Raw genomic sequence first — 53,516 nt, forward strand, 5'->3', positions numbered from 1 at the left:
CTCCATTCAGTCTACATGTACAATTGATGATTTAAGCTGTAGTGCTTGTTGGAGTTTGAGCCCAAAAAGGAGATCTCTCAACATCAAACAAGCAGAAACTTGCAGCCAGATTAAATTCTTTTTGTGATTAACAAGGTTCACCAGAAATAACTTTCTCTCGCATTTTCATTCGTCTCGTGCAGTTCAGTATATGCGTTCTTTGCGTGTACAAAGATAGGTAATAAGCAATAAGTACAGGGTTGTAATTAACATGCCAGTATTATTGGAGTTAATAAGAAACAAATACAGGGTTGTAATTGGCACCTGCAAACATGCTGCACTTCCACTCACAAAATTTTACTGAACTCAAAAAACTCAGAGTGGTAGGTATAGTTAACATCGAAAAACTGCAAAGATTTCCATTACTTTCTCTTAAGAATCGGATTGATAAACATGGCTCTTGAGCCTTGGAGAACAAGAATGTTGCAAGACAATCAAACACAGGGCCGAAATCGAGAAGTGTAAATGTGTATAGAAAGAAGAATACCTTGAGAAGGATCATCACCTTGATCATCTGCCTTCGGGAGGTCTGGATCGCGGATGCCGACGGTCACCACAGCCGTTTGCGCCTGTGACGGCGGCTGCTGCTGGATGAGGGATGGCGCAGCCTCGGCTGAGTCCAGCGGCAAGATTGCCACCGTCACGCCGGAGCTGCTCCCGGGAACAGCGTGCGCATCGGCCGCGGCCTGCGGCGTCGTCATGTCCTGCTCCCTTGCAACCTCCTCCACGACGGCTAACAGCCACGCCCACGCTATCTGCTGCGCCATCTGGCTCGCGGCCTCCACCGCGGTTGCCCACTGCTCCTGCGTCGTTACGCCCTCCTCCCTTGCGATCTTCACGAAGGTGGCCAGCTGCTCCGCCTGCGCAATCAGACGCGCCAGCCGCTCCGCCTCTGCAATCTGCCGCGCCAGGTTCTGCGCTACCTTCTGGTGCAGCGGCGTCACGACGGAGCTGGTCTCGGCGTGCGCGTCGGACGTGGCCTTCAGCATCATCTCCACCTTCATGGCCTCCACCGCGACGTTCCACTGCTTTATGGTCACCGACCCACCCCGCGGCAAGCGCTTAGGGTCGAAGGGCGCGGACGCGGCCTCCTGGCCGGTGTAGCCGACGAGCTCCTTGAGCTTGGCGGCGAGCTCGGTTTCGACCTGCTCGACCCTGATGTTGAGGATGGGGGTGGCGCTGGCGCAGCCATAGACGGGTTTGCGGCGACGCGCAAGGGCCTCGTAGACGAGCGAGGTGACGGCACCCCCCCGCTGGTCCGCTGGGAGGCCTCTGAGCAGCTGGGCGACGTAGCCGGCGCCGAACACCGCGCGCACGACGCGGTAGAGATGCTTGCACGCCGCGCACGGCGGCCTCTCTCCCAACGACGACGCCGCCGCCTCAGACGCCTCCTCCTTTTGGAGCCTTCCAGAAATCCAAGAAAGAAAGAAAGATTCGGACTCAGCAGGAGACAAATCGAAAATGAAACGAAGCGAGCAAGCACTCCGGCACGCACATGCACCATGGAAATTCGCACGCCGCGCGCGACAGCCTTTCTCCCGACGATGGCATCACCTCCGACGCCGACATCACCTGACCCCTCGCGGCCGCCAGCGCGGCGTTCAACTGCTGCGTATTCGCCTTCTGCCGAGGGACTGGGAGAGCCAGGGCCTGGTTGACGAGCGAGTTGATGGCGCCCTGCCGCCGAGCCACGGGGAGCTCGCGGATCAGAGCGGCGACGTTCCTGGAGCGGAACACCGCGTGCACGGCGGCGAACCTGTCTGGGTTGTCGCCCCACGGGAAGTAGGGCGCGAACACGCACTCCTGCACGCAGCTGCGATGAAAATACTTGCACGCCGCGCACGGCAGCCTTGCTCCCCGCGCCATCACCTCCGACGCCGGCCGACGCCACCTTCCGGAGCCTTCCAGAAATCCAAGAAAGAAAGATTCAGATTCAGCAGGAGGCAAATCGAAACGAAACGAAACGAACAAGCAAGATTTGCATACTCCGAGCAAGCAAGCGAAGCAGGGCGTGCTTCCTTACCAACTACCAAGGCAAGGTCGACGACGAGGGGACGACGAGGAGAAATGGAGGCGAGGCAGGCGTGATGATCTGATGGTGGTGGAGGTATTCGTTGGGGCGCCACAGTCTTAAAAAATGATAAAATAGAAAACATGCACCACTCGTATTTACTTAAAAAATAATATATGGGTATATTTATAAATCTAGGATTTGTATTTGTTACTCAAATTCTAAAGAATCTCGAAATGGTGGGCCTGGGCCAGGTGCCAAATATAAACAACAGTGCCGTATTCGATATCTCAGGTGTCGAATACGGCCTGCTCTGCTGCGCGATCACATCCTGTCTCCCTTTTCGCGCGCGGTTACGTCAACTTATCTCGCTGTCACTTCATGTCTCTGTTGTACACGGTAATCAGTGATCCTCACGCTGCCGTTTTTTGCTATAAAATGAGAGCACATTTGTGAGGAGTAGTATGAGCGCATGTACGAGCCGCAGTGCGAGAGGAGAGCAGAAGCGCGAGTAGAGGAGAAGAGAAGCAGCAGCGTAGCGTGTGAAGAGGAGAGGAGAAGCAACATGAGGTGAGGAGTAGCGGCAGCGTGAGGAGAGGAGAATTAGCCTGAGGCAAGGAGGAGCAGCAGCGCGATATGCAATAAGTACTTAAATTATGTTTTTAATTAGTACTTGCAGAAATAATAGTAATTAGAGTAAGCAGAGTGTTTAATCTGTTTTGTTTCATTTATTTAATTATTTGCTTAGTTTGATTATATGAATATAATTATTTATTTAGTTAGTGTAATAGTAATTAGCGTGATGTTAGGTAATAGTAATTATTTACTTAGGTTAATAGATTGTGTAATAGTAATTAGCGTGAATTTGATTAGTTAAAAAAAATTGGGTTGAACAGAAAGATTTGATTCAAATCATAATGCACTGGTAAATTGTCAAATTGATTTTTTAATTAATAGTGGTGGTCGGTTTAATTAGTTTTTTAATGCAATCCATTAAAATAGTGATGCACACATGAACTCCTAGCCTTAGTTAAATAAAAGAAGCAGCTATGAAGTAAAATAGAGGAAAGTTTTTACTATCTTGTACTCACTGTAGACTCCAGTACTCCCCTCAGCTCACTTAGTAAAAAAAATCTATGAATAGGTTAACAGTGAAATGTCAATTTATAATGAGATTAAATATTTGCTCAATATAAATTTCCTCTTAGTTTAATTAATATTTTAATTCAATATTGAATATTAATTATTTCATTTTTATTCAATAATGATAATTTAATTAGTATTTTTAATTACTTAAATATTTAGCAAGTGTATCGTGCAAACATCTGAGTAGTAATTTTATTAGATGTACCTTAGTTTAGTAGATATAATATGACATTTCATATTTTTTATGGAGAACGTCCTACAATTTTGTACGGGAGGTTCGTAACAATTCAGAACTGTCAGCACATAGAGAGTTCGGTTGAGGTACCTAATGACCTAGATGACCTGAAATAACATGTTATGAGCCTTTTATGTGTAAACCAACAATCTCGTACTGTTATCCTGGAGGGTGTGTGGCTACAGGTTGTTTCAAATAGTGAGATGAGAAGGAACAATGCATGTACTTTGTACTCTCGTAAGGTATTGGAGGAGAACTTTGATATGTAGATGTACGTAAATATAGTGCCACGACTGGTGCATGTTGATACAGTGATTACCGTGGAAGGATCAGCCCAGCAGGTGATGCATGAAGAGGATAGATGGCATGTAGGGGAGGACAGTTCTGGTAGAGAGGGAGCTAGAGTGGACCCTTCTGATGTAGATGCAGGATGCATAGATGATGAAGCCGATGGTAGCGGGGATGAAGAAGATGCTGACAATGATGACCCGGTGTCAGTGATCAAGTACTTTCGTGGTGCTGATTTGCTGGATTGTGCCGTCGTTGAGTATAACACCTTATCTAACTAGGGATACCGGAATATGGACATCTATGTCGGGCAACAGTTTCGTAACAGGGGGAGGTCGTCCACTTTATTAGCAATTATGCTGTAATGACAAAAAAGGACCACAAGTGCTCCCGGTCTAACACTACGGAGTATGAGGTCAGGTGTATTAAGCATCCAATTTGTCCTTACTTCGTATGAGCACATAAACTGAAATATGAAAACTATTTTGTGATCAGTAGACACACCCCATATATATGCAGCGAAGAGGCTATTAGAAATGTGAGCCACACTGTTGATGCGAGGTTCATAGCCCAACTCCTCGTCACCCTTGCTGACACAAATATTTGTTTATCGCAAAAATCTATTATAGAGGAGGTGCAGACTAAGACGTGTATACTGATTAAAGATGTTGTTTGGAAGTTTTGAGGAGTCTTACAACTATACTCCGAGGTTACTGCAGAAGATTGCCATGACATATACAGGGACTCAGTGAGCGATGGCAGATGAGCCGATCAAGCTAGAGGATAGGTCATACAACACCACTGACCGATATCTCATTAGGTTATTCTGGTCCTTTGGACAATGCATCAAAGCTTTCAGACATTGCAGGTCGGTTCTATGCGTCAATGCCACATTTCTAAGTGGCAAGTACCATGGTACCCTTATGACAGCGATGATGGAGAATGCAAATAATCAGATAATTTATCTCGTCTTTGCAATGATTGAGAATGAGAACAATGATAGTTGGTTGTGGTTCCTCACTTTGTTGAGGACATGTGTCGTGGGTAACAGGGAACGAGTTTGCATCATCTCTGACCGCAACAAAGGCCTTCTGCATGTGTTGGATGTGTTGCATGATAGCACAAACTACTTCATTGCATGGTCTGATGTGGAGAGAAGGTGGTGCATGTGCCACTTGGGAGAGAACCTGTACACAAGGTACCGCAGCAAGTCTCTTGTAAAGAGATTCAAAGGTTTGTGTCTGCAGAACCAGCATGCGAAGTTCAACGAGATATGGAGAGAGTTAAATGAGACCACTCGTAAGATGATGACAGATCAACAAGAACGGGAGGACCATCTGCGAACGCAAATAGTTGGGGATAAACTATTGTTAGCCGTTCACGTGCTACGTTTAGCTAGTGGATAGTGGGAAAACCGACGGAGCGTTGGGCCATAATTTATGATACTCATGGTGCCAGGTTAGCACTTAAATTTAAATGATCATATTGAACCCTATCTTATGCAAATAGGCCTTCTAATTTTTTTGTATCCTATGTTAGGTACACCATCATGACAACGAACATAGCGAAGACGTTCAACAATGTTCTAAAGAGAGTACGAGGCTTTCCGTTGTGTGCCATCATTGAGCTCACATTCTATAGAACGGCAGACTACTTTCGAGACCGTGGTAATGCTGCTATGAATTGCAGCACATGGTTCACACCTAAGGTGAAGGCAATCTTATCCAGAAGGAGGAATAAGGCACATTTTCATCGGACGAGGATCTATGACATGACCAACAATGACTTCGAGATCATGTGCCACCATAAGTATGCTTTAGGGTATAGCGCGGAGGACACCGTGCAGCAATGTCAACTTAGGCCTCACGAGGTGAAGTGCACATGCATAAACCAAAACTGCACCATATCCCGTGCTCGCATGTCTTAGCCGCTTGCAGGGACATGAGCGGCAATGACGAATCACGATACGTAGCACCATACTTCACGATAGATGCATTGAGGAGCCCATGGCTTCCAAGATGCAGTCCTTCAACATCGAAAGCAGCTACAAAGCGATCGAGGGGCCTACGTGGGTAACTTATTCTCAAGCACGATGCACGGATCTTGTAAGACCTAGATCCATAAGGATGCAAGGTGACATGGATGAAGCAGATGCTGTTGACGGCTTAAGCAAGTGCAAACAACCTGTCCATGACAGGAGGACATGCCCGACCCGGCAGTAAACTATTATGCACTATCGAACTGTGGTGTTTTAGAGTTGTTACATTTTATTAAACCATAAAGCTTATTTTTCACCTATTTATTGAACCATGAAGCTTGTAATATATTCTAATTTGGTATTAACATACTTATTGAACCATAAAGAGTGTAGTATATTCTTTTTTTTATCCACATACGTATGATCATGAAGTTTGTAATGTATTCATATTTGTTGTTCACCTACTTATTGAACCATATAGTTTGAAATCATTATCATAGTTCATGCTGGTCTTCCCGAGCTTCTTCAGCAGCGGTACAATGAGAACCATAGGGGACAAATGATTTTCACAGGGCAGCAGGTGCCACAATTATATGTGATTTTTAATTGCCAAGATAATTTGCTACTAACTCAGTATATCTATTGGATACCTTTTGTAGTTGCTTCCGTTGAGAGGTAGTAGTGTCCACAAGATTAAGGAGTTAGACCCTCGATTCCATGAGCTGCTCGCACAAGCAGGCTTACTACCTTTTGCTCTCATGATGGCTAGAGCTTCCATGCGTGTGGTGGTAGGACACCTCTCCCGCCAAGTGAGGAACCACTGCTCACAGGTTTCGTCGATCGTTGGCGTCCTGAGATGCACACGTTCCACTTTCTTTTATGTGAGATGATCGTAACATTGAGGGATATGGCCATGCTAACCGTGCTGCCAATCAGGGGTGCTCCGTTAGTAGTTTCGCGACCAGCGAAGGAGCAGTGGAAGGGTTATGTTGAGAGCAGGTAATTATTTTTTATACTGTACTTCAAATATTGTAGTGCTATTCAAGCTTCATTGACCCTCTGCATCTTGTAGGTTTGGTGTGTCATATGACAAGAAGGATGTTGACCTCTCTATATCCTGGATTCATGGGCTATCACAGTTCAATCCATGGCCACCGGATGCGAATGAGGCTATAGTTATACAGCACTATGAGGTGTACTTGTACGTTATGCTGGGAGGTATCATGTTCTACAACATGGTATGCGATTATGTTGTTCCCCATATTATATGGTTAGCGAGTCAGCTCGCTTCACATCCTTATGAGCCGATATCTTACAGTTGGGGATCTGTTGTGCTGGCTGCCACCTACAGAGGATTGTATAATGTAACCCGGTGATCAAAGAAGAAAGGATCTGTAACAGGCTGTCTACACCTCTTACAGCTATGAAGCTAGGAGTACCTTCTGGTTTGTTAGCCTTAGGTGCTCAAGAGCTACTATCCAGTCCCCATTTTCGATGGCATTGCAGATAACATGAGACCTACGATAGGGTATCGGTGGATACATGCTAGGCTGAGATGGAGTCAGCAATAAGATCATGGTAGCTACTCACGGGTGATCAGTGATTTGGATGTTCTAGGCTGAAATGAAAGAAAATTATAGAATTAAATATTTCGTTTCCCTCTGAAATTCCCGTAATTCGCAAAATTTCACCAAAATTTTAATCCCTGCCAATTACCACCCTTTACTTGTTTCTTAGTGATCAATAATACTGACATGTTCCCAGTTACTTATCTGACTTTATACATGCATAGAATGTATTTACTGAAACTAATATTGTGAACCTAGTTAATCAAAAAAAGAAGTTAATCACAAAAAGGAGTATTTGGGAGATCTCCTTTTTGGCATCAAGGTCCAATAAATACTACAGCTTAAATCATGAATTGTACATGTAGACTGAATGGAGATTTGCCACAGAGTGACTTTTTGAGTTGGTGAATTGCTCACTCATGGTAAACTTGGTAGTAGTACCGTGTTGTGGCTTCATGAAATCGAGACTAGACATGGCCTAAGAGTGCAATAACTTCCTTAATGAACTACATATTGGTTGTTCTGTCAGTAACTTCTGTTTCTCGGCTCAACCAGTTACCGATCGGACTACTAGTTACTTCCATTAATCAAGAGTACAAAACACACACCAGTTTGATAATTAGGAAACACGAGCGACCAATTCGTGCATGATTAATCTGTGATGTAAAATGATCGTCTTGTTTAGCAGTTTGATCATGCATATGTGTGTACTGCACTCAATCAATACCACTCTTGGCATCAGGCATATGATATATGCAACTCTTGAATCCAATCAATATCACTCACTGACATCATTCTCCAGGAAATATGCTCTGTCAGGGTCTTCATGAGTTGCCTTTCCTTCCTCAAGAACAAATGCAAGATGGCCAGATGCTTATCATGGATCAGTGTAAAACATGCAAAAGTGTGTGTGTGCAGAATGGAGCAAAAACAGAATGGGGTTGAAAAATGCAAAACTTATGTTTTGCTTTTGCTGCAACGTTCTTTTCGAGTACCGTATTACCTACGACATAATCCTTCTTTTCCCCAGTTCATTACTTGTTAAATCTGTTCTGCCATTTTGTGTACACTTAGATAGAAGCCTCTACTGGAGCATCCAACGGAGTTAATATTTTTACTCAGATGCTAGCATCAGGAAGTCCGATGGATTGGATGCTCCAATATCATCCAGAAGAAAATTTCCCACCGTAACATTAAGACTTATTTCGTGTAATATTTTCATAAAAAACTTATATGGTGTAGAATTAGGTATAACATATAAAAATAACTATGACAATAAATTTCTATAACGTCTGAAACATTAAATATGAGCTTCTAAAACATTGGAGATGTGAAAATATATGAATTAACTTAAATGAATAATTTTTTTCTGATCTAGATTTGGACGCAAAAAATTTTGAGATCTAACATATGAAAATAACTGTTCTAATAAATTTTCATAATATTTAAAACATTAAACTTGCACGTTTAAAATATTAGAGATGTGAGAACATAAAAATTAACTCAGATAGATAATATTTTTAACCGCTCAATCAAAATATCCGATACAACCGGACAGCCGGGCCACAGCATTACCGCTAATTACGTATATGCAGCGTATGACACAACGCCTAGTCCGTGTCAGACGTTCAGCGAACGTAGATAACGTTCACCAGGGAGAGAAAAAAAAAAGCTTGGAGCGCACCGAGTTAACGAGTGACAGGTCCGATGTTTTTCGTTTCGTCTTGGACGTTCTAGCGGAAGCATTTCCCCTATTTTTATGGTGCCGAATTGTCTGATTCGAATCAGACAAGCAGTATCACGTTTCATTGAGAAGAAATGATTTCCGTAAACTTTGGACGATGCATCTGCAAATATAGTGTGTATTAAGGATTCAATTCCTGAATTTTCTATGTGCAATGCGCCAACCTTCTTGCAAAGCGTAAACTTGAATTTTCTAGACCTAACATAGACATTTTTTATTTACTATTTTTTTAAATTAAAATTTGCTAATATATAGGTCTGTTTTAAAAAACTACAAATATAGAACTTGTCGTGTTGGAAGAGCAGCAGGTTTTAAAAAAAAAGAATAGTGCGTTCTAATATTCTCAAAATTCAAAACACTATCAAAATAGTCATAAAAAACTTTATGATATAGATGATACTATCATCTAGCTCTCCAAAAATATTAAAAAAATGATTTGTACAAATTTTAGGGATTCTAAAATTTGAATTTTTTATTTTTCATTGCACAAGTAATTCTGTGTATTGAAATTTTTTGGAGAGATATTTTGATAGTGTTTTGAATTTTGAGAGCATTAGAACGTGATTTTTTTTATTTTTAAACATGTCTCTTGTTGGAAGGACAACATGAGTCCAGATTTACCATTTTCAAAACGGTCACATATATTTACAATTTTTTATTTAAAAATATGAAAATAAAAAAGTTCGCACGTACGTGAGCCGTTCTCCAGCCATCCTAATTTCATCAAAAAAAAATCAGTAGAATACTAGCCCATCCGTGCTAAAGGGCCACCATTGCTCTACGAGAGTTCCATGGCCGGTTTAGGTTTTGTAATAAACCGGCCTAAACCGCTGCTTGTTTTGTTGGGCCGGGATGTAATAAAATAGCGAGGCTACTGAAATCGGCCTAATACAATACCGAATACATATACCGCATCAAAAACCGGCCTGCATATGCCAGGTTTGTTTCAGTTCAGTTATCATTCTTCAGCTTGCTTGTTCCTGTCAGGATTGTATGTTGGTCTGCAGTGGTATACTCAAGCTGTATGAGTGGCGTCAGGGGTGTGGCGGAGCAGAGCATGGCGGGGAGCGAGGTCAGCCTTGGCTGCTACGCGGTGGAGGCCGGACCAACGCGACGTAGTGGAGTCCGATGGGCTCAGGTGGTATCTGGGAGAGGAAATCTGGTACGATGATATTTGGAAATATGGTGGAAAAAAAGTTAATTCCCACCAAAAGGATCACCATTTGTATTTTTTTTTAAGTATCAATAATGGGCACTCTCCCAATTGCAAAATAACGAGTCTGGTTTCCTAGTTTATTGAAATATTAAAGGGGTCAAGATTAGAGCGGGAAATGTTAAACAAAGATTAAACTGATGCCGTATGTACATTGAATTGAAGTGAAACTAGGTAGGAACTTGGAATCTTGTCACCAAAAGAGCACAGGAAAACAAGCGAAAAACCACGGATACTAAGGCGTTCGTGAAGCATTTTCCATTAAATGACTCAAGCGAATGCCTTCTTATTTATTTCTGCAATTGCTCTTCGGCAGTTGTGTCGGTGTGATGTACAAACGCAGGCTATTTCTGTGCTAACCAATCATTAGCATGTCAAATTGCATCCAGTAACAAAATGCAAATGGTAGCTGTGGCAGATCCAGAGCTACTTAAGTATGGACTCTCTCTCTCTCAACAATGTTGTTCCTGGTACGACAACAAGCGACAACGGAGATACAACAGCAGAGGAGGATCGAGCAGTAGAACAGCCAAGAAGTAAACAGGCACGGCGTCCTAACCAGCAAGTAATTGGGCTGGAATGGCTTTGTAATGTTTGCTAGCTTGTAGGCCTGAGTGAGTGTGAGAGAGAGCCATGAGCGAGTAGAGGAGTTGCGCCTTTTAGCTTGTGTGCGCTGGTGGGAACCAGCATGATATAACCAGACAACTTTCCTCTCCTCCCTCTCCTCCATTCCTCAACTCGGAACATGCTTCTGCTGAATACAATTCTCGATCCTTCCTCTCAACTCCAATCTCTTTCACTTGTGTATGATTCTATTTTTATAATAATATTTTTTATATTTTATTAATGTATTATAAGAAAAAATAGAAATCAAAATTATATTTTAGAACTATATCAGTATTAAAAATGACATCTATTTGGAAGCGGAGGTTTCGAAGTGGAGGGAGTATTTGGTGATCGGTTGCAACCGACCATCCAGCGAGCGGCCGCATCGCTAATTAGATCAAATCAATGGCGACCAATATAGTATAATACAATATAATGCTGCTGCCGACCGATATAACGCGCTTAATTGGCTCTTGATTGATTGATATAATCATGCATGTGGTAGCTGCAACCTGCATGTTCCGAGAATCACCGTACATGCATATATGTGTGTGTACGGATCAAGTCCACGTCCTTCACATTTTTGTTGGATTACTAGTTTACTATGGTGACATTTATTGATTCTCCTCTGCTTGTATTTTCATTTTTTAACTAATTTTTTTTCATATAGTACTAGGTCTTATGGTCTTAGCCCTGCCTGATTTTTTAAAATTACAACGTGATACACACCATAATCACACTTATACTTACGAGTAAGTGTGTCTTTTTTATACGTTAATAGATAATAACGCTCAAAACACTCACATGTATGTGAAACATAACTAGAGTTGATGAGTAGAGTTATATACTCATCATTCCGCCACTATCTCAAGAGCTTGTTCCAGCTCTGCCTGATATTGAGCCAAAGAACGAACGAGTTCTCTGTGTAGCTACCTGAGAATAGATTTGTCCCCACCTTGCCCATAACAAAATACTCATCCAAGCATTTTGTTGTGACAGAATTCAGGGACAGCTGGCGTACGTGTTCCTTACACATGCATACATGGTTTCTGGTCCATTAACGTCGGGTAGCTAGCCTTGTGTTTGAGCTTTGACTAATAATCTGGATGGTCCCAAGATGGACGCATATATATAAGGCTATCTCTAATCATTTCTTTTTATTTTAATTCTTTTATTCTCTTCTCTGTTCTTATTTTTTTATTTTTTATTTATCTTTAACAGTTTTTTTAAAGAGATTTATAAAGAGAAAAAAAGAATCCTAAAGCGAATAGAATGAACTTAAAAATCATCTTGTGAAAAAAATCGTGAAAAAAACATTGAAACGTTGTAGTAAACGAAAATCTCTTATAAAAGAATATGACTCGCAAAAAGAATTTATCGGAGATAGTCTAACAAAACAACTTAGGGATGAGTTTGTAACACCATGAATATCCGTAGATCTAGATTAATACAATTTAACTAAAAATTATAATAACTAATTAATTAATTAAGTTAAACTAAAACACATTCACTAATCGCTCGGCCTCCGCCACCACACCAACCTGCCGCGCAAACACATACAATAAAATAAAAATAAAGAAACGAAAAGAAAAGAAAAACGTGTACCATTGCCCGGAGGAGGCCTGAGCTCTCACGAGAAGGGAAGCTGTACACCGACAGCCTCGCCCCCCGGCCCCACCTGCCAGCCTCCCGAACCTCACCCTCCCGCCACGCGTCCCCTTCAGTTATAAACAGCCTCCTCCTCACCCCCCACACACTCTCTCTCTCTTCAAGTAAACCCACCACCGACGAAGCAGCAGCAACGCGCAACTAATCCACAGCTCGCCCGCCGCCCGCCGCCCGCCGCAGCCATGGGCCGCGGCGCACTACTGCTTGTGCTCACCCTCGCTGCTTCCGCCGCTGCGGCTGTGTCGGGGGCGGAGCAGCAGCCCGCATTGAGGTCCCCTTCGACCGGCAGTGGAGCGACGAGCGGAGGAGCTGCTAGTACGGGTGTGAGCTCGAACTCGGTGCTGGTGGCGCTGCTGGACTCGCACTACACGGAGCTGGCGGAGCTGGTGGAGAAGGCGCTTCTGCTGCAGGCGCTCGAGGACGCCGTCGGCCGGGGCAACGTCACCATCTTCGCGCCCCGCAACGAGGCGCTCGAGCGGGACCTCGACCCCGAGTTCCGCCGCTTCCTCCTCGAGCCCCGCAACCTCAGGTCGCTCCAGTCGCTGCTCCTCTTCCACGTCCTCCCCTCCCGCGTCCACTCCCTGCCCGCCGGCGCCTCCGCCCTCTCCCACCCCACGCTCTCCGGCGAGCGGCTGGAGCTCGCGACGGCGGAGAACGGCGCGATGCGGGTCGGGGGCTCCGCGGCGGTGACGCGGCCCGACGCGGTGGTGCGCCCCGACGGCGTGATCCACGGCATCGAGCGGCTCCTGGTCCCGCGGTCCGTGCAGGAGGCCTTCAACCGCCGCCGCAGCCTCGCCGCCATCTCCGCCGTCCTCCCCACCGGCGCCCCTGAGGTGGACCCGCGGACGCACCGGCTCAAGAAGCCTGCCCCGCCCGTCCCGCTCGGCGCTCCCCCCGTGCTCCCCGTCTGGGACGCGATGGCTCCGGGCCCCGCCATCGCGCCGGCGCCGGCCCCCGGCCCGGGGTCCGGGAAGCACCACTTCGACGGGCACAGCCAGGTGAAGGACTTCATCCAGACCCTCCTCCTCTACGGTGGGTACAACGAGCTCGCCGACATCCTCGTCAACCTCACCTCCCTCGCCACCGAGATGGGGCGCCTCGTCTCCGAGGGGTACGTGCTGACCGTCCTGGCCCCCAACGACGAGGCCATGGCCCGGCTCACCACCGACCAGCTCTCCGAGCCGGGGTCGCCGGAGAACATCCTCTACTACCACATGATCCCCGAGTACCAGACGGAGGAGAGCATGTACAACGCCGTGCGCCGGTTCGGGAAGGTGCGGTACGACACGCTGCGGCTGCCGCACAAGGTGACGGCGCGCGAGGCCGACGGGTCCGTCAAGTTCGGGCACGGCGAGGGGAGCGCCTACCTCTTCGACCCGGACATCTACACCGACGGCAGGATCTCCGTGCAGGGCATCGACGCCGTGCTCTTCCCGCCCCAGGAGGAGGGCGCGTCCCCCGCCGCCGAGCCTGCCAGGAAAGCACCCGCCGTCACCGGCAGCACCGCCAAGCCCAAGCTCCGACGAGGTCAGTACACAAATCACCAAATAAACCCACATTATTACCCCTTTCATGCCGATTTATCTACATTGCTGCTAGTAATTTCAGGCTGTAGATTTAGATATTTCCCCCCCACAATTCTTGTGGTTAGTACCAATAATACAGCGATTGCATAGATAAATAGTAACTAGTGAAGGATGGTGAACAATCGGCAGCAAAAAAAAAAGGGTCGTGTGTCAATGTGTGTCGGTGGCGGCTCGCCGTTGCCATCTCCCGAGGACCCGAGCCGAAGCATCTCCCCAGCGACATTTGTGGCGTTGAAGTAAAATCGGACCAACTACTCAACTATTCCTACTCCCTCCATTATAAATAGATATAAATAAGTATCGAACTGTTTCAAATTTTAGCTACGAATTACTTTTGTTGTATTGAGTTTGTATATTAAAAAATGACAGTAAATATGTCTTAAAAAAATATTTTTATAATAAAATATTTTTATGTTTATCAATATATTATAATATAAAATAGTTTTTAAAATTGTATTTTATAAACCGCTGGGGAGATGTTATAATATTTATTTCGAAGCTTAAGGTTACTCTCAGTGCAAAGTTTTATGCACATAAATGAGGTGTTATATAGGATTTTGTACTAATGTATCAAATAATTAAAGAAGAGAGAGTAGATAGTAATATCTTATGGAAGATATAGGCTAGGGATGTAAACGGATCGGATACGTATGGAATCGAATTCGGATAGTACGATTTACCACATTTTAATCCGAATACGAATACGGATCCGGATATCTTCGAATACGAATACGAATCGGATAGTTCGAATACGAATCCGCATTCGGATATCTACTCGAACTTCAAAATTCAGGTTGGAAATTTAAATTTTTGAAAAAATTTGACTGAAATTTGATAAAATTCGAATGAAATTTGTTCTACTTTGATTGGGCCAGAATTTTACAAATTTTGTTCAAAATTCATGTTGGAAATTTAAAATTTTGATCAAATTTAACTGAAATTTGATGAAATTTGACTGAAATTGTTCCAATTTGATTGGGTTGGAATTTCGTTCATATCTGAAATTTCTAAAACTTTAGCAAAATTTAGTTCCCTGATTGACGGATACGGATACGAATCGGATATATCTCGAATTCGGATATCTATATTTGAATCCGAATCTCGAAAACGAATTCGGATATATCCATTTTAGTATCCATTTCAGAAACGAATACGGATACGGATATCCATATTCGCATTTTAACGGATACGAAATCGAATAATTCGGATTTCCTACCATCCATTTCCACCCCTAGATATAGCTATGTTATAATATTTTAAGCAGATTGTGAGGGAAGTATATTTACTAGAAGAGTCAGTTGTAGAAATAATACATTAGAAGAGGGTATTTACTATTGTATCAATATGATATGGCAAAATAAGAAATCATTTAGCATCGGGAGTAGTCTAAATAAGCTTAATCACAAGCCGGCCGGCGTCCTAATGAAGCCCTTAGCTGTGCCACGTTGAGCCCTGACGGCGCACGGAAGGTCCGGTGGGGGCCCTACTTCCAGTGTGGCCCCACATGTAAGGCCTGCACGTGATTCCGTTTGGCAGCGAGGGGTGAGCTGTCTCTGCTTCGGCGACGTTGATGGCTCAGCGGATAGTGTGAGCTGGCTCCCACGATGGCAGTGTGACGGGATCCCGGGCGCCGCGGGTACCGAGGAGATCATTAGATACCTGCTCGTGACTTCGTGAGGACGAAGACGACGACGGGCCCGTGTGCGCTGGCTGACAGGTGGGGCCGGACTCAGTGAGCGTGCTGGTGTTCACTCGCCGTGCTAATAGGACCCATTGGTGTCTGTCTCGCATTGCAAATATAAACTTGGGCAAAACAAAGGAAAATTTGGCCCATAAACAATTGCTACTGTTTAAGAATATAAGGCATTTTGTTTTAAAAAGGTCATCGAAAGTAAACTTTGATGGTTAATTTCTATTATAATATGTTGTCAATTGCTATAAAACTTATGAAGTTTGATTTTTTCAAAATAAAACACGTCTTATATTCTTGAACGGATATATATATATATAACGTAGTTTACTGTTACGTCATCCTCAGTTGCTGTTGCCATCTTCGCACCACCCTAGTTACGATTAAGAAAAGGTGAGTTACGATCATATGATAAAAAGTGTATAATTATGAGAAATATTATAGTTTACTGCTGCGTCGTCCTAGTTACGACTAAGAAAATAGTCAGTTATGACAGCATAGATAGTTAAATTACGATCACATAACAAAAAAGTTAGTTACGATAGTAACTATACTGCTTTTTGGATCGTAACTAGGGTGTGCGCAGAGGTGACCTAGTTGCGATCACAGTTACGATTAAGAAAATAGTCAGTTACGACAGCACAGATAATTGAGTTATAATCACATGATAAAAAAAATCAGTTACGATAGTAACTATATTGCTTTTTGGATCGTAACTAAGGGTGTGTACAGAGGTGATCTAGTTACGATCATATGACAAAAAAGTACATAATTACGACTAGATAAGGTACCCAGTTACGACCGTATATGTTTGTAGTAACTAACCTATCTTGTGAATCGCAACTATACTATTTTTTGGATCGTAACTGCAGGGTGATGCAACAGTGAACTACAATGTGTCTAAACACTTAATAGATATACAGTGTATATATACATACACATTGTATATTTATTCTATTATGTGTCTAGGCGCAACGTACTTCACCTCTGCATCCACCTAATTACGATCCCAAAAGCAATATAGTTGCGATCTATAAGATAGCTTAGTTACTGCAAATATATATGGTTGTAACTCGATATCTTCTCTAGTCGTAATTATATATTTTTTGTTATGTGATCGTAACTTATTCACCTCTGCACACAACCTTAGTTAGGATCTTAAAATTAGTATAGTTGTGATTCACAAGATAGGTCAGCTAGTACAAATATATATGATCGTAATTTGATACCTTCTTTAATTGTAATTATGCACTTTTATCATGTGATCGTAACTTGTTCACCTTTGCGCACACTCCTGTTACGATCGCAAAAGCAGTATAGTTGCGATCGTAGCTAACTTTTTGTCATGTGATCTTAAATTAATTATTTGTGTCGTTGTAACTGATTATTTTTTTAGTCGTAACTGGGTTTGGCGCAGCAGTAAACTACAGCGCGCCGTGTGTGTTATATATATATATATATATATATATATATGAAAACTAGTATGTACTACTGGGTGTATGTACTCCCACCTCTCATATATACCACTTTTACACGTGTGTTATACTTCTTTATCACTATTTTTTTATAAGATTCCATGATTTTTTATCATAATTTGCGTATATACTTCTTTTATATATAAAAAAGAGTATATAGCAAAAATGAAAGGCTAACATTGAATTTTTTTTCATACAACTTATATTGGAGTATATTAGAATTAGTATTAGAGTATACTAAAAATAATAAAAGAGTATAAAGTGTTTGTTTATGTGATATATTGTATGTGGGAGTACATACTCCTAGGAGTATGAAATAGGTGTCCTATATATGAAAACTAGTATGTACTACTGGGTGTATGTACTCCCACCTCTCATATACCACTTTTACACGTGTGTTATACTTCTTTATCACTATAAATATACTTCATTAGTAATTATAAGATGCTACAATACAAATCTCACAAATTTTTTTATAAGATTCCATGATTTTTTATCATAATTTGCGTATATACTTCTTTTATATATAAAAAAGAGTATATAGCAAAAATGAAAGGCTAACATTGAATTTTTTTCATACAACTTATATTGGAGTATATTAGAATTAGTATTAGAGTATACTAAAAATGATAAAAGAGTATAAAGTGTTTGTTTATGTGATATATTGTATGTGGGAGTACATACTCCTAGGAGTATGAAATAGGTGTCCTATATATGAAAACTAGTATGTACTACTGGGTGTATGTACTCCCACCTCTCATATACCACTTTTACACGTGTGTTATACTTCTTTATCACTATAAATATACTTCATTAGTAATTATAAGATGCTACAATACAAATCCCACAATTTTTTTTATAAGATTCCATGATTTTTTATCATAATTTGCGTATATACTTCTTTTATATATAAAAAAGAGTATATAGCAAAAATGAAAGGCTAACATTGAATTTTTTTCATACAACTTATATTGGAGTATATTAGAATTAGTATTAGAGTATACTAAAAATGATAAAAGAGTATAAAGTGTTTGTTTATGTGATATATTGTATGTGGGAGTACATACACCTAGGAGTATGAAATAGGTGTCCTATATATATATATATATATATATATATATATAGCATTTGTGGTTGTTGCCTCCATTATGAGTTAACAGCGACAGAATCAATCACCTGCTCTAATTGGCTCTGCATCTCGTTAGATCATATTTTGGTTGTCAAGCTAGCCAACATGTTCACTGCGGCTTCTTACGATGCTTTTTCTTGGTAATGCAGGGAAGTTGTTGGAAGGGGCTTGCCGAGTGATGGGTGTCTTCGTTCCAAGGTCGCGGTTCGCGAGCTGCCAATGAACAACGGACGGATCACGGGCAGATACGTGTATCTCATTCTGCTTCTGCCTGCTTGCCTCACGACGCTGAAAGATGAACCGAAACAGTCTTGGAGGAACGGATGGATGGAGAAATTTTGGTTAGTCAGTTAAGGGGGGCAATAATCCGGGGTTGTGAGCAGGAAGAACCGGATGCAGGATTGGAGAACTGGTGGCTGGGATGTCAAAACGGATGGGAATTTGTTTATACTGCAGAGCAACATGATGTATAGCAATTAGAGCGCTTTTTTTCATTGTTTTGATTTTTTTTGTTGATGATGTTCATGTTCTTTTTAGTAAATAAGAATCCACAAACATGAACAGCGTTCATGGATCACTGGTAGTCTGTTTCTGCACTTTTTTTTTTGCATTTTGTTTATTTATCAGCCATGAAGAACCTCAAGTGATTCTATAGGGAGAAAAAAGAGGAACGATGCCAATATATTCCTTAAAGGCCTAGTGAGTGAACCATATAGTTGCTTCTAATCCTTTTCCATGAAATATCTGATCCATCTCAGACAGCATCCACAAAGCACCATTATCCCATCATGCTAAACTTGGTCCAACAGGAGGCATACAGAACTTCTACTCAGAATTCATAAATAATAGGAACTCTGAAATTATGCTGCCAAGTTCCACATGCCTCCCAGCTGTAATCACTGGGACAGAATGTGTCCATACTACAAATAAGATCACTGCAATGACATTTCTCAAGGCAACTCTTTCTGCAGCAAGAGAAATGCCATACCACAAAACAGCCAGAAACACAATATGTGTGGACCCTCAAATAATATAAACTGCTTCTCAATCGATCAATTCTCATCACCAAAGCCTCTAGGTTCCAGTTCTGTTCCCATGTGCAAGGTGAGTTCCATTGCGGGGCCGAACGAAGGAACTGAACTACAAAGATCATGCGCCTGGTTCCATGGCAACAGATCATGCTCTCCTGGAGCTCCGTAGTTTGGCTTCGTATTGCCGTCGGACGAGTAAAGACTGCTGGTAAAGGTTGAGGTCAAGGCCGTCGACATTCCTTCCAATGCGTGCTTGTAGAATTGCCTGCAGAGGCGTACATAAGAATTGGTGTTGCTTTGTTCTAAAAGTATCAAAAAACAGATGGATCAAAGCTGGACTGCTTGAGAAGAAAGGAGATTGGCGTACATCATTATCTGGAGGGATCAGCAGTTCGCCAATAAACTGGTACGTCGAATTTGTGCGGAAACTGATGTCCCTCAAATGTTGAGTGTCAACCTTCAAACTCACGCTGCCGTCTTGGATGACAGCAATCGCAGAGTCCACGTCATATGACTGCAGACTAAAGAAAAGCAAGGAGCTTAGCACAGCTGAAACATAGAATGTTCATAACGAAGCTAAAAGGAGGCTTCAGCACATACTTTCCTGTTACTCGAAGGGATGTCCCTTGCTTGAAGAACTCTGATGATGGCTCTAGCTCCCGCAAAATAACAGGCACCCCTGGTTTTAAACCAGAAGATGCCATCTAGCACCTAGAACAAATAAAACACAAAATATAATTATGTCAGATTGTCAGGCATATGAAGTGTTCACAAACAGAACAAGAATATGATTGTTTTTCGACAGTACACGAACCAAGGAAACAGCATACAGAAACTACTAATATAGGTAAGACTTAGTGATTAACAAAAGTATTGCTCAATGCCGTGTTTCCTTCTAGTTTCTCGTGCCCTGCCCAGTGAGCACTACATAGCCAGGATTTAGTTCTTCTAAGACTCAACATGTTCCATTTGATCAGAACATCAGATGCACGGAAACTGAAGAGTGAAGACAGATTATTTACACACTACTGTTCACAGATCCATTATTTTCACATCATGACGTCAAATCATTATATAACTGAACAAAAAAAACATTTTGACTTTTGAGGTAATGGAATAATACGGCATCCCAGTAAGTTAGGCCAGCCTGAAATCACTAAAATCCCATGAACAAAGGTAACGAGCACATTATTCTTTTCTGCAATCCTCTCAACAGTTTTTCTAGATTTTCTATGACAAGGATCAATGTTACACACTTACACTGCAATCCTATAATAATAATCTTATTTAGATAAAGGAGGTATACAGCACACCTCAGGCCTCTACTCTCTACTTTCAGGAGAAATGCCTGTTACAAAGTTCTTAACACCAGAACAGAGTGCTGCTGCCAAAAAACAAACATGAAGCTCTGGTACTCAGCAACGCTAAAAAAATGAAACGGAAATTGAAAGCTTACAATATACTAGGTCCATAGCGAACCCAGTACTAGTGAGCTGTGATGATATCAGAGCAGAGTAGGCAAGCCTCTTGCCATCAAATCTGGTTTATAAAGCAGCCACTGAATGTTATGACTGTATGACATAAGTCCAGATACAAATTACTCTACAAAGCATGCCAATAAGATTAGATTGACTGGGATCTGATTTGGCAATTTGAAAACCGAAGATCATGAAAACGGAGGTGGTAGTTTATGAAATGAAAGCAAGATATTAAGGGCCGCAAAAAAACCCAGTAATGTCGCGAAGACTCTGCAAGAAAATCAAGTGAAAATCCACAAAATGATGAGATAAAGCATCTATCACTACAAATAGCGGTATTGCACACTTATGGTGGTAGCTTTGCTTAGTTCCCTGCAGGAGATCCACATTCCATTACATTAGATTGTGAAAGATGTATCCAAAAAATAGCCATCAGATCAGTTCATCAGCCCCAGGCAAAGATGGATCATTTATTTATTTTACAAAACCTTTGTGTAATACCCATGAACTAAGGGTGGGAATTTCCCCTCTGAGCTGTACAAGGAAAGATGGGGGAGGGACAAACAAAAAATAAAACCAGAAAAATACCCTAACCTCACTGTTTTTTTTTTCGTTGCATCTAATAGCAAACAGGTGAACTCTGTCCTCCACAAAATGTTCGGCAACAACAAACAGCCAGCAAACCTATTGGCTACAAGCAAGATGAGACCTAACGAAACCCACAACCTTCACAGCAATCGCCTCCGCATCGACCATTGGGTCAGTTGTATCCACCACAATCCTTGGCACATCTCCAATTTCATAATCTGTGCAACCTTGGTAAGCTTCCACAAGCCTTTCCAGCTCGCCCCAGGTCTTTGGCTTATGCCATCCATCAGCACCGCTACCGTCGGCCACAGCCGCCCCACGCTCCTGCAGCCTCCGGCGCCACTCCTGTTCATCGTTAGGACGGCACTCCACAATGACAACAAGTGCGGCGGGCAGGCGGGTCAGCGCATCGAGGTGCGCACGGCGCGACAGCGGGCAGTCGACGACGACGGACAGGCCGAGCCGGACCTGCCGCTCGGCCACCCGCCACAACACGGCGTAGGAGAGCTCGTTGAGCATCCCGGCGGCGGCCAAGCCCTCGAGGGGCAGCGTGCAGTCCCTGACGTCATCCTTGTCCAGGAGCGGGCAGCGGAGCGCGGCTGCGATGGCGCGCGCCGCCGTGGACTTGCCGGACCCGGGGTGTCCCTTCATCGCCACCACCACCGCCGGCGCCGGCGCAGCCGATTGCTCTTCGCCCATCTGCACCCCGCCCTCCCTAAACAACCCTAACGCATTTCTTGGCTCCTCGCCCAGCTAATGGCACACACCCTATAAATGGCGGATGCCTCTACCCAAAAATCTAGCAAGACACAGGAGCAACAGTACGATCTTATCCTTGATATAGCAAGAATCCACGAACCTAGCGGCAACAATCTATGGCCTAGAAGCATCCAAGAACCCGACAAAAAGGCATCACGAGGGAACAAGGAACCGACGCAAGATTGCGACAGGTATAAAGAACCGATGCCGTAACTGGTGGTAGTACCTGCGAGTGTGACGGCGACTTCAAGGGAATAGCTGCGGGCCGCCTGGCCGGCGACGGCGCGACGGCGGTGGTGGGGAATGGGAACCGGAGAGGCTGCGTTGCGGACGATAGTGGTATGTCTCCGGCAAACTGGGCTGGCGGGTGAGGAAGCGGTAGGCCGTCGGGTCGAGTTGTGCCAGCCGGCGCAACGGAGTTAAGCCGGACGAATTAGATCGTCGGAGAAGGAGTTGGGCCGTGGAGGAAAGAGGTTACCCCTCACAGGCCCTGACTTACGGTCCATGAGAAGGGCTGGAGCGGGGGAATTTTATCTACTAGTGTCTTGCGCGCGCCTTTGCGCGCGAGTGACAGCAGCGCTGTGAAGTATAAAGGTATATTTTGCTCAGTTCTATTTTTTTTAGTGAAGTATTAGATAAATGGGAGTCAAAGGATTTAGAGTATGTACTGTTAGGTTTTTTTCCTTTGTTATGTGGTTATTTAGCAAAACTGATGGAAATAGTTTCAGCAGTGGCGGAATTTGCTGAGTGAGTAAGCGATGACAAAAGTAAATGCAGAATGAAGATGGGGAGTGGTCATAAGGCAAAGAATCTACAATACATGCAGCAGCTATTTTAGATTTCAAGATCCCAATAGAACGAGGTGATCAGTTTGCATACCAGATGTGTTGGTGTTCAGGTAGGTATAAGCTGGAGGGAGGAGTTTGTCAACAAAATGAATGAGTAATTAGATGATGCAAAGTGTTGCTGTTATGGGAATGAGAATCACAGCCGAATCATTTGGGTGGCAAATGATTGTAAACAAAAGATGGCTTAGTATATGTAGTTTTTATGTGCAAAGAAAAGCTGATGTAGTGTGAATGGGTCATTGCAAAAGCATTTTGACATAGAAATTGTACATGCAAGGGCACAGAGATCCGAGATAGTGGCTGATATAAATTCTAGCTACAGATCCTGTGCGAAAGTAGTATATGTATTTTTATGTGCTACCATTGTTGTAAGGAAGCTGTTAGGAAGAATACCTCTAGGTTGGCAACGGCAAAAGTGAAATACTGTTTTTCTCATAGCAATAAGAGTAGTGATTTTCAGGTACAAAATACTGTAAGAGGAATTTAGTAAGTAACAGTGTTAGAAGTAGTGCTGAATATATTTGTGTACTGGTTGTTTAAAAGCATAAAAGCTGTTTTAGTGTGCAGATGTCGGTGGATGCTTGAATATAGACTGGTGTATTATACATGGCCATCATTAGAAGAGGCTAATGCTATTTTGTCCATAGTATCTAGTTCCAGGAAGACATAGTGATAGCGGTTTGCTATGGTTAGCTTCTTCCGCATTTTTGCTATCCTAATAGGATTTATATGTACATATAATGGTACATGAAGGGCACTGATAGTGTATCTAGTATTGGTTGGCAAGTTAACAGGTTGCCTAATAGAGCTGCAAAAGCAAGTTGCTGTAAACAAAAGGGAGCATCAGGTTACTTTCACTGGCAAAAGATAAGCAATGGTCCAAAGTTAGTTTCTGTTCAGTGCTTTAGGTGCCTGCGGGCAGAAGAGGAAGCAATTGTTAGTATGTTTGTGCTGTGGTTTTGGGGGAAATAGATAGTAAAAAGGTGGTATGTGATTGAAACAACCTTTGTTATTTGTTTTTGTGTGCAGGAGGAGGTTTCAGATTGGGCGCTTTTGTGGCTTCATTTGTGGGTTCCTGGAAAGCAGTCCTGTGTGAATAGACAATAATGTGACAATATCAATACTAAGACTGATTGCAAAAGAGGTTATGTAAATTGGAAGGTTGGAGGAGGCTTATTCTGTACTGATCTGTCGCCAGGTGGAGTGATGCGCCTGCTGTTGATCCGGGAGAATCATTTTTGCTTCTTTTGCGGATAGTACTATCGCTCTAGTTAAATAGAGAAGCATATGTGCAAAGTTGAGTCAGCAGGATGAGTGACTAAATGCATATGAGGGGTTAAGCAGTGAGGAGAAGGTATGCTTGCCTTTGCAATGTCTATAGTATCTTGGAATAGCCTTTTGTGAGCAGCGGAATGTTTAGATGAACCAATATCATGTCTGCATGTTATAGGGATAAACATTTGTTATGTTATGCAGTAGAATAGTAAGGATATTTATTTTATATGTAATGGTGATGGACAGTTACATGAGTTTAGATTTCTTCGATGGTGTCTCATCATGGTCCAGTGATGGGGGAGGGGTCTGCAAAATGAATTTAATTTATTGGCTTGTAATCACAACAAAAAGTGGCGTGTGTGTTTATGTGCTATGTAATAGGCTACAAAAAGGGTGCATTCTTACGGCATCTGGTGGCGTGTTCTTGGCAGTCACTTTCTCAATATTTGATTGCGGTGATGGTGCGGTGCTCTTGGGTTCAGATGGTACCGTAGGATCAGGTGGAGCAGCATAAGAACTGATGGGATAGTCTAGTGTTTGAGATGTTGGGTGGGTGCTTGACGATGTTGGATATGTGAGTGAATGGATTGGGATTTGAGAAGTTGCTGGCTGTTTTTGCTGGTCATCTCCTGTGTGTGGGAGTGCGTGCTGCCTTCCATAAGCAGTAACAACAGAGTTCACTTGGTATGATTTTTGGGGGTTGTAGTAGCTCTGTTCTGTTAAGGTAACTGCTAGAGTGAATTTTAAAGACACTATAGCTGCGATGTCTGGCGGTGTGTTATTTGCAGATCTTGATGATCGCAGGACTTGTTGGACAGGTTTACCTACAATACGCCGGGCAACGTCGCCAAAAGCTATCATCTCAGCTTCGGCAGTTCCATCATTTGCAATGAAGCATAGCTTGTATCTAGATAAGTCGATTTTTATCAGTAATATCAATCAGTGTACATATGTTTGTATGGTAAGGAAAGGGAGAGTGATTCTTACTTGAAACGGTAGCTTGTGCAAGAACATGTGTTGCACCTGTAACCATCAGCATCTGGTGCACAGGCTCTGCTGCATCTATTACATGATGGGAACCACCATGCTGTGTTTAGCACTAGACGGGTGATAGTAATAGTGCAGCGATATCCACCGTCCTATCATTGGATTTATTGAGTGATTGGTAAGGGATGCAGGTAATAATGGAGGAATGATTAATTATGCTTTGTTATTTAGAGGTAGGTGTAAAACTGTGGTGGAAAGAAGTAATCTGTGAATGGGTAGCTACAATGATAGGTTGAATATTGCATACCGGGAAGTCATATGGATCCATTGCTTGTAAATCGCTGAGATATTTGTCTTCGAGGTGAAGTGATGTTCGCAGTGGAGTTGCTTGTTGTGTGGCAGCAGTGATATGCTTGATTGGTAGGCGCTGATTGTGAAGCCTGTGTATGGATACTTGTTAGTAAATATGCAGTAATATTTTAAGGAAAAATAGAGTAGAGAATGGCATAGGATTGTCATGGAATGGTATGGAGCAGTTTTAGTAGTGCTTACGCGGTGTAAAATTGTTCAGCTTCAGGAATTGTGGGATTGAAATACCAGCGACATGCGGTATTGCCGCTCAAATATCCTTGACCTGTTGAAACGAACAAAATGGGAATGTTGGTTTTTCATAGTGAAGGAGTTGCTGTTGTTGTGTGTAGTGGTATGGTTACCTGCATAGGTTTTCATGAGGCTGCCAACGATGAGGACAACAACTGGCTTAGCTTGTTCCTCATTGTAAATGCTGTCGATGCTAAATTCAGCAGCTCGTCGGCCCCATAGAGTCAATCTAATTTCAGCATTGCTGTGGATAAACAGAATTAGTTTTGTGTAAAGCTGTATTGGCTGTATTTGTGATGGAGTGTCAAAAGAATTAATATATAAAATCGAAAACACAGGTTGATGTTGTATCACAGATATTAGTATATAAGATTGTAAATATGTGTTGATTACCTAAGATCTTTAAGGACAATGTCTCTGTTTAAAGTGGGCGTTGGCTGATTTGGAAGCTGCACCGAGTGTGTGTCGGAGACTTCAGTGATCATGCCAAGAACATCTGCAGTGGTTAGATTAGTATGTGTTAAGTTCCTGTTTGAGAGGTGGGAGTACATGATTATTGAATTATAGGCACCACTGGTATTAACCTAGGAAGTTCCTGTTTTCGCCTGCGTGTCTTGGAAGGTCAGCAAAAGGTGTAAGTTTGTAGATGTATGCTGGGAACGTTTCTGGGACATCTTTTGCTGGAGTTATTTTTGTGTAGCAAGTAAATTCTAGCATATAGGGTCTATCAACAGGTTTGTAAAAGGATTTGGCTTTTGATACTCTAAAACGGCTGATGATATAGATGCCACCCTCTTGTATCAAAGGACTTTTACTGTCTATTTCAGAGTTAGGTATTTCGGCGTAGATGGCATTTCCCTGCAGGGTCAAATTGAAAGTAAGTGTCGTAAATTATCAAACTGTTATTCTAGAACTGTATGTGTAAATTTAGAAAGCATTATGTGTCTGCAAGGTAGAATATGTCATATGATAATATAGTGTGCAAGACATGTAAAGAATTGTGCTCGCACATATGTATGTGGAACAAGAAGCTGCATGTTTGCAAAATTGTTTTAGTGTCGATTTCAAGGTCTGGAGGTTGAAGCTTTTTTGGCTGCTTAGGGACGCGGTGCAATAAGACATCTGCATTTATAGGGCAAGGGTAAAAGTATTGTGAAGAATGGAACACCAAATCTATTGGCAAGGCACTCTTCCTAACCAGATAAGGCAACCGAGGCAGACAACAGATCTAATTTGAAACATATAAGAGTCCAGCAATACGCTTGGGTAAACTGATTTTACCGAAAATGTTCATGGTAGGCTCTAAAAATGGCATTGCATTGAAATCAGTTGGCTTTCTTAATGTCCAAGGATCATAACGATGGTGCATTAGAAATTATCAATCGCCCAAAATAGGAATTATCTATGGGCCTGAACCTTTAACCCTCTATATGTAAGATTTTAAAAATCTGTGCAGCTGTTGAAGCTACAAGGTATGCATGAGTCAATTGTGACATAAATGAGTGGCATATATAGAGGAAAACTTACACACGATGTAATACAGAAGGAGATACAAGGCAATAACACAAAGGCATGTACTGTTTGATTTTTTTTTTGGCCAAGGATTTGAATACAAATAGTAAACCATGGTGTGTATATATACGGAAAAGTAAATAGGCTATGCACAATCATCTATGTGATGTTCTGAATAGGGATAGGTATGAGAATGATATCTGCATAAAAATCTGGTGATGTATTGCAATAACAGGTAAAGTATGGATCTATCTTAGAATTGTAAATCCTTTGTGCTAAAGTCTTTTTTAGTAGCACCACAATTGGTGTGAGGTTTATATTTCGCTAGAAATATTGAAGACATGGTATGTATAGTTAGAAAACCAAATGAATTATGACTAATTACGTATATTATATATAATAAAGTAGAAGATTTTTAAGGAGATATAGCTGTGAAAAGGGAATTTGTATATTGTGATATCGTGGAGCATTGCGGGAAGAGCTAGAAGATGGTTTTATTTTAAAAACGCAAAAGCGCTGTCATAAGGCCCTTTTTTTAGAATTATTAAAATTGTAGGGTTTGTGAAACAACTCTCTTTTTTATATCATTTTGGTGCATATTTTAACTATCATTTTTAGAATCTACTTCAAAATCCATTGTTTTGTACGTAACGAAAGTATCTTTTATGCGGTTTCTATATTGGAGAAACAAAACAATATTGGTCTGTGGGGTAGTACGAAAAAATGTGCATGTCCAAATGAATAAAAGAAGTAATAGATGTATGTGAATTTGGACATGGATGTTATACTATTGATACTTAGAAAAAATTTAAACTATGTATATACTATTGGTTGCAAAGAGTTACAAACATATACGAAATATGAACACTTGATTTCAGTATAGCAAGCAGTAGGTTGATCGGATAGAGTTGGATGTTTCACGCAAAAAAAGGAATGCTTTTTTTTTCTCATGGTTTGAAACAAATAGTGGTGGGCAAAATTGCGCCATAGGTTTTCATAAAGTTGTCGAGCGTATTATAGGTTTTGATAAACCTGCTGAGTGCTATGAATTAAGTGGAAGTATTCACATTGGTGGACAATGAATAGACGAAAAGCATAGCAAGGATATAGTGTAGCATTGCAGCAATAGCTAGAGTATGACTGTATTTTAAAATTGCAAACCCTCTGTGGTAAGCTCTTTTCTAATATTATTGAAATTTTTATAGGGACTATACTGTATTAGAAATAGTAGAAATATGTTATCTATGTATTTGCAAAAGTTAATAGAGTGCGCATAATCACCAATATCATCTACAATTAAGGTACAAGGGTTGTGAACAGGAATAGGTATGAGAAGGAGATTTGTATATAAGGATATGGTGAAGCATTGCAACAACAGTTAGAGAATGCATTTATTCTAAAAGCGCAAGACTCTTGTATGGTTTTTTTGTGTACTTATATATATGTATATATATATATATATTTCAAAAATTGTAGGTTCTCTGAAGGAATGGTTTTTTTTATAGCATTTAGTTGTAGATTGTAATTATGGTTGTTAGAATCTGGTTCAAAATTTATTAGTTCCTAGGTAATCAAAAGCATTGTTTAGCTGACCCGCACATTAGATCTATGAAATGGCATTGGTCTGTAGGCAATCATGGAAAATATGTATGTTTAGATGAGCAAGAAGAATTAATGCAAGCATGTGAATGTGGGTACGTATGTCATACCCTTGGTATGTTGAAAATTTTGAAATTCTGTGTACACTATTGGTTCCAGATAGCTACAAGACTACATGAAATATGCACACTTGATTTCAGTATAATAATCAGCAGGTTGGGTCAACAAAAGCATATGTTGCATCAAGGAAAGTAGAACATTTTTTCTGTTCGTTGTTTGGAACAAACAGCGGTGCACAGAATTGAGTCACACGTTTTCATAGAGTTGTTGTGCGCTACCAATTAAAAGGGAATATGTAGATAGGTATATAATAAGTAAATGGAAGACATAGTAATATGTATGGTATAGAAGTGTGGAAGGTACATGAAGGAATGATTTAGTACCTCCTGATCTGCAAGGACAAGGTCCACATGCGCTATTGGGCCATCATCAGTGCCAGCACGATATTCCCATTTGCGTGAAACACGTACGCAAATTACCCAATGTTTAGATTTTGGATGTAGTGTCGGGAGGAGATCAAATGCCATGTTGAGGATCTGCAGGTTGTACATTCACTGGAAATATTAGGGAACAATAGAACGGTTGAACTGGCAATGAATATAATCACCTGCGCCAAGTGGATATAAATAATGGGCATTGATGAAAAAAATCGCTCTGTAAATAGATGCTGCTGTGTACCTTGCATTTTATAAACGACTGATGAAATATATCTTTGGCATTTGTATGTTTGTATGAGGAAATGTAGCTCGATACATAGTTGTGTTGCTGTAGTATGTAACTGTAAGTAGGAATGCAAGCAGTATTTGCAGTTGCTGCACGGCTGTTTTTTACGTGCAATTTCACGGTGGAAAGTTTTTTTGGTTCTCCCGTAGGGGAATGTATGGCTGTTCTATCATGAAGCAATTGCAGGTGAGATAAATCGCAAAGCTTCTTTATATACTATGTTACGTGTTGTATCAGTGCAGCGTCCGTTGTCATCTTCTATTAATAATTTGAGGCCAGTTTTTGAGGTAACACGGGATACTGCGACATACAATTGACCATGAGTGAATACAGGTTTTTTTAAGTACACGCCTACTTTATCGAGTGTTTGTCCTTGGCTTTTATTAATAGTCATAGCATAACATATCTTTATAGGGAATTGACGACGTTCAAGTATAAAAGGTAATTTAGGGTTTTTCAGCGTCAAACAAATGCGGGGAATATATACAAGCTGGGTTGCATGAGTGCCAGTGATTATTTGTGCCTCAATAATCATATCGCCCATAGCTGTAACTATCAGGCGTGTTCCATTGCATAAGCCTCCAGATTGGTTTAAGTTACGAAGTAACATTATTGGAACCCCTTTTTTAAGGTGCAACTTGTGAGGGGGGAAATTATTTCCATTTAATGAATTTAGAAATTCGACAGGATATAGTAGGTCATATGAATCATGAACACCCTCCGCCTTTGATATCCTGTCGCAACTAAGGTATTCCTTTTCACTGGAAGGAATAATAGACACTATATGCGTATTGACTTGATCTGCCAAGTCGTTTGTCGGAGTGAGTATGGCCCTTGCACGAAGGTATGAAATATCAGGAAAGTTTACGTTCAAATCTGGGTATATGGCATGGACTAAGCAAGCAATTTTGTCATCATTGGTCATGAGTAGTAGGTCATGAGGTATTTGTATCCACGTGGGCTCTAATTCACCTTCGTGTGTAATTGCCTCTAGTTTGCCCTCACCTAGGTCTAGTACCCATTTGCTAAATTCAGCAATCTCTTGTTGGGCATGTGGTTCTAAAAGTGGAGAAAGCAGCCTCATGTTTTTGTTTAATGTTAAAACAGAGATATTGTTCCAAAGGGGCGAGTTTATTATTGCCGCATTTACAATCTGTGCCCTTGTACCACCCTCGATGACTGGTAGTATTTGCCTAAAATCACCTCCCAAAACAACAATTTTGCCACCAAAGGGAATATGTTGCATGCATGGTGTTTGGGACGATAGTAGGTCACGAAATGTCCTATCCAAGGTTTCGAATGCTGATCTATGCGTCATTAGAGCCTCATCCCAAATTACCAATGAAGTTGCCTCAATAAGCTCAGCGAGCATGGTGCCTCGTTTAATATCGCAAACAGTATCATTATCTATTTCACAAGGAATTTTGAAGCGAGAATGGGCTGTTCTGCCACCTGGCAATAGCAATGATGCAACACCAGAGGAAGCGACAGTAAGGACAATTTTTCGACGCGCTCGTAAGTACGTAACTATAGCGTTCCATAAATAGGTCTTGCCAGTACCTCCATAACCAGAAACAAAAAAGGAAGCAGGAGTATTATTAAGGACCGCATCTATTATGCGTTTGAAGACATGGTGTTGTTCGTCATTAAGTTTTGAAACTAACTGATCCGCTTTAAGCATCAGGTCTTCAACGTTATATGATAACTCCTCGTCTATAAATCGGTTTGCGCACGCTGTTTGAGAGTTGCCTGTTCTCTGCGGCAAGTTGAAGTCTTTGATCCTGCCTCCATTCTTTGCAACCAGAGTTGATAGATCGTCTAGCAAATAATTTCGCAATTCAGGTTCAGGTATTTGGTAGCTTTGATTATTGATGACCTGTCTAAATCTATATTGAATGTCATCAGCTAATGCTCGCCAAACTTTTTCGAAGAAAATGTATTCGTCATTCACTTCACAAAAAAGTAACATTGTAACAAACAGCTGCCTTAACTGCGCGGAAGTAGCCCAGGTTGCTGCTTCGTCGAAAGCATCAAACCATTCTTGATCATTACCAAGGAGGCCGCGCGAGTTGCATGCTTCTTTAAATGTTGGATATGTAATAGTGTTATATGTTTTGATATCATTGTAACTTTGTGCACCTTTAACAATCATTAACAGCATTCTGAGGTAATAGCGTTCGCCAACAGATGGATGCACATAGTATAAACGGCCTATTTTTGATCCTATTTGTCTAGGCCGCCACATTCTTAGTGTTTCATCCCATCGCCACATGGAAGGGAATTCGCAATATGTTAGATTTCTTCCTTGAGAATAGTTTTGGTTGGCGACGAACCATTCAGTTAACATTGTTTTGCGGAGGAACTCTTGTGAAACTATTGCAGACAAATTAGCATTGCTGTTATATGTTATATTATTTTCATGTGGCAAATGTACAGGGAGGCGCTCTACTGCAGGGAAGTGACGGTGGATGTCAAATCCGAATATGCGCCAACATGCATCTTGCTCGCAGATATAGCGACAATCTAAATATTCCTTAACCTCATTTACAGTTTGAGTATCATTATCATATGGAGCATCTTGGGCATTAGTCATTCTCTGGATATAAATTTTGGCGCAATCTGGACCTTTGGTTACATATTTAAATAGATATTTGATAAAAATAGTTTTGTTGCACCACTCTACATTTATATGTGCCTGGAATTTTTTCAACAAATGCATATTGTGGGGAACTATCCATTGGTTGTTTAGCCGCATGTTTCCTTTTTGAATATATCTGTTGTTGATAGGTCTTTTATATACGGCGAAGCCATCTTGCTGAATCGTGGTTTCAGATTGTAAAGCTTTAGGGTATCCTTTGGAACACTTGCCATTTTTCATGCAGGGACTATCACGGTGGTTGTTACCACATGGTCCATGTGTCATGTGTTCAGCAACTAATGCGTATCCTAGGGGATCAATATTTGGATCCGGGATCTCAGCATTTATAAATGAATCAATGAACGCAGCTGTTGGTTGAGAAGTGTCGTGGGAGATCCACACAATTATGTGTGCATGAGGTAGGCCACGCTTCTGGAACTCGACGGTATGTAGGACTGATGCGATGTGGGCAAACGCAGGGTAATAATTAAAAAAAGGGACCATGGTTAGTATTCGTGCAAGTTAATTCGGTAGTGAGAAATATCGAAGAGGAAAACTATTCTGAATAGGGGAACGTACTTGCGACAATGGGACCAAAGACTGCGCCGCTTTTAATATCCTGTAAAAGCTCCTCGAGTTTCATGTTGTATACTCATACAATGATATCCGCTCTATCTGTTGCTTTTTGTCCTGGCTCGTTGCATAGGGCTTCATGAATCTCTGGCCATTTGGAATCGCATGTAAATGTTGTAAAGAAGTCTGGTGGGCCGTATACTCTACATATTGCTATGCTATCGTGGTAATTTTGGATCATGTATCGTCTGCCGCCTGTGTGTGAAGCCGGTAGGACTGTTTTGCCAATTTCATTGCCATCTGTGCAACCACGGCTGACAGCATCAGTAATACCTTGTAAATTCTCTACTCTGAGTTTGGATTGATTGCTAAGCACAAACCATAGCCTCATTTCATCTATGCAAGCGCGGGCATCAACCTTGGCCTGGCTTGATAAAGAACCGTAACATAAGTAGGGATTTGGCTGATTTTTTTTATAATGGAACATATAACGATAATAGTCCTGCATTGTCACTTTAGCACGCGCTGTACCTTGAACCGGGTTGGTGTCATTATAGGGTATTCCAATTTGGAAACCGCGCTCGCCATATGGAAAGAGAAGAGGGTATTGAAGCGCCATGAAAGCGGGATGTAGCGCAGATATCTGGTGGAGTTGGCCACTATGTGTTTCTATCACTATATCTCGCTTGAATGTGTCTAATGTAAAGTCACCAACAATAAGCATGGCAAGCTGATCAGTCGTGGGTAAATTGTATTGTACTGGGTCGCCTTCTCTTGCGCCTATAATTCTAATGATAAATTCTTCGTTGCCGTGCTCTCGTAGCTTATCTCTTGCAAGCCTAAATTTTCTTACAAATGGGTTGTGGTTATCAAGCATTTGTATTAGCTCTTCAATTATTGTTTCATCTAAAGGATCTCTAGGTATCTCATCTGGATCTAAGGCATGTAATCTGTTTCTAATTTCATTAATGGTATCATATATGTATAGTTGAATGAACTTAGGAGGTGTTCCTTCGTGCGGGAGTAGAGAGCCAATGCGGTGATGAACTTGACCATTAATTTTGAAAACGGGGGGTCCTCGACCATCGTTGATAGAACGGTCTATGTGTGCTCCCATTGATGTAAAGGCAAATAAGCAGTTATATTGGCGAATGTGTTTTATAAATTTTTTGGAATTAGCGTTGCCATTGAATTTAGCCAAGGTATTGAGAGGTTCAGGTCGGGCTCTAAAGGGTGGTATAGAAATTCTGCCTCCTTTGCAGCAAGAATTATAGATAATCCTATTATTTTTTATTGATGAATCAGATTTAACCCTTTCTCCAAGCCAAAATATAGCATGGCAATATCTACACTCGTAGTCAGGTGAGCCAAAATAAGAGCGATGAGGATAAGAAGCTACATACCAAGATGTTAGAATCAAAACACCGTGAATGTTGCAACGATGGAGAGATTTGTTATAGCAACGTAGAAAGAGAACGAAGCAACGGTTAGCTAGCTTGTAAGAATGCTGTAATCATATGCGACTAATCATTTATTTGCATTAGCTGAAGGAGCAGGGATAGAGCGTGTAAAATTGTGGGGAGAAGAGGAGGGTAGGAGGGTGACATAATATGTAACGATACTACGGGAAATGTTGGGATAGCATGATAACCACACGTACCTTTCAACGCGTTAATGTAATCCTGATTGAAGTGGCCAAATTCTATGGAAGAGCTGTGATTATGTAATGGTCCTAGAAGAGCATGGCAACAGACAAGGCTTAGATAATGCAGGTGAAGGTTATTAGCAGTGGCAAGAAAGGATTCTTATTGATGGTACAAGCTGGTACCAATCACCTGCAAGCCTCAACCTCTGCTGATCTAGTAATCTGCGTCGTTTACGGCGGCACTCAGTTGGGTCCAGAACTAAAGGGCGGTGATATGCGGCGCCTTTTTCAGGATTTCCTATTTATCAATAAGGAACTGAGATATCTAATGCTGTGAGGGTGTATAGGCTAAATCCAACAAGGTATGAAAAGGAGACATACTTTGTCTTTTGCGAGTTCCACTCGTAGAGTGTGTGTCGTGAGTAGACGAAAATGCTGAACGCCGTCAAAGTAATGGGTACGGGTGGCACGGAGACAGTGTGGGTGACAGAGAAGAAACAAGAAATAAAAAGGTATGTAATGACATAAACGTGATGAGCCTAGCAGCGGCACATATTAAACATAAGGAGAAACATGGAAAATGAAAAGAAAAAGATGATAGACGCACATGGCACAGCAGCAGCGGCTTCATGCGATTGGGACGAACACGGCTCCATTGGCTACCAATGCGAAAAGCACGGGTCTATATGGTGCGAACGAGGTGGGAAAACAAACAGAGAGAAAAAGAGACAATGGCAAAAAAAAATTTAGGATAATCATGCAGCGAAGAATGTGTTTTTTATTTGTTCTCTATATTGTTTTTTTCCCCTCATTTGAGCGGTAGCACATGGAAACGCTGATACGAATCTGTTTACTAAAAGTACAAGAAGAAGTAAAAGCAAGAGACCAACAACACTGCAAATAGAGTAGGGAAAATATGTACTGAAAGGGATAGGCAAAGAAAGAAATATAACGATGCAAGTTGCTTTAAAAAAAACACAGCGACCATTAAAGTATTAGGAGGCTGCGAGCCATAATATGTGCATGCACACTCATAGGATACGCATATTAGGAAGCAAAACATGCATTTTTTTTTTGGCAGAGAACTAACCTTCCAAAATTGTAATCGACCACAACAAAACCATATATACTTTGAAGACAAACAATGGCTTGCAGCGCAGCGTGCTCATAAGCGGGCATGCACCCTGCCTCACAAGATGACCAGAAAAAGAGTTGGCGCGGGGTGCTCTGGAAGCTCAGCAAAGGAAGCTCAATCTCTACTCCACAAAGGACGCTTCCATCGTTAGCAACCTCACAAAGCAACGAAACGTATGGCAAGCGACATCTACACGCAACGATTTGCAAAAGGGAGATGTAGGAAGTTCCAATAGCAAACATAAGGCCACTAACGCTGTCCTGCCTCTGCTATTTTTCCCCCAATTTTTTTTTTCGGAACATACACGAAAAGAACAAGCAATTAATACAAGGATAAGGAAAAAGAAGAAGATGTCCAGGGGAAAGGAAGGAAAAGGGGGAAAATAAAAAAAAAGAAGGGAACAATGTGTCAGTCGCTATATTCTGCATAATAAGATAATGTAATAAACATAATGCAAATACGACTACAAATTTCATGTGGAAGACTGCTAGGAATAAGATGCCCACATAGTATGGTCACCGGCAAATCAATCAAGGACAATAGAGAGGGAGGGGGTTATCTTACCAAGGATAACAAATTTGGCTCAACGCCAATTCCTTCTAGATCGAATAACACAAGGGGTCTTAATTTATAAGAACCTACATGGGAACCAAGAATACATGTCAGAACAACAGATATGATCAAATCCATCCTGAAGAAACAATACAAATACGCAATAGTGTAATATGTGGGAGCATCGTAGCAGGTGATATACTATGCAATAGCGAATAATGCAATAGAGCCGACAAACAATACGCTTTATAACATCGCACCGAAGGTAACAAACTAAAACAGGGCGAGAGGTGTATTGCACCTGGGAAACCAGAAAAGATGAGCTCAGTATTCTGGCAATCTGCTCATGGACCAAACAGTGAAAACAACTGCAAGGGGTGGAAAGATAAACAATCTTTTAAAAAGGATGTGAGATATCTAAGATAACAGAAACCGTAAAGAGCGCAGCATAAAGCAATATGCGGCACAACATGACGAGAACAAGGAAAATATGGTGTAATATAATGTGCAAGGGTAATCTAGCAACTGGTATAGAATGTGCAGGGACACAATGGTCTAAGCACAATTATAGCACATCGACTAATCTCATGGATAAACAGACAATATGGCTACAAACGTATTGCTTAGGCACAATAAAAGGGGAGAGCGAAGTATACCTTATCAATGCTAACGTTTTCAATCGAGCAACGATCCTCCTTGTTAACCAAACGGGACAAAGAGCCACAAAAGATGCAAAACCTACATGGAACAAAGGACACCCATTAGACTAACAAGCATAAATCAGTATACCGATGATATCAGCAACACACGGCAGGCTCTTCCCCCCCCCCCCCCCTCGCATAAAATAAAAATAGAGCAACGATCAACGAAGCCTAAAGCAGAGCGGACAGGGAGCGCGGGGGGTCAACAAAGGAACAATAAGACCATACCAGAAACCACCACGAACAGGTACAAGGTTGAATATTTTCGCTCTTGAAACTCTTCGGCTGTAATTACACAAAGAGCTAAAAAAAAATTAGCCTCAGGTTGGGTTTCATCGGTTGGCGTTGTTTTTTACAGCCTCTGTTCATTACCTTCTCCTGTACCTGCTCCACTTTTGCTCTCTTGCACACGAGAACAATCAGAAGCACTGGAGGGCCAAATCTTTCCATTGGAGCAACAAACAGCAACCAACATCAGAGCGAACGAATGGGATCGCAATGACGAAGAAACAAGCAGGATTCGAGAGGAAAAATCCGCCAACCTATTTAAACGGCAAAAAAGACGCAGGGAAAATAGCCAACAGGGACAAAAAAAAAAGAAGGGCAGGCAAAAAACACAAGAGGCAGCGAGAAGATAAAAAAAAACCAGGGAACAATGGCTGAAATGAACGGAAAATAAACAAAATACGCAGACCGAGCCCCAGGAAAAACTCCATGGGATTGAAAAGGTTCATGGGATTGCAAAAATCGTCGAAGAGCATAACAACCCAACGATACGGGAGATAGAGAAAAAGGGAAAGCTCCACATCGCTTTCCCTGCCCCCTACTACGTGAACAACCAAAAAGAGATCGATACATGTAAAAGGGAGCACAGCATCTGCTGAGCACACCGCCATAGAAAGGGACAGCAAAAGAGAACGCAAAAAAAAATGGAAACAAACTAAAGGTGCGGAAGAGAAAGGCACACGGATCTACAGGGAAAAAAACGTCCGATCCAAATCGGGCGCAGACCAAATTAGAGAAGCAAAAAGGAACTGACCACAGCAAGGGATCCAAAAACGCAGCAGCGACCAAAGCAAACAACAGCGTCCAGTCAAGGAACCAAGGCTCAGCAGCGAAGGGAGGGAGCAGGGGGGAGAAGAGGAAAGAGGAGGGCGGAGACTCCATGGGCTGCGGACCAGGCTAGACAATGGGCACCGGAGGGCACAAACAACGAGGTGGTCACGCAACGTGGGAACCGGACAGCAGCCATCCCTCAGCACGAGCCAACCGGGACAGCAAAGGTCTTCAACCGGCGCGTGGCGGACAACAGCGCAACGCGCTAGACACAGAACCAGAGGACGTGGGCCCAGCACGGCAACGCGAAGCGCAGCGCGAAGCGCGCAACAGCAGACGCTGGATGACGAATCGAACGCGCGAGGATTTTCCTGTGACGTGGACGCGGCGCCTGGCCGAGAAGCCGCGCGGCTCTAATATAGTTAATATCAAAACTACATGATGTTTCAAATAATAATAGTAATAGTCTATCATCGCTTATTCATTGGATAAGAGTAAGCTGTTACCTAATGAACAGGTGAGATGTTGTAGGCTCCGGCTGTTAGGAAATTAAAAAATTGGTGAGTGACATATGTCGCCCGGTGAATAAGCGAGATATTGTTGTCGCCCAACAAACAGACGACACATTTGTCTCGCCTACTGAACAGGCGATGGCAAGGTGTCACCCTATAAACGGGCGACACCTTGGTTTGGTCAAAATAATTTAATTTGATAGAAATGGAAAGTTGAACACATTAATTTTAATAGGAGTTGCGACATACACAGGTGTTGACATGTACGATACACGATTATTATGATCTAAATAAGTATTGCATCTAAACCTAACATGCCTTAAGAATTGTAAACAACAGCATATGATCTACTGAGTTCAATGTGAGTACTTTCTCTTCCTCGCCGCTTTGGGTCCTGCGTCACACACCCAACGTCGCACCTCCTCTCCCTCTCCGCCATCATGTGGGCTCCTCCCTCATCTTCTGCTGCTCCTTCTGAATGCTCTTGTGCTTAGCCTCCCTCATCTCGTTGGCTTCCATCTCATGAAAGTGTCTTCAAGCGGCGTAGTGCTCAGTGTGAAAAAGGAACACATCCGCTTCCGACTACTCAGTATCTAGCCACTGTAAGAAGTCACATAGTAGTAGCGGTGACTGTAATTAAGAACAAAATATTAAGTGGTAAATCTTAGTCATTTTTATAGTAATTTGGTAAGAATTTATTATAAGGAGGTGGGAGCCAATATTAGTATTTCCCTAGGGTGGATCGTACTCATAGTTGTGACACGTGAAGAACCTCCTTCCGTAGGTGTAAGAGAACTCGGAGAACTTTATCATCCTACAAATATCTTCACACTAGCACATGGGCACGACGACCCCAGTATCCGGCATGTATTTCTTGGGAAAATGATCGAACATCATTTTCGTCAAAGTTGTGGAGGTCGAGGGTAGTGGTTTGGTTGTACATGTGGGCAGGAGATCATGTATGTATACAGCGGAATCGTGTTGGTGCATGATCTAAGTCCATGAAAATCGGCCCTGGAAAGCAGTTAATTCTACAATAAGATGTGGTCATATCAACTGAAAAGTCTATGGCTAAAAAGGCCAAATCTGAATATGTTAATTCTGAAAAACCTATGTCTGAAAATACTACTGATGAGAAGGCTAATTCTGAAAAGGCTAGGTCTGAAAATAGAGTACATGTTCAGTAATGTGACCAGTTCTAATAGAAGCCATCAATTTTGTTACCACGGTTGGATGTGTGTGGGTAACACAAAGCTGACGGTAATATTACATTGATGCGGATAGGAAAAGAAATCTACTGTGTGGAACAGGGATGTCTTCCCTTCGTTGATGTGCTGCTTCGCGCTCAGCCTCTTCTTACCAGTGCAAGAGTGCTTCACGTTTTTGTAGGTGTTGCTCACATCTTTGAAGCTCGGTCTCCTACCTCCTTAGAATATCTTGTAGGAGGTGATGTTCCTCCTCACACCTTTGAAGTTCCTCGGCTTGTCACTTGTGTTTTTCTTCTCGGCGTTAACGTTCTTGTTGGTGCTCGTGCCTTGCCTCTTGTCATAGCTATGTTTCCTCCATCATAATCTCGTACTCACATTTTATTTCAGTCTCTCTGAGGTATTCCCCACAGTATGGTGGTCTAACATGGTCGGCCCATTCCTTGGATCGACATGGTGAGAAAAACTGAATTCGTACGCAAGTACGTGAGCAGCTAAGATGTGGGTGTGGACCGAGTGTGAGTGCTGGGGCATAAGCATGAGGAGCGGGTCGGACTGGGCTGGACACATATCAAGTCGTTTGGGTTGAGTGGGTGGCAAAATTCTTTGAATTTGAAAGTTAAAACGATTATTTTCTCTCAAATCGTAAGTTTGTTTTTTAATCTTTTTGAAACAAAGTGTTATTTAAAATTAATGCAACAAAATAAGATCCAATATAAGTATTATTATTATTTTAAAATTTTTAAAACATTCAACAATTCAAATGTACTAGTTTAATATTTTGATTATACTATTTCAACATTTTCACATAAAAATGTTGAACCAGTTTTTTCAAATTGAACTAGGTTTTTCCAAATGTTGAGCCAAGTTTTTCAAAATGTTGCACGCATCTGAGAAACAAAAAATGACTTTGATGCATTGAATATACTATTTCGATATTTTCAAAAATGTTGAGCATGCTTTTTTCAAATGTTAAACTAGGATTTGTAAAATGTTGAACCAAGTATTTAAAAAAATTAATGCATATACCAAGAAAAAAGCATAAATATAGTAACACAGTGATCTAGTTATGATGATTATATATTGGGTCGAAGACCTCTACGGATGCCGCAAACTAATAAGACTTACAATTACCATAGGTATGTCATGTTGTAGGAACCCTTTGGCAAGTCGAACCGACCCTTCGGACACCTACGCGCCGCAAGGACGGTTCCTGTAGCTACAATGAGCGAAGCCTTCGCCGGGCCTTCGGATCATAGTCAAGGGCTTTGCTCGACGCCGCGAGGGATGCCAAAGGTGTGACCGAGCGAAGACCTTCGGATGTCCAAGCGAAGGATGGCCTAAGTCCATGAAGACAGAGTAAAGGGCAAAGGCATGGTCGAAGGGAGGGCCATAGGTGGCGACCAAAGACTATGGAGGGTAAGATTGTAAATAATTTAGATATAATTAGAAAAGTACCTTAGTACCCTTAAATATACCAAGCACGTGGCAGTTGGTGGGATAATCTTGTAAACTGCAACATGGAGAGGTTAAGTACTACCTATAAATAGGGGTTATTGTATCTGATAAGACTGGTGACATTAATATCAGTGAATAGTTCCCCACTGTGTGTCCATTTTCATCCCGTCTTCGGATCAGTTTAGGGTTTTGAAGGCCCGCCACTTTATTCGGTTATGCAAATTTCCAACAGTATAAAAAGTAAAAAAGAAAAGAAAAGAAAAGAATATCTAGTTTTTTGGATGGCATGTTTGATGATGAGCCGATAATGGGCCGCGCTACTCCCAAGATAGGTGCGATCGATAATATTTTTTATTTTTTTTAAAAAAAATTGCAAATTTATATGTTTATTTTAAAAATTACAAATCTAGAGTCCTATCGCCCTTAGAATGAGCAACATGTTTAAACATAAAAATATTATGTTTTAGTACCCTCAAAAATCAAAATATTATCAAAACAATCATGAAAAATTTATGTGGTTTAAATGTTGCTATCATCTGGCTTAAAAAATAGATAAAAATATGACTTGTAGAATGAAACAAAAAAGACAAATTTTAGTATCCTAAAATTTGTCTTTTCCTCGTTGCACGAATAATTTTTTGAGTAGATTTTTTAGAGTTATACGATAACATCATCTACACCAAGTAATTTTTTTTAAAAAAATTCATGGTTATTTTAGGCCGGCGAAGGAACAAGGAGCGAGCAGCCGACCAACTGATTGAGGCCTGCGCGATGATGGGACGGGACGGCGCATCGCACCTACGAGACGTCACACCGTCGTGGATTTGATTAGATGGGGGCATGTACGCGCACATGTGTGTAGTAGATGTAATAATACTTGCACCGGGTTTGAAGCATATTTCATGTGGAATTGAACTATTTCATGTGAAAAAAATAGGAAAAAAAAATCTATTTGGTTTATTTAAATCCTAAAGTTTTAAAACTGTGTCACTTAACTCATTAAGCAGTTTTAGATTAGTGGTTCTGCCACATTGATGCCACATCATTGGATTTTGCTGATGTGGCTACCATATCACCTTTTCTTCTTTCTTCTCTTTACCTTGTGCTCATCATATCATCCTATTTTGCCGGTCTCCCGATGCCAACGTACACCGCGTATGCCATCCTCCAATCCACATGGGACCTGCATCGATCAGAACCTGTAGCTTGTGCCCTGCCTCACGCTGCAGACGACGGTGACACAGTCTGTGGCACACAACATGCTCCACACTTCTGGTGCCGCTGTTTTGGCCACCAAGAAGCAATGCTCAGCCTCATGGGCAGATCCAGCATAGAGCAAGTGAGTTAGGGCACATGTCTCCGTTTAAAGTCTTAATTTTCAGTGGATTTCAGTGAATTTAGCTCTTTTTTTGTGAAGTTGCAAATACCTAATCTGTTCATTTCTTGGGCTAGGTCCAACCCTGCTCAGCCTTGAATGATCTGCAGCGTGAGAGCTATACTCGTAGCACAAATCATCGTATAGACTTTATTTAGCCTTTTTTTTACTAGAGCCAAGAGTAGCAGTTTTATTCGATTCATGGAGGGCTATAGAACTGGCTGCTGCACCACGTGAGGGCCGGACGCGACGAGCAGCCCCGCAGCAGCGGCGTTGCTCCCTCTTCCCGCTGCCGCCTTGCTCGCCGATCGGGCCGGCGGCGCTGCCACCCAGGGACGACGAGACCTGCTGCTCGTTCTGCTTGCATTGTGCACTGATCAGACACTTTTTTTGTACCTAATATATCCCACGTGGCCACCTGCCAAGCTCGGCAAGATCTGGAGCAAACATGAATTGAACAGCAAGGAGTTATGGCGTCCGAGAGACATTCAGCATACATCAAATGGTCCTGCATGCACATGCACCACCACTAATCCACCTATGATGCTTATGTATCAAAAACACCATCTAATACCATCCATGCTAGCAAAACCGTCCAGCCAAAACCGCCCAAGGGGTTAAGTAACCCGGTTTTAGAACTTAAAGGGGTTTAGACCAAATAAAACTTCAAGCACAGGTTATCAGGACAAACATAGTACTACTTTAGGGTAGTAAAATGGAGTATTCCCGAAGCAATATAGCCAGATATCCAATGGAATTCTGGTGAACACACCCTAATTAAATATTGCTGGATAAAAGGCTTCTAAACTAAAGTAGCCGTTTGTTTGGTTGATGAAACTGACAGCGGCAATCTCGTCGCCGCATTTTCTAATAACCTCGACCCCAGCCTTAATTCTGATTCCAAATCTAAGCAGTGAAAGTTAGCTAGCATTTTTCTTGCATTCTCGTGACTTGAGCTGTTGAGCGCATGTACAAATGTATTTCGTTTTGTCGTAGATGAAGTTGCAGTTGCACTACTACATAACACCACATATGTAGCGTCTTATCAGTGCCGGTTCGACAGTAATCGGCACTGAAGACGTATCAGTGTCGGTTTTTAAACTCCCACGCACGAAAAACAGCCGAGAAGATAAGAACCGCCACTGATATCAGTGTCGGTTCTTAGCTAGAACCAGCATTGATATATCAGTGCCGGTTCCAGCCACGAACCGGCACTGATAATTGTTACTGTCACAACTTATTTTAAAAAATTTATAACTTTTTCACACGAAGTCGGATGGAGAAAAACTTTATATGAAAATTATACCTCTCGATGAGATCTACAACTTTGTAGTTGAAAACCTTTTAATTTGAGGTTATTTAAATGTCTAAATAATTATAATAAAGTTGCAGCAGCTGTCGATGACAGCTCACGTTAAAAAATTTATCACTTTTTCACACGAAGTCGGATGGAAAAAAATTTTATATGAAATTGTAGCTCTCGGCGAGATCTACAAATTTGTAGTTGATCGCTTTTTATTTGAGATCATTTAGATATCCAAATAGCTATTCAAATGTTCGGTCAGAAGATGTCAAAAGTATTTATTTTGCTACTATACTCACGAACGGACGATAGCTGAGATGGTTAGAGGGGTCGTGCGACGCACAGGCTGTGAGGTCTTGAGTTCGAGTCTTTGTTGCCGTATGCGAGTGAATATCACGTGACTTTGCGAATATTGGGCGTGATCGGGTGAGCAGCCTCTGGTCGGGTGTCTCTGGTCACGAAAAAAAATTTAAACTTTTCTCGGCCTGAAAAACATTGAATTGAGACCAACTATCAAGCCACCAACCGGCATTGATAGTGATTTTCGGTGCTGGTTCCATACCCGGCACTGATAGTCACTAGCTATCAGTGCCGAGTAATCAGTGTCGGTTCAAAACCCGTCACTGATGACGATTTTGAACCGACACTGATGATGTGTTTTGGTGTAGTGTGAGGGACTAGCTTAGTTGTGTAACATCCAACTGGTCCTGCTCTGTGAAAACGGAAAAACAAAACCAAGCTACACGGATCAGAATAACTTTGCCAAACAGAGGGAGTATATACAAAGAATTATATATAACTGTTAAACTGTTAAACACAGCTCGATGTTAATTTTCGTTTATTTAGCAGTATGCATCCTTGTGAAGCGTACGTATGTCACTCGTCCATGCAGGACATGCATGCACAAGTCTAATACAGGTTATCACAATCAAGAGATACTGAAACTTGCAAATCCAGTAAGATACATATATAGCGCAACATATATATAAGGTGAAGAGATCGATGAGGATGCACGTGTACGTGAATATGGCGACGCACGTGCGAGGCGGCGGTCACACGTACACGCGCATGGTCGTCTTCTCATTTACGATAATCAGCTAGTTGCTGCCGCCACCGCCGCCGTCGGTGACGCTCAGGCCGAAATGGAGACGAGGAAGATGAGCCCACTGCAGGCAGTTAGCCAAAAACATGCGTACAAGCGTGAGAGATTAGTAATAGTATATGCTGTATATATAGTATTATTTAGCTGCAGCACTGCTGGCTGCCTGAGCCTACAAGCAATGTGTTATCGTGTTATTGTGTATAACAAATGGAATTGTCTAGAAAATTGCACGGCTATATTTGAAAATGTATTACAACTATGCAACCAGATATAATGTCTACGATTGAGGATATATATAATTCAGACTTTCGTGCAGTTATATTGTACAGTAGGAAGATAGCACTATCTTTTTTGTGTGCGCAATTAGTAACCGATGATATGATATCATGTACTGATGTACATACATACATGCATGCATGAGTATGATAGATTCGTGTCTTGTGTGTTAATGTACATGTTAAATTAAAGCAAATTATGCGAGACTTACATTCTTTGCTGCAGCACTGAATGCCTCCCTATGGCTAATCTGTGGATTGCTCGTCTTTATCCTCTGTATTTCTTCCCTGTTGATGTCGAGAAGAAGCATCTTATTAGATTATTCACGTGTATCTACTTAAGGACCGTGTGAAGACATGTTTTAGCATTTTATGCATGTGTGTTCGCGAGAAAATGTACATGCAACTAAATGAAGAAAAGATAGCGTAGAAACAGAACTATAAATAATTAATTGATAAAGAGTGGTATTTTTATGTTGTCAGTAAAGGGATGAAAATAATTAATTAATATTAAAAAAATTACAATGCATGCCCCGCATATATTGCTAGCTGATACGACTAGTCTCAAACTGATAAGGCATTGTGTCCAAACGGTTCAACTTGTAAAAAAAAGTTGGGATTTATCGTGCAATCGCTTCAACAGTGAGCCTCAATAAGCTGGCTACAATGCAACAACCAGCTTCAGTACTGGACCATTTTGCAAATTAAAAAGTACCACTGCACAAAGTTACTATATGTTATTTTTGTAGATTTATTAACTAGCCACCTGTTTCACAATATTTGTCCATTTTGTTAGGTAGAACCGTAAAACAGTATGTTCCTTCATTAGGAAATTAAGATTGCGATTACTACAACATTTCAACTTTCTACTCCTATTTAATGGTGTGAAATAGGTTATTTGGTTGTGCCAATGGTACACAAATTAATATAATAGTTTAATTATATAAATAATTTAGATAGGATTAAATCGATAATAATATTTTCTCCATATATGGAGCTTTTGACAGCAAAAAGTTTAAAAGTAGGGGAGACTTTACAACATTTTTGTTGTAGGTACTTGGCTGCAAAAGGTTCATATATGATATTGCCACTAGAATACAATCCTATTCGCTCTTTCCCCTCAAAAAATTATAATTCTCCCTTTTGCCACACTTCCCTTAGTGCACAGATCTCTTTTGCCATCTCTATCCAGTCAAAATCAAAGTAACTGAAATCTCAGGGCAAAACCAAGAAAATTCCCGAAAGAACATCAAGAAGTTTCATGTATGGGCACAAGCAGCTTTAATTTCATGAAATGTTTGTGATAGAAGAATATTAAGGGTATTATATATAATTTTTTTTGATGTATTCAAAACATTATAATAAATGGCATTTTTTTGTGAAAACTAGCTTAGTAAGCTTTTGGCAAATATATAAGACTACTTGTTAAAATGTTGTACCTGGTCTTTCTGAATTTTGGTTTGCATGTCCTTCATCATTTCAAAGATGATAATCATGATTTTCTTTATTTTTTATTTTCTGTGAGTTTCCTTTGATTTTGTGCTATTCTTTTATGATCAAATGCTATTGACAGGATGGCGATGATAGACGAGAGATGCTCACTAAAAGAAGAACAGCAAAAGAGAGTTGGACAGCAGAAGTGATAGCAAGCTATGCAACGATGCACAAAGGAATTTTTCTCAAAGTCAACTTGTAGAAGGGACGTATATGTACCACTAATTTTATTATGATTTATTAGTTGTATATATCTAATATATTATACTCTATATTTAGTGTTGAAAAACTTATGTGAGCACTTGTTGTGGCTTAAAATCTCACTTGATGAATCTGTTGTAAGCTGATGGAACACGTTGCTTCTTCTCTGGGGCTGGAAACAAAAAAGAAGAAGATTAATATTTGATTAACCAAATATAACTATGAAATCAGTAAGGTTAGATAAAATAACTAGGTAAATCAACTATGCGACCTAATCAGTAGACTGGGGTAATGTCGAAAAGCTATATATATATATATATAATATTTGGTATTCCCAGAGCATGTACTTCCACATACGTATCTCATTACATAAGGGAGTATCTCATGTGATAAATGATATATATATGGAGCATGTGAGTATATAAGATCATCCAAGTGGTATGCATAGTTTTTTTAGTGGTTTGCACATTTTTTTGAGTGTATTATATTTTATGTACAAATAGTATACTTATATGCTCATTCTAAGATACTCCAATGTGAACTACATGAAAAAATAGAAAAGAAATCCATCAATTTTATTAGATTTTGATAATACCTTTGTATTTGTACATAAAATATAATACACTAAAAAAAAGTGCAAACCAATAAAAAAACTATATATGCCACTTGGATGATCTTATATACTCATATGAGATACTCTCTATGTAATGAGATACGTATGTGGGAGTACATACTCCCTCCAAATATGCTTCATATGTGTGTGTGTGTGTGTATGTATATGTATGTATGTATGTATATGTATGTGTATATATATGTATGTATGTATCGGATATGATTTGCATTATTGAGCTTTGTGTTTCAACGAAATAAATAAAACCATGAGAAGATTGTACATACGTCGTATTGGTGACACTTGCTGCTGATTGTTTGACATCGGGTACATGGATGTTGTTCGTAGATTTCTAGAAGCTGGCTCATAGCTCCCAAAATTATTACATTGAAATCCTCTGTTCTGGACCTAAATAGTCATTTTTTCCATATATGTAATTCCAATCTTTTAATAATTTTAGATAAAATATATGCATTTAGAAAATAACAATACAATGTAGGATGGTATTTTTCCTATTAAAATAAAAAATTAATCTTGGGCATAGCATACAAATTAGGGCGTGTGAAATCTGAATAACAAAAATAAGATTGAGCATATGTCAACAACTATGAGATCTCCATTGTCTTTGTGAAAATCTAGTTAATATTAAAAGTGTTCCATGGTTTTGCATGGAAAACTCTACCCTTTATAAGTCAGAGTGAAAAGTTAGAAATAGATTATCACCTGGTTGTCTTGAACAGTGCGTGCCTGGTGAAAAGGACTGAGGTCCATGGAGAGCACCATTGTGCAATGCCCACATTTAACAGTCACAATGTTGTAGGAACAATTGTTTGGCACATTCACCTGCGTGCATGTACAAATGCATCTGTGAATTCATGATAAACTTTATACAATGCATTATATTTCCAATTTTTTATAAAGAATAAATTTATTTCGATTTCCCTCCCAACATTAATGTATTTTTTTGTTTTATTTCCTTTTTGAAAAATCTTGACCTAAGGAGATTTCCGTACTTTTCTCAAGCAAGAAATATTAATTAGAGCTAGTAACAAAAGGGGAAAAAATAACAGATGGAGGCTTACATAGTTACATGGCGCCACAGAATATATAAGAATTCGAGCAAATAGTACTACTTCTTATCCTAGAAGTAAATGTTTGATGTCAGACTAGCCTGAGCTAGCTAGCCTTGGAACCGTCTCTGCAATCGGTTCAACAGTTTTTGAGAGACCTCAAACAGTTCACCACAGTTAATATGTACGTGCTCTCTCTCTCTCTCCCTCTCTCTTCAGTAGAGACTTGTACGGGCTAGACGAGGAAAGCATGACAGTGCATGGCCAGTCCCCAACGCCAAGTAAGGATGGGAAAGTTGCAGCATGTCTTTTGATCTACATGCAACACCTTTTCAAGTGTCTTCTTTTCGAGGCAGGGCTAACTCACTGCCTGGAGCTGGAGACCTAGCTAACTCAACTATAGTCTACATCCCTCTCATGCTCATCAGGAAGCAAATGGCCTGGTGCTACTCGCCTCCAGGAGGCCGGCAGACATGACATCTCAGGTCTAAACGAGCATCTCTGTCATCACAGGCACACAGGAGAGGGAGAGGGAGGGAGAGAGAGAGAGAGAGAGCTGCTAGCTGTTAGAGCTCTAGCTCGTGTGAATAGTGTGGGCATGATAAAAATGAGAAAAAGTGGCGGTATCTTTATAGTTGAAAGTTCATGTCACCCTCTCCTATCTTTCAGCACATCATCACACACACCTAGATCCCCCACCTGCGCAAACATCAAGAAAGGGGAAAATGACATGACTAACAGATCCACTTCTCTCTGCACATGTGCAGAATGAGAGGGAAGGCTGTCGCAACTTCAATTTTTTATTAGTTCAGATAAAATTTAGTCACAAAAAAGATATGTTGGAGAAGAGTAGAGCTAGTAAGGTACACTGGAGTATTATCGCATCGGAGACTAAAGCAATAGATAAAGAGGCTTTAATCATCTGCATGCATGCAAAGTTGAGTGCTGGAAATGATTTTGCCAGGAAACCATGCACGGAGATGATTTGGTATTTTCTAGTAGACATGTAGACTATATAGAGAGAAAAACATCTCATGCATTATGGGTGTTTATTTCCCCAAAAGATCTATGCTTATAAGAAAGTACCCAGTTATTCAAAATCTATATTTATGAGGACCTGCTTCCAATAAATTTGTTCATTTTATGAAACACGGCTTTGGTGAAAGAGACGAAAAACTTATCGTGTACTTCAGTTTAGATTTGTTTGAGTAAAATGGACATATAGTAGTGTTGGATCTGAGATATGCATGGTGGATGGGTCTCATGAAACTAAAGAAAATTTCCTTCGGGGAACAACATATGTATTAAATATAGATAAGAAGACATGTTCAAGCAGATGCAGACTTTCATGTTATAGTAAATACAGGTAGGTATATATCCTTTGCAGGGAAGAAGGGGTAACATTTTTTATTTCAAATTGGAAAGGTCGGAAAGAAATATTTATGCTGTATAATTTCTTTTTGGTCCCGAAAGATACAAATATATTAGTGTTTATCTCCTCCTTCATTTGATATTTCATGATGCCAACATTTGGGTGCATCTATATATAAGCATGCACTTGGAAATTAATTAAGAAGCAAATTATGTTGGTTAAAGTAGTAGGGAGTGAAAAAGCTTTTCTAGATTAATATGAAACAAAATATGTGGTGTAACCAGTATGGCAGAGCACTTGAATAGAATCATTCCCCCTCATGCATAACAATAGGCTAGCTAGCTTCTCTCACACAAAAAAAGAAGAAGAGATTTTGCCGCAGATCTCACATGAGAGAGAGAGAGAGAGAGAGAGAGAGAGAGAGAGAGAGAGAGAGAGAGAGAGAGAGAGAGAGAGAGAGAGAGAGAGAGAGTATACCACCAGGATGTTGTTGCAATAGTTGCAGTTGACATAGCAAACACGCTCGGATGCAAACTGGGCTGACATTTCCCCCGTCTCGAAGCACCTACTCGCCGACGTGAAGGCGAGATCTAGAGGGAGAGGAAGAAAGCAAAGCAGGAGATATGAATGAACAAAACGATGCCTCCTGTACCCTTATATATGGAAGGTTACGGAGGGCATAGCAGAATTTCTTCTGACCTTTGGCTGATGCCTATGGTGGAATTGAGAGGTTTGTGGAGGAAGCAATAGCAGGATGCTACAAAGCGAGAGAACTAGAGGGGATAATAACCTGAGTATGGGGGCAAGCAGGGAGGGAAAAAGGTGTTTGGTGGGTTGTCTTGTGGGACGACAGTGCAGCTGAGTGCAAGAGGTTGGAAAGATCAAGAAATGGGCTACATCAACCAATGGGCAATGTTGTGTGACAAACTAGGACTAGGAGAATGGATGGCTGCAGAGTCTGCCTAGCAGCTCAATTCCGTTTGAAATTTTGTTTAGTTTACTGCATTACCGTTGGTAGCGCTGGTACTGGTTTCAATCGCTACTACAGAATATGTTATAAGTAACGTCTCATCAGTGTCGATTCAAAATAACCGGTAGTGTTGACATATCAGTGCCGATTCTTAAACTCCTGTGCGCGAACTCAATTAGAACCGGCACTGATGCCTGTGTTATATTTATATCCAGCACTTAGCTGCTCTCCTCGTTTACTCCATTCAACATGACGCCACTCGCCCTCCCCGACCGCTGCCTCCTCACCGTCTGTAGCCTCCTCGTCGTGTGTCGGCTCATCGCCTCCTCGTCCTCATCCTCATCGCGCGTCGACCGCCGCCTCGTCCTCCTCGTCGCGCGCTGATTACTGCCTCCTCATCCTCGTTGCGCACCGGCCCGCTGCTGCTTCCTTATCCTCATCGCGCGCCGACCCACCGCCGCCTCCTCCTCGTCTCCTCGACATCCCCATGGCGAGCAGCAACGACAGTGGAGGTGAAGGGCGTAGATCTAGGTAGCATGGAGGCGGTCGCTCCATCCTATCCGGCCGCCCGTGTCCGGGTGACCACCCTCCTACTCCTGGCCTCCAGATCCTCAACAGTGCCCCTTCTTACCCGGAAGGGTCACGAAACACCTAGGTTAGTTATCAAATTTAAGTTAGCAAAATGTAGTTAGCAATTTTAGTTAGCTAATTTAGGTCCTGGAATTAGATATGTATTTTAGTTTAAAATATGTTGGCTTATTATTAGATGTGTATGTCATGATATTAGATGTGTATCGTTATATCGATGTTTTAGATGTTACCAGCACTTCCCAGTGAGTAACTAGTTTGTTACTTCTTTGTTCTGCAGATGACTTGACATAATTGCGAGATTATCCACATGTGCCGATTGATATGACATTGGTATTTTTTTCCTCTGAGCATGTAGATGTACCTCCTTTGCTATAAATTATAAGAAGGTCAGTTAATATTGTAGTTTGCAGTTAACAAATTTAGAAACTAACATGCTGATTGATGTAGATGCTTCCTTATCTACAATAGTTACATGACATTATTGCGGACCTTGGTGGCACACCACCCGTGGTGACAAGCATATTGGTTGATAACAATAAAATGAAGATCACTATCTCTTTTAGCATTACTTTTCCTAAAGAATGATATATCACTTTAACAACATTAAGCTCCGAAACAGACCAAAAACTTATGGCTAAAAAATCTGCTGTTCATGCGCTTCTACAATCAGTTAACTTGCAACTTGGATATATATTTCTGGACTACATCTATTTCAAATTGAAAGTGTTTGAACAGAACGAGGATGTGTTTGCAATGACTCCTAGGCTCTCGTGGTTACATGCAGCTGAAACGGTGGGTGACATGAACCTGTAGTTTGTAGCTAGAATTATTTCAATAATATTAATTTTTCCCTCTATATTATTGCTCTTTGTCTATAGGATTTTTATTGGAACATTCGGATGTGGATGGATCGTAGCTTGACTTCAATCTTGTTATTTACGGTGATAGTAACAGTTTTGTGTGATAGTAACAGTTTTGTTATTTACGGAAGTCCAATGAAACTTCCAGTTGAAGCAACAGCTAGTGCACTCATTTATGCACTGAATCATTTTGATATAATATTTGGAGTTGAAATTTTAGATATCAACTGTGCATGTAATGATATTTGATGTAATTTTAGAAATGCCTGTAGTTTGAATTTTTTTTTTGACTGCTAAGATCTATCAGTGCTGGTTCTATTTTAGAACCGACACTAATAATCAGTATCAGTGCTGGTTCATAACAGGGAACTGACACTAATAATTCATTATTAGTGCCGGTTCATGTATAGAAATGGCACTGATAATAATTTTCAGTGCCAGTTTCGTACTCGATACTGATAGTCACTGACTATCAGTGCCGAGTAATCAGTGTTGGTTCAAAACCCGTCACTGATGGCAATTTTGAACCGACATTGATGAGGTATTCTGCAGTAGTGAATGGTGTATGTATATTAGTATTAATGAACCATGATATCCTTTTTTTTATTAGTAGAGTAAAAAATTTGAGGATTTTATAAATATGTCAATTTAGAAGAGAATACTTGAGAACAAAAGCATAGGTTATGAAATGTAACGGTGGCATCATTGTTTTATGGCGATACTTGGATTACCTGTAGTTATTGAGTAGTGAGGCCACACAACTTGTCTGTATAAATAGTAATTTTTAGAAGAATCGAATATATTTGCATTATCACAACACGTGAAAATCCATACTTAGATAGGTTGCTTGATCGCGGGGTAGTCCTGATAAGGTCATCTACCTGCCTAGCGTAGCTTGTGTGAGCTTTTTGTACAGTCCAGCAATGTTCCCATTCCACTGGCTTTTTTGGTACACATTAGGTGATCAAATATCCTGAACACA

At 41.2% G+C, this 53,516-nt stretch overlaps 5 protein-coding genes and 2 long non-coding RNA genes across 10 annotated transcripts; 1 reads left to right on the forward strand and 6 right to left on the reverse strand.

The window, feature by feature from the left end:
* The first annotated feature begins 12,600 nt into the window (after positions 1-12,600).
* LOC133892377 (fasciclin-like arabinogalactan protein 15) lies at positions 12,601-18,953 on the forward strand. The gene is made up of 2 exons (XM_062333109.1): positions 12,601-14,023; positions 18,526-18,953. Exons 1-2 carry the CDS (start codon positions 12,679-12,681, stop codon positions 18,597-18,599), a joined length of 1,419 nt encoding a protein of 472 aa, XP_062189093.1. The 5' UTR covers positions 12,601-12,678; the 3' UTR covers positions 18,600-18,953.
* Positions 18,954-19,191: 238 nt separating this feature from the next.
* LOC133892379 (CST complex subunit TEN1-like) lies at positions 19,192-22,699 on the reverse strand. 3 transcript variants are annotated; one of them, XM_062333113.1, is made up of 4 exons: positions 22,459-22,699; positions 20,008-20,111; positions 19,775-19,928; positions 19,192-19,672 (listed from the first exon to the last, which is right to left on the reverse strand). In XM_062333113.1, exons 2-4 carry the CDS (start codon positions 20,109-20,111, stop codon positions 19,553-19,555), a joined length of 378 nt encoding a protein of 125 aa, XP_062189097.1. In that variant the 5' UTR covers positions 22,459-22,699; the 3' UTR covers positions 19,192-19,552. The 3 variants fall into 3 exon arrangements, with proteins under 3 accessions (XP_062189097.1, XP_062189096.1, XP_062189098.1); XM_062333112.1 differs by having other exon boundaries at positions 20,008-20,118; positions 22,459-22,696; XM_062333114.1 differs by lacking the exon at positions 22,459-22,699 and adding an exon at positions 20,864-21,178 and having other exon boundaries at positions 20,008-20,118.
* LOC133892378 (uncharacterized) lies at positions 21,312-22,419 on the reverse strand. Its single transcript, XM_062333110.1, has one exon. It carries the CDS (start codon positions 22,170-22,172, stop codon positions 21,570-21,572), a length of 603 nt encoding a protein of 200 aa, XP_062189094.1. The 5' UTR covers positions 22,173-22,419; the 3' UTR covers positions 21,312-21,569.
* A 912-nt stretch (positions 22,700-23,611) lies between the features above and the next one.
* On the reverse strand, positions 23,612-24,349 carry LOC133892380 (uncharacterized). Its single transcript, XR_009904373.1, has 3 exons — positions 24,265-24,349; positions 24,085-24,168; positions 23,612-23,992 (listed from the first exon to the last, which is right to left on the reverse strand). It is a non-coding gene; the product is annotated as an uncharacterized LOC133892380 (long non-coding RNA).
* On the reverse strand, positions 24,348-26,734 carry LOC133892267 (uncharacterized). Its single transcript, XM_062332954.1, has 10 exons — positions 26,527-26,734; positions 26,336-26,438; positions 26,056-26,186; positions 25,895-25,976; positions 25,650-25,782; positions 25,343-25,494; positions 24,761-25,262; positions 24,606-24,661; positions 24,445-24,517; positions 24,348-24,398 (listed from the first exon to the last, which is right to left on the reverse strand). The coding sequence occupies exons 1-10, from the start codon at positions 26,657-26,659 to the stop codon at positions 24,348-24,350; spliced, it is 1,416 nt and encodes a 471-aa protein (XP_062188938.1). The 5' UTR covers positions 26,660-26,734.
* A 2,768-nt stretch (positions 26,735-29,502) lies between these two features.
* Positions 29,503-36,749, reverse strand: LOC133892482 (uncharacterized). The gene is made up of 3 exons (XR_009904381.1): positions 36,681-36,749; positions 36,392-36,465; positions 29,503-29,649 (listed from the first exon to the last, which is right to left on the reverse strand). It is a non-coding gene; the product is annotated as an uncharacterized LOC133892482 (long non-coding RNA).
* An 8,071-nt stretch (positions 36,750-44,820) lies between these two features.
* Positions 44,821-50,997, reverse strand: LOC133892039 (protein YABBY 1). 2 transcript variants are annotated; one of them, XM_062332777.1, is made up of 7 exons: positions 50,813-50,997; positions 50,591-50,703; positions 48,395-48,514; positions 47,959-48,079; positions 47,185-47,233; positions 45,579-45,654; positions 44,821-45,155 (listed from the first exon to the last, which is right to left on the reverse strand). In XM_062332777.1, the coding sequence occupies exons 2-7, from the start codon at positions 50,657-50,659 to the stop codon at positions 45,087-45,089; spliced, it is 504 nt and encodes a 167-aa protein (XP_062188761.1). In that variant the 5' UTR covers positions 50,660-50,703; positions 50,813-50,997; the 3' UTR covers positions 44,821-45,086. The 2 variants fall into 2 exon arrangements, with proteins under 2 accessions (XP_062188761.1, XP_062188760.1); XM_062332776.1 differs by having other exon boundaries at positions 50,591-50,996.
* Between the last annotated feature and the right edge of the window lie 2,519 nt (positions 50,998-53,516).

Source organism: Phragmites australis, chromosome 15 (genome assembly GCF_958298935.1).
Source record: "Phragmites australis chromosome 15, lpPhrAust1.1, whole genome shotgun sequence".
Classification (NCBI taxonomy): Eukaryota; Viridiplantae; Streptophyta; class Magnoliopsida; order Poales; family Poaceae; genus Phragmites; species Phragmites australis.

Excerpts from the sequence above, each read along its gene's own strand:
- LOC133892377 (XM_062333109.1), top strand. The coding sequence starts at position 12,679 with ATGGGCCGCGGCGCACTACTGCTTGTGCTCACCCTCGCTGCTTCCGCC. Across the intron at positions 14,024-18,525 it reads CAAGCCCAAGCTCCGACGAG|GGAAGTTGTTGGAAGGGGCT; the intron begins GTCAGTACACAA and ends TTGGTAATGCAG.
- LOC133892379 (XM_062333113.1), bottom strand. The coding sequence starts at position 20,111 with ATGGCATCTTCTGGTTTAAAACCAGGGGTGCCTGTTATTTTGCGGGAG. Across the intron at positions 19,929-20,007 it reads TCCCTTCGAGTAACAGGAAA|TCTGCAGTCATATGACGTGG; the intron begins GTATGTGCTGAA and ends GCTTTTCTTTAG. Across the intron at positions 19,673-19,774 it reads TGATCCCTCCAGATAATGAT|GCAATTCTACAAGCACGCAT; the intron begins GTACGCCAATCT and ends ACGCCTCTGCAG.
- LOC133892378 (XM_062333110.1), bottom strand. The coding sequence starts at position 22,172 with ATGGGCGAAGAGCAATCGGCTGCGCCGGCGCCGGCGGTGGTGGTGGCG.
- LOC133892267 (XM_062332954.1), bottom strand. The coding sequence starts at position 26,659 with ATGCTAGAATTTACTTGCTACACAAAAATAACTCCAGCAAAAGATGTC. Across the intron at positions 26,439-26,526 it reads CGAAAACAGGAACTTCCTAG|ATGTTCTTGGCATGATCACT; the intron begins GTTAATACCAGT and ends TAACCACTGCAG. Across the intron at positions 24,662-24,760 it reads AGAACACGCCACCAGATGCC|ACCCCTCCCCCATCACTGGA; the intron begins GTAAGAATGCAC and ends TTCATTTTGCAG.
- LOC133892039 (XM_062332777.1), bottom strand. The coding sequence starts at position 50,659 with ATGTCAGCCCAGTTTGCATCCGAGCGTGTTTGCTATGTCAACTGCAAC. Across the intron at positions 47,234-47,958 it reads GCAAGTGTCACCAATACGAC|CCCCAGAGAAGAAGCAACGT; the intron begins GTATGTACAATC and ends TTTTGTTTCCAG. Across the intron at positions 45,156-45,578 it reads TCAGTGCTGCAGCAAAGAAT|TGGGCTCATCTTCCTCGTCT; the intron begins GTAAGTCTCGCA and ends AACTGCCTGCAG.